The following is a 70,790-nucleotide window of genomic DNA, read 5'->3' as shown; positions in this document are numbered from 1 at the left end:
CGTTCTAAATAGTACTATGTAACAGAGGTAGTATAATTAAAGTTGTCAATCGTGACATAAATTACCATATTTTGGTTTGTCATAAGCGTAAAGAGAGGAAGTGTAAGCGTAAACATTTTAAGGACCTGTTCACTTCAGCTTAATTTCAGTTCAGTTCAATTCATTTCAACTCCTAATTTTCTTCTCTTATAAAATATTCATTTCAACTCTATTTAGTTTAGTTCAGCACTAATTAGTTCAGTTCAACTCAGTTCAGTAAATGTGAACAGGCCCTAAGTCAACGAAAAAAATCTCATATATATTTGAGTAGAGATAGTCTTTTCTTCGCACTTGCACTTTACTTTAAAGAGGGTTTTATTAGAGAAAACTATTAAAAGTGATAGAGTATAAAACATATTCTTGGGCCTCAACCATCAGCTTGTTTTATACTCTATCACTCCCCCTCACATAAAAGGCCCTTTGGGCTTGAAATGTGGATGCAACACAGGCCCACCCATACCTGGCGCGAATTAATTCCACTTTAAAGGAGGGGTGAATGAGATTCGAACCCGTGACCTCTATGTCATGTTGACTCTGATACCATGTTATAGGACCAACTCAACCAAAAGATTAAGCTTATGGTTGAGGTCCAGGAATATATTTTATACTCTATCACTCCCCCTCACATGAAAGCCCCTTTGGCCTTGAAATGTGGATACAACACAGGCCCACCCATACCTGGTGCGAATTAATTCCAATTTGAAGGAGGGGCGGATGAGATTCGAACCCGTGACCTCTATGTCACATTGACTCTGATACCATGTTATAGGACCAACTCAACCAAAAGCTTAAGCTTATGGTTGAGGTCCAGGAATATATTTTATACTCTATCAAAAAGGCCAAAGAAATAAAAATTTGGATGACGCAATTTTAGTGCTTACAACTGAATTATACTTATGGTGGCGGAAAAATTAAATTTTACGTAATGAGATTGTTCTATAATCTGCATATTGGAAATTAACTTAACTAGCTAGCTAACATCCACCCATAAGATAATTATTGAGTAATTAGGCATTTTGATCAAATGCATGAAGGTATTGTAAATGTTAATAATCATTAAGTACTTCTCAAAAATAAATAGATATGCACGTATCGATTTCCAAATCTGAATAGAAAAAGCAGCCATTTTTTTTATAATCATCTTTAGGTATGTGCATGTTAATTAACTAAGTATTAAGTACTGTACATGGAAAATATTTAGTTTGATACTAATTGATTACTGATTAACCTTTTTATTTAATAATGACCTTGTGGTAGGCCTCAAAGTTTTGGACATGCAAGTGAAAGTAGGGCATGCATCATGCATGCTCAAAGCAATAAAAAAAATTACACAAGCTTTTTTTAGTTATTAGTTAATGAAAAGTTGCTACTCCTTATAATTATAACGGTGCTTAATTTTTTTAGGGTGATTGAAGTGAAATTAAGTAATTTATACAAAGTACTAAATAAAGTAAACTATCTATAAGTTTTATGAACAACATGTACATAAAAGATAGGCTGGGGCCGGAGGTCAAGCCGGCCCCTATATGAGGCTGAATGCATGAAGGTCCTCTCTTTACTGAAAATTATGATCATCCACTTCATTCTCGATATGTGGGCTTCACATTTACAATGACATGAAAGTTCAGTGAATCTCACTAATATGACAATTGACAAAGATGTCACCTTTTAGTTTGCAGCTTCCATGCTCTCGAGCTTCTTTTATGTTCCATTGTTCATAACGCAGTCCACATCCCATCTATATGTAGCCAATTATGTTAACAACTGGTATCTTCTGGCAACGACGTAACAACAACAAATAGATAGACACCATTAGAAGATATAATAATTTAGCTAAATTTTTTAGCACCAGCAGACAATAACAGTGTTTTGAATGGTATTGTATAAATTTTAAAAATAAAACTCTACACTGATCCTACGTGAATGGTAATATGATATGATATAAAAAAAAAAAATAGATAGAAGAAATTAGTTTGGATTTAAACATTTTTCATATGTATAAATCGTCAATATCAACCGTTAGGATTGATTAGCAATGTTTGACATAAATCTCCATGTCCAAAAGTCCACAACTCCACAAGAAGCTAGAAATCTTTGTTCTCTTAAAGTTTTACTCCGTACACAACAAGAGGTTACAACTTTATAGATTGTTCTTTTAGGATTAACTTTAGTTTACTTTTATTATAACTTGTTTAGTTGTATTGTTAGTCACTATCTACAAAGAAACTTGGTGCTTTTGTAGATCATCGGATCACATTGATAAATTAATTAACTATATTAACCCAAACTTTATCATATACGGTTAACTAAATTAGTATGACTACTAATGGTCATTTGCGGCGTGTATATTAATGCTTTTGTAGTAATAGTTTAGTATGAGTACTACAAAGAAACTTTGTTCTTTAATAATTAAGCAAAATTAGCCGCAAAAATAATACACTTGTTAGACAATTTGGGTTAAGCAATCTTTCCACTTCAAACCTACTTTCGGCTAAGGAGGACGTGTGCATCTGGTCCCGGCAAAAATTCAAACCCTTGATCCATTTTGTACATTATGTTCGCACTTATACTTCGTTTTTTCGAGGACAAAGATCCTACTAAGTTAACGTTTTTCATATGTTAGTCGGTCTAGCTATAATAAGTCAGGTTAATACCTGAGAGTAGCTTAGCGAGAGGAGTGTATATATTACATACTTCCTCGCTCTTTAGTAAAAGATAATAATGATTGAATTGAACAAAGTCATAAAGTGAGTTCCCCACCATCTATATATACTAGCTATTATAACATGTAAAATTAACGGTAGAATGGTTACTTATACCAAAAATATAATATATATGCTAGTTAAAATACTAACAAAGTAACAAAGCAAGTGACTAACATATGTAATATTCCAACAAAGTCAATATAGGTGATTTTATTTCATTTTTTTTAAAAAATTACTGATAAAAATGAATAATTCAATTTAACTACGTCAAAGACTTACCTTCAAAACAGGAGATATATATTCTGTATCTACTATCTAATTAACTTAACTATCTAAAAACTTGGACTTTTCAAATTTCAATCACCTCTAATCCCTTCATTCATATTCTTTCACGTTTAATTTTCACCATTTATATGCATGTCTAATGTCTTGATCAATATTTGGGTAACCACCACCACTCATCGTATAGTCTTCCTCAATAACAACAACATCAAACATATCAACATCATATCATTAAAATTATTAAATCAAAGTGTGAGTCGTCTTCCCACCTCCTCTTTCTTTATGCATGTGTTTCGGTCCCATGCATGAACTAGCTAGGGCCTGATGGCATAGGGCTAAATTTGAATATATAAACATATCTTAATTATATTTTTAATTATACATAAATGAACTTTATTTTAATAAACTAGATGATTCCGAGCCTTTATTTGACGTGATGGATTTTGATTTTTCTTTTTAAATAATAATTAGTATGTGGCTCGGGCGATGCCCCGGGTTGCTAGTTTGTACTTATTTAATTTGCTAATCAAATTCGACTATTTAAATAGTAAGACTGATTGGTTTTGAGTTAAAGTCTTGCTATAAACATTTTTTTAGTTGTCGAACTCAATCATTACATAATGGAAACAAATAATATAATAAGACACAAATTAACTTATTTAAGTTAACTATAATTTTGTTGGATAAAAAAACACAATTAATAAATGGCTAATATGGAAAGACTCTTAACTTAAGACTTGTTGGTCTTGAGTTCAAGTCTTCTTATAAGAATATTTTAGATGCAAACCTAATACATGTGAAAGTGACATGTCATGTTTATAATCACATGTGGCGCATATTGCTGACATGTCGAACTTGAAAAAGGTGACATGTGGAACCTATTCTGTTTTAAGAACGTTTTTTAATATATAAGTATAGATATAGATTTTAGTTTAGCAAAATAATTTATTTCAATATATATATCAAGTGAAGAGAACACATCTTACTATAATGGTTATGTTAGCACTTGTACATCAGTACATGATCCATCAGAGTGTCGGTACGTTGATGGATCGTATTATGGAATTAATCTTGTCATTCATTATGTAAAAAATCATGATAACATTTCGAGAATTATTGTTATTATGTACATTATATTTAGCATCATGTCCTTGAATTTTTTTAATTTTTTTTTTGACGCCTCCTTGAGTTTGTTATAGGAGATCACCATAAATATCCTTGCATAGTTGCATGTCTCTTCTAAGAATATATCAGCTAATCAACAATCACACTGTAATCATCATGTATATAACTAATACACCGTATAAGCCAAATTATGCTAATGAGATCATAATTAAGAGAATATACGATCTTTCAGTTGTGAGCATATTTGACAAAAATATTATCAGATAATTTTAATATTTATAATAATAGAAAAGATTTGCTGCGCTTTAAACCAACCCAATATCCTATTATGTACGTGGCCATCTCTTGAGCTACATTGTTTAATGTTTCTAGAATGATTACAAATTGCAAATAGCTCATTATATAATCTAAAAACTTGTTATTATACTTGGTGTATCTCTGATATAACGTGGTTTATAATCGTATATAATAGGCTATTATATGATCTTTCACTAGTCTAATACGAAGTATATGCATGTGCACAATAGTACTGACCTTTGATACTTTTTGAGTGCACATAATAATTTACCTTCCACACTCAGAATATCGAATTCTTTTTCAAATCAGATTAGTTTTTAGTTCAAGGAATCACATGATTAAGAACAATGTTGATGTCAAATCTTCCCTCAAATTCCTTTCATTTTGTTACACACAAATACTTAAGACAATTGGTCGAGAATAAAGTGGTTCATTGGAATGTTAGGCCGGTGGAGAGTAACAAATCCTTAAGTCTTTTTTCTCAAAGTTCATCTTTCATTACATTCTCTTCTTTTTAGTTAGCACTCTTGGAATAGAAAAAGTCAATGATTCTTTAAGTCTAATCAATATTTAAAGCATTATGTAAGGTTGTTAATCAAGTGACAACCCAAAATATGAAAGAGGGGTAATATCGTTGTTCAAAAGTTTAATAACCACACGAGAAATTGAGATCATAGTACATATGTTGCTTTATGTGGCAGACCAAACATGGCCATGAATCCTATGATTAGTCTAAACCAATTTTGAAGTTGAACACAATTGGTTGTTGGAGAATTGAAGAGACCTCTAGACTTTAATTTGTGAAGAGCTCATTTAGCAATCAAATGTTATGATTATTAATTGTGGACTTTAGTGTCTAGAGTCCGTTTGTGAGGTGCAAAATTCAAAACGCGTGTGAAATACAAAATAAAGATGTATACACATTATGAGATAATGTCATATGTTTATTATGATAGAATTTGGTGATGACATTCTACATTACGAATTGATCTTATATGGTGTTTAACATGCTTTATTACCAAACTTGTTTGAAGCAATAATGGATATGGAGTATAAAGCTTGTACTCCGTACGAAAGTTTGTTTCCTTTTGTTGTAATTACCGAAATTATCTCACATATTACTGGGCCGATTCTAAAAAGCTGATGACTTTTCTTTGAGATTCTGGATTTGTAGAGGCCCAATAGGCCCAAATACAGAAAGAATGTTAGCAAAATAGGGCTGCCAACTAATAGGCCCGGTTTTCTTAATTTGGTTGGACTAGTAATGTTGATCACAACAGAAGTCACAGTTAAACACTAACAAAAGTTGACTATTTTGGGTAGTTTATTCATTGAGTTATTAGAAACAGAGAAGCCAGAATGATGATTGAACTTTGTAATAAGAGAATATCTTGATTAGATTTGAGCATGAGCAGCCGGCCAGGTTCGAGCAGCCATTTCCCAACTCGTAATGTGGTTGTGCTCGATTTTTTCGGGAAACATTTGGGGTTGCATTATGTGGTTATACATATAATTTCTTTGATTTAATTTTATGGCTAAATCCTATTTTTTTTAGGATATAATCTGATCTGGCTTTAACACCTCTTATATACCTCCAGGAACACATAGAGGTAGATACACTTAAGGGTAGTTTTTTTTACACCTTGTACCCCAGTGTATATAAATTTTTTTAGTCTAGCTCGGCCCATGATGAATGTTACTTTGCCAATCCAATACGTTCTTTAGAAGTTGGGGAGGGGTATACACAGAAATTTCTTCAATTAAAGTCAGCAGCAGTCAGGCCTTTCAGAATTTAATTAGAAATTTTGTATTTGTACAAAGAATTAATTTCATACACACTTTATAAAATTGCATTAGCTCTAAAGTTCTCCATGTACACATATATAACAGGCTAAACGAATTATAAAAAATTCCCCAAAAAATTAGGAGATTACATTCAAAAGTATTGATGCCGTGCATATTGTAATTAGAAACAAGTAGGAGCATCCAAACCACCCTTGCGCCCCAAGTGCCTGCAATTACAAGTTTTTCAAATATTAATTATATTCACAATAAATTAAAAGAATATATATATACACAAAGAAAACAATTTAATTCCATTTTACCAAAAAATTAAAATTTAAGAATTAGATCTTAGCAAATAATCAAGTACCACGTTGTTTGTGGTACCGAATTTTATCTTAATTCATAAGTTTAATTTGTAGTTTTATAAAGTTAGGTCAGATTTTGGTACAATTGTCAATTTTCAATTTTGGATTTCATACGTGAATCATTAGATGATAAATAGTATAATTTATATATAATTTAATTTATATAGATAAACTATGTAAAGATTCAATAGTTAATACTAGCAACAATAACGAACAAGCCTTTATCAATTGTAGCGAATAATTGATAAAAAAATAAAATAAAAAATAACGAATGGTACCTTTAATGAAGGAGCTGAATTGATGCCAGTAAAACCAATATGATAAGCAACGCTACCATCAGGCTTAAACAACCCAAAGTTTCTCTCAGAAGTTGGTCCAGGCTTCAAATTTTCATTAAACAAGGCAAAAATATATGCCTTAATAGGTGTATGAGGTTTGTAAGGTGTTCCTTTCTTCTTGTACAACAACTTCTTTAGATTATAATTGTAAGTCCTTGCATTTTTCAACGTAGCTCCGACCTCGTTCGGATCCCCCTTGGAAGCCCACCCGGTCTCGGACACGATCACCTCCATCTTAGTGTACCCTACCTTCTCTAGTGCTGCATAAGCTGCATCAATTTGTGCCATGAACATGTTATCATAGTGAAGTCTCGTCTTTGTGTCGAAAATCCCAGGGTTTTTCTTAAATAGGGCATAGTTTACATCAATATGTGTAGGATCACTAATGTAGGCTAAAAAAGGGTAGGCATTTATGTAAAAAGGGGAGCCAACTTGGGAGAAAAATTGTAAGAGTGGCCTCATGTAAGGCATTATTTCTTCCCTAAATGCCCCCGCTGAGGGAGGGAAGGACGTGGCGAACACGGCCTCCGAGTGTGGGCTAGAGAGTTGGATTGAGTTGGCTAGTTGAAGGCGTTCGAGGGCTAGGTACATGTTTTTAACCGCGGGTACTAAGGCTTCCCATAGGTCTTGTCCACCCGTGCTGCCTAAAATTTCGTTACCTACCGCGATTCCAACGATTCTAGTCTTGGGAACAAATGGTTCTATGTTCTCTTTGATCCAATCCACGGCGCGTTCTCCATTTGCTGCTATGACCTTCAAGAATTCGTTCCCTAGTCCTACTATTATTTCAATTCCACTATTTGCAAACGCGGTTAGGACACTATGATCAGCGTCGTAAATTCTTGTGTTCTTTATTTTCGCGGCTTTGAGGAGGGTTACTACACTTTCTGGAGGTGGGAGGTTATCGGCTATTCTTCCGTAGTTTACACCGTATGTTCCAGTGAATGCATTTGCCGTTAGAGCTGCAAGAAGTAAGGAAAAAAAAAAAAAAAAAAATTTGAGTTAGTATTTAAAAAATAATTAAGCAAGAACAAAAAACCTAACAAAACATGCATATGCATGTAATTCGTTGGTTCAATTCCAAGAACTAGTAGCCACAAATAAACTATAGAACATGCTTATTCCCATAACATGACATCTTAAAGAAACTCCAAATTTATTACATTGTGATATACAGATTATACCGCTCTAATTAAAAATAACCCAAAATGTACCCTAAATTTATGTAATTGGCTACCCGTGTTATCTACTTTGGTACATGAAACTAATGATCCAAAAATGCAAATGAAGAACGACATACATACCACGATGAGAAAAGAAAGCGAGGGAGAAGAGGAAGCAAGAAATGAACCCCATTTGATTGAAGGGCTTGTGATTAACACTATTGATAAACCATTCCATGTATAAATAGAAGAAGTGTTTATTTGCAACGTTTTAAAGGCATGTGGAAATAATTAAGGAAGTCTAAGTTATAATATTGAACATAGGAAGCTAAGAAGAGGTTTCTTTGATGAAATGCAATTAAGAAGTTGGAACTTATGGATATTGTGTACAAAGATTCCATAAGTATGAGAAAGAAATTAAGATTTTTTGGATCATTTGTTAAAGGAGACTTGGAATCTTGTATTAAGAGTATATAAGTTACCTTTCTAACAAAGGTATACCTTTTCAATAAGGCAAATTAAAGGTGAACTCAATTTTGGGTTTAAGCTTATGTCCTCTTCATGAATATTCAATTTTCATGATTTCGTCCAAACTTTCTAAGTTTGGAATTTTTATATTCTTATTCTTTTCGTGGGTATACTTTTAGAATTTTATGTCAGGTCAAACTTGCTGAATTCCGCCTAAGCTAATGATGTCGGTTAGTACGGAGTAGATGTATGCAAAGAGTCAAAATATTTATATTGATCTTTCCAAAAAAAAAATAAATAAAAATAAAAATAAATTATATTGAAATATTTGCAATGTTTATGTGGTGGCTTATACAAGTTCAAGAAAAAATAGTGAATACCCCCCTCCTCTTCACAATAAATATAATATTAATATTTTTTATTTATTAATATTAACAATACATTTGACATGTATTCTTCACCCGTTTCATCATATTAAGAAGGGATATTCTCCTCCGTGTGTGTTTGGTAATTTGGTGAGGGATATCCTTCTGCTCGCTCGTGGATGTCAGCTCTTTTTCGTTTGTTAGTCGGCCGGGCAATGAAGTTGCCCATAGCTTTGCAAAGTTAAGTTTTATTTATAGTGAGTATCGTGTTTGGCTTGAAGAGTATTTCATTGAAATTCAGGGGGCTTTATGTAACGATATTGAACTCTTGGTGAATTAAAAATACAAGCTATATGAGACACACGCTACGCGTGTATAATATAGGAAATTTATTATTTTACTCATAAAATTGTTATTATAGATTTATTTTGAAAATCAATACTTACGTAAACTTTACATTTAAGAACGAAAATTTTTTTTTGTCAATAGCACATCTACTCCACTTCGTGTACCTCAATTAACCTTAAAAAATATTGTTGGTTGTTGAGTTTTTTATATAAAAGATTGAAAACTATAGATTAAACATCTACGATAATAGTACGTATATAGATTAGATAGATGTATAATTTTTCCTTTTAATTTTTTTAATATTTGTTATGTTTTTTTTTTTTTTTTTTTTTTTTTTTTTTTTTTGTAACATAGATGAATGTGGTATATGTTGCCTATATTGGATTTTGTTTTTGAGGGAACTATATTGGTATTAATTTTCTTATTTTAATAAAATTATGATATAGTTATCTTTTAACAAAGTTTAACGTGGTTTTTTTTCAATAAAAAAAAAAGTAAACATGGTTTCTGTGTAGGAATTTTTTTTATTTTTTATTTTATTTTATTTTATAAAAAGTAGATAATTTTGGTTTGTTGTTAGTGATAGTAATTCTGGTTTGTGGGTAGTTAGTTTTTTTATTTTATTTAAAAGATTTTTTTTTTTTTTTTTTTTTTTTTTTTTTTTTTGTGAGTAGTTATGAATTTTTTTTTTAATTAATTAGTTAATAAGTAATTTTGTAAATTGAGAAGGGCATTTTGAGGAAAGATAAATTTATCACCCAAAAGACCCTTTCTCTTTATATAGTAGTATAGATTTATTTATTTTTTTTTTTTTTTTTTTTTTTTTTTTGTGAGTAGTTATGAATTTTTTTTAATTAATTAGTGAATAAGTAATTTTGTAAATTAAGAAGGGCATTTTGGAAAAAAAACAAATTTATCACCCAAAAGACCCTTTCTCTTTATATAGTAGTATAGATGAGCTAAGCTACGGTTTTTGTCAAAAAAAAAAAAAAGACATGTATTCTTCACCTTCAAAAAAAAAAAAAAAAAAAAAAGAATACTTGTATTCAATAAATATCAGTTTTAATCAATAAAAGTCACAATTAATAAATTCACATTACAATTGGTAAAAAAAAAAAAAAAAAAAAAAAAGAATACTTGTATTCAATAAATATCACTTTTTTTTTTCAATCAAAAGTTGCTACCCTTTATACTTATTAGTTTCCACTAATTAAAACTGATACCTATCACAAAAAAAATTATTTTTGTCTCCCTTGCTTAGTCCTTTTGTATCTTAGCTTGCTCACAAAGCCATTTAGAAGATAATATAAAGGGCCTTCATTTGAGTAATTTCTATTGATTAATGTAGAACTCCTTGATTAATCGAGCAATATTTTTCTCTTTTATCAAAACCCTTCTGTTTCTTAATATAACTGTTGCAATTTCTCTGTTATTATAATTTTATTATTAATACTCCTTATATTCTTGAAAATCTGACTCATTTTTCATTTTTAAAGTGTTCAAAGAGTTCGAGTTTTCACTTTTACCTATACTTTATTCCATTTTAGCCAAGCAAATATCTCGTACATCTATCGATCATTAATCCCCCTTACCTCACAATATTTACTCGTTTTCTCTTACTCTATTCACCTTTTATTACCAACATCACTCACCTTTTACTTCATCTCTTTATGTTACCTTCTCCACATTCTTCTTACACTTACATATTTCAAAAAATTTATAGATATAAAAGTATACATAATGAAATTATCAAATTTTCGTGACCGAAAGAAGAATATCTGATCTCTTTTATCAACAATCATTTTTTTTTTTCGGTTTTTAAATTATCTAGCTCCTTTGGCTCACCATCTAATAATTAATTATTCAATAGCACGCGTGGCAACTTTTCATAGGGAGTGAGATTGGAAACTATAAGGAGTATAATTTACTCCATAAGACAAAGTATTTATCTATTTTTCATGTGGCTAATATTGTGTTCTAGTACCTCCTGGAGCAGTGAGTGAATCGAAGCACATTATTGAACAAATCTATGGTTAAATTTAGAGACATGATCTACTAATTAGGAAGATAAATCATCATGAATCAAATTTTATACTTCTATTTTGAGGAAATTACACGATTTTTTATTGTACGGTATTGTGCAATATCCATAACTATTATTGTAAAAGTATGCCATGCCTTACTATTGATAGAAATTATACATTGATACTCATTTCAACCATGTGATTTCATTATCATTTACCATTTTGATGGTGAGTAATATTATTTATAGTCCCAATAAGTGTGCAGCCTTAGATCTCTCAATAACATGGAAAAATATTCTCCGTTAAATTATTAGTTCCTATACACTCGAGAGCATGATTTGAATAAATTTTTTATTTCATCTGATTTGTTCATATGAATTGTGTAAAATTAATATTTCTAATTATAGATACTTCTATTTTACTCCTATGTTACTTGGACTCGAATATCCATGCCTGACATGGAAGAATGTCTAAATGTCCGACTTGGCTATTTTGAGAAGGAAAAAAATTTATGATTTTGAACTAAAAATGAAGTGTCCAAGTGTCTTACCCATGTCTGACTATCGAAAGTCCAACACGAGTATAAAGATGAAATGAAGAGTCCGTGTAACATAGGCTTATTCTTTATGATAATCAGGACTGCGTTTAACATTTTTCTTATCTAAAATAGAGAGTTGATAAGCTTTCATATATACTCTTCCAATCCCTAGGACAAGTTGCTCCGATAAGCTAGCTTACTTCTTGTGTTACTTCATGCTAGCTAAACACCTACACTCCATAACATAATCATTTCACAAGTGCTTTTTAATTATTCTAATTTCTTATAATAAGCAATAACCCTTACTACTTGAGGAAATTTACCCTTTATTTGTTGTTACAAAATAAAACTATCACCTTTTGGCTCTATTCTACTTCCCATAATAGAAAAAGGGTGGAACATTACATAAGAAAATCCTCAAGATTTTCCAGAATTTATTTTCCAGGTGTTTTCTTCTCCTACTTTTCTTACTTTTTTAAAAATAAGCATATCACAATTATTTTACTAAAAAAAAAAAAATACTAATTCAACTAACTATTCTGTTTTTTGAAGTATGAAATTTCATGTTTTGTTCTCTTTGATTTTTACCATGTATTTTAGTCTTACATGTAACTGTACAATTAGTGCAAGCAATCAACAAGTTAATCAGATTAAGCCAGGTTTCCAAGCTACCCAAAAAGAGTGGGATAATTACAATGGAATGTTCTTAGTCTCAAAAAACTCCACATTTTCCTTTGGATTTTATACTAGTGTAGATGCACCATTTTTTGTCCTAGTAGTAATGCATATATTTAGCTCCACAAATATATGGACCGCGAATAGAGGTGTTTTAGTTGATAATTCAGCTAAATTTGTACTTGACAAAAATGGAAATGCTTATTTACATAACACAACTTCTGTTGTTTGGTCTTCTAATACAACTGGCCTAGGAGTCAAAGTAATGGAGTTGATGGATAATGGAAATTTAGTCTTGCTTAGCGAAAATCAAACCGTTCTTTGGCAAAGTTTCGATTACCCTACTGATACACTTGTATTAGGCCAATCTTTTTCAGAAAATATGAGACTTAAAAGTTTTCCTTATGAACTAAACCTGCATTATCATCTTATGTTTAAGTCTGGTGATTTGATTCTGTTTGCGGGTTATAGAACTCCACAAGTTTACTGGATCATGTCAAATGATACGCGAAAAGCTGTCATAAAACCTGGTGGGAAGGTCTCTTCTGCAACACTGATGGGAAACTCTTGGAATTTTTATGATCAGAGGGGTGGTTTAGTCTGGGAGTTCAATATCTCAGAGCAATCTGATCCGAATACATTATGGGCCGCGGTGTTAGGCTCAACTGGTACAATAGAGTTTTTCAATCTTCTGAAGGCAAAATCAGAAATAGCTGAGTCATTTAAGATTCCTTCAGGTTCATGTACTACACCATCTTCTTGTTCGCCTTTTAAGTCCTGTTTCATGGAGAATTTATGTCAGTGTTCTGTAATGCTCTCATCTTTTAACGATTGCAAACCTCGAATTCCAGCCCTTTGTGATAATGCTACAGATAGTCTATCAGTTCGGCTTTTGGATGTAGGAACACGGTTTGATTATGTTGCACTAGAGTTTACAAAACCACAGATGAAATCGAGTATTAGTGAATGCAAATCTGCTTGCCTTCAGAATTGTTCCTGTGTTACAATGTTTTATCAGAATGCTACTAGAAGTTGCTTCATGTTTGGCAATATAGGCAGTCTTCGACATCCTGGTGTAGGGAATGCCGGATATTATCTGTCCCTTAAGGTCTCCAATCAAGTCGATTATATCCATAAGGAATTCATTCCTGCAAGAGGGAATGGTTTTGATGTCAGGTCTACAATCATAATAGTTATCATAGTTATCGGAACTATATTGATTGTCTCAGGTCTCCTCGGATGTGGTTACTGGTACTGTCGCGAAAAGAGTAGGTCATTTGTATTAGAATCCTCAAGAGAAGCTCTGGAGGAGGACAACTTCTTCGATAACATCACAGGAGTGCCTGTTCGTTACAGCTATAATGATCTAGATGTTGCAACGAAAAACTTCAGTGTGAAGCTTGGTCAAGGAGGATTCGGGTCTGTTTACTTGGGACTGTTAGATGAGGGGGCTAAATTAGCTGTCAAAAAGCTCGAGGGTGTTGGGCAGGGGAAAAAGGAATTTAGGGCCGAGGTTAGCATCATAGGAAGTGTACATCATGTCCATTTAGTAAAGCTTAAGGGCTTTTGTGCTGAGGGAAGTCATCATAGACTCCTTGTATACGAGTACATGGAAAACGGATCATTAGACCGGTGGATCTTTAACAAGAATAATGATCGAGGAAAAAACTTGTTAGATTGGGAGAGTAGGTTCAACATTGCTCTAGGGACAGCCAAAGGTTTGGCCTATCTGCACGATATGTGTGATGTTAAGATTATACATTGCGACATTAAGCCTGAAAACGTTCTCCTTGATGAAAATTTTGTTGCAAAAGTTTCTGATTTTGGTTTAGCAAAACTCATGAACAAGGAGCAAAGTCATATAGTTACTACATTAAGAGGTACAAGGGGTTACTTAGCGCCTGAATGGATTACAAACTGCAGCATTTCTGAAAAAAGCGATGTTTATAGTTATGGTATGGTCTTGCTAGAGATAATTGGTGGAAGGAAGAACTATGATCCAAACCATGAAGTTAAAGAAAAAGCACACTTACCATCATACGCTTTCAAAATGATGGAACAAGGAAGTATGAATCTGATTTTGGACCCGAGATTGAAGGTAGAAGATCAGCAAGATGGAAGGGTGAACACTGCAATAAAAGTCGCTCTGTGGTGCATACAGGATGATAAGTCCCTTAGACCGTCTATGACTCGAGTTGTGCAAATGCTTGAGGGACTTTGCCCTGTACCTCAGCCTCCGATCCCTTCTCAATCAGCCTCGCGGATCTTTACAGGTTTGGTAAGGAGTATAAGAAATAATCCCCCCCTCGTTCTCATTGTTGCCAAAGGGTATAAATACAAGAGTATACACAATTAACTAGGATTAGGTACAGCTAATCTAGGTGAGCATCATAAATGCAATAATACACTATACATAATCTAATACACCCCCGTAGTCGAAGCGGGAGGTTCATGTACGCTTAGACTATTGCGAAAATCATCAAAAAGAAGTTGAGGCAGCCCCTTTGTGAAGATATCGGCAATTTGATAGCGAGAAGGGACGTGGAGAACACGGACTTGGCCAAGAGCGACCTTTTCCCGGACAAAGTGTATGTCCATTTCGATGTGCTTAGTCCGTTGGTGTTGAACAGGGTTGCCGGAGAGGTACACGGCACTAACGTTATCGCAATACACCACGGTAGCTTTCTTGATAGGACAATGAAGTTCCAGGAGTAAATTTCGCAACCAACAAGACTCGGCAACGACGTTAGCCACGCCACGATACTCTGCTTCAGCGCTGGATTTAGAGACTGTTGGTTGGCGTTTGGCGGACCACGATATCAAATTGTCACCAAGGAAGACGCAGTAGCCGGACGTCGAGCGGCGGGTGTCGGGGCAGCCACCCCAGTCGGCATCGGAGTAAGATGTGAGACCATTTGTGGGAGATGAATAAAGATGAAGGCCGAGTCTCAAAGTCCCCTGAAGGTACCGCAATATGCGACGAAGAGCAGCCATGTGCTCTTTGCGAGGGTCATGCATATATAGGCAAATCTGCTGAACGGCGTAGGAGATGTCGGGCCTAGTGAAGGTCAAATATTGGAGTGCCCCTGCTAGACTTCTGTACAGTGTTGCATCTTCGACTGGTGGGCCAGAATTCGAGCTTAATTTTGCTTTGGAGTCGACGGGTGTCGCGGATGGTTTACATGAAGACATGTTTGCACGAGCAATTATGTCGGCAGCATATGAGTGTTGAGATAAAAATAAGCCATCACGATGCCTTGTAACTGAAATGCCGAGAAAGGAGCTTAGTGGGCCGAGATCGGTCATGGCAAATTCGGAGCTCAATTTGGACATAATAGAAACCCGAAGATCATTAGAAGAAGTGGTGAGAACAATGTCGTCGACATAGAGAAGGATGTATGCCAAATCTTTCCCATGAGAATATATGAAAAGAGAGTTGTCGGAGGTGCTATGAGAAAAACCAATTGTGGCCACAAAAGAAGCAAACCGATGATACCAAGCCCTAGGTGCTTGCTTGAGACCGTAGAGGGCCTTTTTGAGAAGGCATACATGACCCGGGTTGTCCTTATCCCGCAAACCCGGAGGTTGGTGCATATAAACAGTTTCGGCTATGTCACCATTAAGGAAAGCATTTTTGACGTCCATTTGGTGAATGGGCCAAGACTTGGAAAGAGCAATGCTGAGGACGGTCCGAATGGTAGCCGGTTTCACGACCGGGCTAAAAGTTTCATCACAATCAATGCCAACCTGTTGATTCCTGCCATTAACAACAAGACGGGCTTTGTGCCGCTCAAAATCACCGTTAGCATTCTTTTTATGTTTAAAAAGCCACATACAAGGTATCACATTGACATTAGGAGGGCGGGGGACCAACTCCCACGTCCTAGTTTTAATAAGAGCATTGAACTCATCCATCATGGCACTTTTCCAATTCGGGTCCGAAAGAGCGGAAATGGGATTACGAGGCAAGGGTGAAGGGGTGGAGGTAGAGGTCAAACTGAAAATATTTTTGGGTTTGAAAATCCCATGTGAGCTTCGAGTTTGGATTGTTAAGGGTGGGGGAGGAGGCCTGGTGGGCCTTGGGGCCGGATTCAGAGGTGGGCCGGCAGTAGGAGATGCGGGAATGGACCCAAAAAGAGTGGGGGTGGGGTGGGCCGTGGGATTTCTAGGGGGAGAACATGTTGCTGGGCTGGGTGGTGAGCGGTGAGGAGAGCCGAAAGTGAGAGTGGGCTGAGGAGAGCCCATAACTGATTGTGGCGGAGGGGAGGTAGGCGAATGAATGGGCTGGGCCTGTTGGTGTGGTATGTGTACTTGGGCTGCAGGAGTTGGGTTTGCAGGAGAGTAGAGTTGATGAGTGAGAGTGGGGGAAAACCCATCATATAGGAAGTCGTAGTCAGTGGGTTTTGGTGAGTGAGTTTTTGCAAAAGGAAATTGAGTCTCATCAAAAACCACATGTCGGGAAATGATAATTTTTCGAGTGGAAATGTCGTAGCATTTGTAACCTCGATGGTTAGAGGGATACCCAAGAAAAACACATGGAGTAGAGCGAGATTGAAGCTTATTTATGGAGGTGGAGGGAAGGAGAGGATAGCAAAGGCACCCAAAAACCCGTAAGTGTGAAAAAGAAGGATCACGATGATATAGAATCTTTGTAGGTGAGTCATAAGAGAGGAGTTTGGTGGGTAAGATATTGTGGAGATAAGTCGCCATTTGAAGAGCATGGTGCCAAAACGAGGGTGGCATGGAAGAGTGGGCAAGAAGGGTGCGCATGATATTGTTGATGGTGCGTATTTTTCTCTCGGCTTTTCCGTTTTGGGGGGAAGTGTGAGGACAAGAGAAACGGAAAACCATCCCATTAGAAGCACAAAAATTTCGGAAAGGGTCATTATCGTACTCACCACCATTATCACATTGAAAACACTTAACATCACGTTCAAATTGAGTTTTGGCTAGAGCATGCAATTGGAGAAAAATAGAGTAGACTTGGGATTTTTTTGAGATAGGAAAGGTCCACAAAAAATTAGTAAAATCATCCACAAATAAAACATAATAATGATGACCAACACTACTTAGCTTTGGAGAAGTCCAAATATCACTGTGTAAAATATCAAACGGCATACTAGTGCAAGTAGTAGAAGGATAAAAAGGAAGTTTTACATGCTTGCCAAACACACAGGAAGAACACACACTATTGTCCAAAATTCTATTACAACTAATGAAATCCTGTTGCTTGAGAGTCTTTAAAATATTTGCCCCGGGGTGGCCCAATCTGTCATGCCACAAGTTAGAGGAAAAAGCAGCAAAAGAGGATGGAGTAGAGGCGTGATGCACAGTGTTGGTGAAAGGGTAAAGCTCTCCGGAGCTCTCACATCTCATAAGAATGGTCCCCGTCCGAAGGTCCTTCACAGAAAAACCACACGGATCAAATTCGATGGAAACGGAATTGTCATTAGTAAACTTTCGGACAGAAATCAGATTTTTGACAAGGTTGGGGGCATGGAGAACATTTTTTAAGGTGAAGGGAGGGAAGGATTTTTGACCATAACCACGAATTGGAATTCCATTGCCATTACCAACAATAATATTATGAGGAGTGCTCAAATTAAAATAGGACGAGAGAGTACCTTGCTGAGATGTCATATGTGAGGTAGCCCCGGTGTCCATGTACCAATTTTCATCCGGAGGAGTGAGGGAGAGAGTGTGCATGGCGGCCTCGATGTCGGTTGGAGCATAACCAACTGTTGAAGGAGCTTGAGTGCTGTAGGCTTGATGCTGAGGTCTAGGGCCGAGAATACCGCTTTGCTGCGGTTTGGGCCCAGCTGGAGGTCTGGTCCATGGAGTGGAGGGGTAAGGACATGGGGGAGCAGCCCATGATGGTGTGGGCCAAGTACCCCAAGGAGGGTATTGCCACGGTTGTGCCCCCCACTGCCAGTGCTGTTGGTGTTGGTTCTGCCCACGACCACCCTGACCACCTCGGCGGTTGTTGTTGCGGCCACCACCACCGCGGCCTCTGCCGTGACCACCACGGCCGCCGCCACGGCTGGTGGTCTTCTGGTGGTTGCGCTGACCATGAGAAACAGGGGAGGGGTGATCATTGGCTAGGGAATTAGGATTTCCCGTAGCCATTAGAGCAGAGGCAGCAGCATTAGCTTCGTTTGAGGCTTGATTTGCTTGACGAGATTCTTCGAGAAGGAGCATGGAGCGAGCTTTGTGGAAAGGAACAGGAGGGTCGGATTGTTGAAGGATAGCAGCAACATTGTCATAAGCCTTGGATAGACCTCGAACAAGGGTGATAACAAGACGGTGATCGGAGACTTTAGCCCCAACATTGGCTAATTGATCAGAAAGCATTTTGATATGCTGACAATAATCAGAAACATTTGCAAAATTGTTTAAATCCACCTGAGAAAATTCGGATTCGAGTTGCACCGCACGATTTGTTCTATTATCTTGAAAGATGTCTTTCAATCTCCCCCACGCGGCAGCGGCGGTGGAATCAGGTTCAATGATGGTGTTAAGGAGGTCGTTGGAGATTGTTGCGTATATCCATTGAAGTACGATTGCATCGAGACGAGCCCATAAGTCAGGGTCGGTGGTTTGAGAGGTGGAGGAAGAAGCAGAATCTGCAGCAGGAGGGAGGATGTGCTCGATGACTTGGTATGCTCTGGCCTGAACACGAAAAAGCTCTGCCCAAGTGGTATATTGAGAGCTTTTCATTTCCAAAGTGACAGGGATGAGGCTTTTGATTGGTGGTACAGCAAAGGCAGGGTGAAAAGGAGGATTTTTTGGAGGTTCACCCATGATTGGCGGCTTAGAAAAGACAAGAAGAGAAGAGGCGGCTAGAAGAAGACAAAGGAGAGGAAAGGTTAAACCTAGCTGATACCATATAAGAAATAATCCCCCCCTCGTTCTCATTGTTGCCAAAGGGTATAAATACAAGAGTATACACAATTAACTAGGATTAGGTACAGCTAATCTAGGTGAGCATCATAAATGCAATAATACACTATACATAATCTAATAAGGAGTTCAGGTGTTAAAAGTCAGATCATGTCATGGCGCCGTGCTAGTTACAGTTCCACAGGTCGTTCATCTGTTTCTGCAGTCCAATTGTCAGGGCCAAGATAGCCGAAAGACTGCTGTTATTGTTATAGATTTTGCTTGCTCATTCTTGTGTAATCTTTTCTGATATGTTGTCATGGCAAGTGATGATTGTTAACTACAATGTATGAAATAATTTTATTTATACCATAAACTTGCAACATTAATTTGTAAAATGTGTTGAAAACATTGTTGAAGCCCCAAAATTCTCCACTTCCTGAAATTTCAGGAAAAAAAAAAAATAAATCACTTCGTATTAGATCAACTACAATTTTACAGCAATGTGGTCATTAGACATCAATTCAAGTATCTGAGATGTGGTCTTAAATTAGTGACAAATTAAATCAACTGTCTAATGTCTTAAACTTCTCATTTGATTGTTACTCCCTCAGTTGTTCTTGATAATTTATTATCTATTAACGGGTGGTCTAATATTATCATGGACATTGACACGAGATATTCTTATAATACCTCATTTTTACTTTCATAATCAACCAAATATGCTTTGTATTTCCTGAGAAATTAAACTAAACAGAACAAAGTATACTACTGTACGTTTATATTCAACTTTAAGACCACTAAACTACTAAAGTCACTTTATCACTAGACCTTAACATACTGAACGACCAGCCAATATTTCGCCATAACTTAGCGGCATTACGCCAAAAAACTAGCCTATTTTGCATATTGTCCACATTCCAGCGGAAATTATTCGTCCAACATAAACATCTTATTTGTCAAAAAAAAAAAAAAAACATCCTATCTACAGATCATGAGCACTTAATCATCCTTGGCCTAGTAATATTGACTGGTTTAGATCCCAATTAAAGAGTGTGTGAAACTAGATAACTTGAGTTTGATGACTTGAATAAAATTAGTTAAATCCGACCTAAAATTTATAAATTCACTAGCTTAGACCCCGTGCCATGCACGTTAAGTCCAATTTTTTTTTTTTTTTCAAATGTAATTAAATTTAACAAATACAATTTGATAAAACATACACATTAAATATATAGAAATTATATTGTTATAATCTATAAAGGCAAAGTAAAAGATTAATATATAATATCATGAATTAGATTAAAAAAATTACAGGGTGATCAATGTTATAAAGGTTACACCGCACACAAAACACGTTTGAATATTTAAGTCATGTTAGTTTTAAAGTAATTTCACTAATATCAATTAAATGAATCAATTTTATTACGAAGTATATTACTTTTTTTGGCAAATAATAATCCGGTTAAAGTAAGTTCGTTAATATCAATTATATGAATCTATCAAAAAGAGTTGGACTAAGATTTTAGGTAATGTGTATGGAACATCAAATAAAAAGGAAAATATTTATTAGAAAGATAATATAAAAGATTTGAAAGAATATTATTATAATTGTATTATATAAATATTTTTTAAAAAAATTTGTTAAAAAGGAAGGGGAAATTTGGAGGGAAAAAACAGCACCAGGATGTGACACTTGTCACCTCCGGTGTCTGTTTTAGTATTAAGTTATTGATAAATTACAGTAACCCGACAAAATTTGAGTTGCATAGCCAAATCTTGATTAAACAAATAGTTATTCTTAACAAAACCACTTGATTTATCTAATTGGTGCCCCTAAAGTTTTGTCAAGAATCTTGAACGGTGACATTGTTTGTGTGGTTTTACCATGTTCGGTTGTTAGGTAATTTGATACTTTGTATGTTTCTTTGGGCACTGCACCTAATTTGCACGGAAAAAAAGCTATACAATTAAACTTGAATTTTTATCAAAACCACATCTATACTATATATATTCCGTATATACACAATAAAATTAAAAGTTACTCAAAAGGAAAAGAATATAGTTATCTCATTCACCTTATTCGACATACATAAGGTCCATGTGACCATATAAGATTGGAAAATGTAAATTACATTATCTCTATGTCTCCATCAAACAAACATTATCTCTAGTCTGGTAGTGATGTTAGTCCTAATTAAAGATGTGACCTTTTAGTGGTCCATTTGGTCATTTGTTAATTTTAATCGTCTTTCTTGAAGTATTATAAAAGAGCTAGAGAGTGACAATATTGAAAATTACAAGGACTTGTAGTTTCTAGTTCGAAATGTAAGACGAGTACGTTGTATCAGATGAATTTTAAAACTAAATAAGTAGTACTTCGTATGAATATATATATGATCGAGTAAAAGTTATGATGTTACTTTTCAATATTTTGGTTCAATTCACTTCAATACATTTTGTTCAATCCATTCATTTTCGTTCATCTTCAACTTTATAATTGACTCTATTATTCATTAATATTATTATTTGTTTGGGTCCAATTTATCTAATTGGGCCTAGTTCATAAATGACTCAATTCTAAACCTAAGGTCCAAGGTTCAACTCTCCAATTTTGGTCAAGTTAAAGTCAAGTCAAGGTCCAAGTCCATATGGTAAGCCCATTTGGCTCAGGCCCATTCTTCCATTTATGCAAAGGTATAAAAGCCATCAACGGTACCATTTATGATTCATTCACATATAGCCTCAAGCAATTAATACTCTTGCATAGCCATTTCTTTCGACGCACTGTACTGACTTTGGCATCGGAGGGGCCTTCCTCGGCACAACCCCCGAGGCTGGTTTACGTGTGCTTGCTGTGCAGGAAACCCTCGGCCCTACATCACTTGGACCGAGCCCAGTTTTCAGTCACCTCAGAAGGACCTTGCTGAAGGTCCCATTGTTTCACCCGAAAAAAATTTGGCGCCTTCTGTGGGGAAGACTTTCAAAAAATCTTTAAGCCAATCTTAATTGTTCTACCTGAATCTTAGTACCAATGGCTAAGAATCGCAAGAACAAGAAATCTGAAAGCGGCCCTTCTCCATCGCAGAAGAACCGAATGACGCCGGGAAAGAGGCCCTTGGACCCTCGTTCCCCGTCGCCACCACCCTCGAGTTTGGAGGAGGCATCCTAAGGGAGATCTCAATCTCCCTCCATTTGCTCTCAGCACCGGACGAGTTCTCCTCGGTCCAATGTTGAAAATCAGTCCAACAATAGGACTCAATCCAATGCTCGGAGCTAGCCTTTGAGCATCCATTCTCATTCTCGTTCTCAGCCGAGGACACCTTTGACGGTGCCCCACTCGGAAGAGGTAGCGAGAGCCCTGACGGTAATCATGGACGCCATGAGGGCCCAGAACGTGCCACCTCCGCGCAACCGACCACCTCCGCAAACTAGGAATCAGCAAAGGAGGCTCGGCCAAGAGGGGGGGAACCCTCCTCCTTTAGGGAGCTGGCAGATGAATAGGAGGAAGATACTTGGAGGACAGAGCGAGAAAGAAAAAGGAACTTGCACTACTTCAAGGAATCTGACACCCAGATCAACCAGAGCAAGACCAACAAAAGCAGCAGTTCCGCCTCTCGGCCAGACACCACTCGCCGAAGCGTCCTCGACCGCCTCGGTCACAGGGAGCCGAGTGTACACAGTCGTCTCTCCTTCCCTGGAGCCGAGGCCCAGCCTTCTGACCGAGGAACGAAAACCACTTCTACCTCTCTGAGAGGGCGGAGCGCGGTTCCTCCGGCCAGAAGTAAGGGCAAGGCCGTGATGCTTCCTACCAGTTTTCCATTTGAGCAATGGATTCTGGAAGAGCATGTGCCGACGGCTAAAATCCCGTCGCACATCACCTACGATGGGACTTCGGATCCGAAGTACCATATTGCCTCTTACGAGGGGCATATGCCCCTGTGCCCTAGGTCCGAAGCGACTTGGTGCAAACATTTTCCCACCACTCTCAAGGGGGTCGCGCAAGCGTGGATCTCCAAGGGGGTAAAGGAAGGCTCCATAACTGGGTGGGATGATCTATCCACCAAGTTTAAGAGCAAGTTTTGTACGGCAAACCGCCGAGAGAAGACAACGGCAGAGCTCATGAGCCTGCACCAAGGGGAGGCCGAAAGCCTCCGGGACTACCTGACTCGCTTCAGCAACGAGTCATCCATCATTTCTCGGCTGGATCAAGGGTTGGCCGTTTTTGCTCTTCAGCACGACCTTCAGACTGGACCGTTCTCCGATTTCATGGTCATGAATTCACCCCAAACCTTGGAGGATGCCCTGAGCGCTTCGGATAAGTTCATCCGATCCGAAGAGTGGAACAAGACAAAAACCCAACCTCAAATTGGGGGCGGGAAACAAAAACAACAATCGACCGAAGGCCAGGGCCAGAAGTCAAAAGGAAAGGCGAAAGTCTCTGAACAATCTTCGGCCAACGAGTTGAAGAAGGACAAATCTGCGCCTCGCTTGGGCAGGTATGAGTCCTACACTCCGCTCACCCTCCCGCACGCTAAAATCTACAGCGAAACGAAAGGGGAGCAGAGTTACCGAAAACCAAGACCACTTCCTTAGTGGTATCAACAGAAAAATAAGAATCACTGGTGTGAGTTCCATGAATCCCCGGGACATAACACTGAAGAGTGTATCTAACCGAAGGACCAGATCGAGGATATGGTCCAGAAAGGATACTTAAAAAAATATATCGCGGATCACCGCGAGAAGAAAGAAGCCGAGAAGTTCGAAAAAGACTCTCGGCAAGAATTTGACTTCCCCCTGAAGAACAACAGCAAAGGTTCGGAGGAAAAATTTGCTCCGATACATGTTATTTCGGGCGGAACATGTTCTCGGAGGGAGCACAAGCATCACCTTAGGGCTCTGACCCACCAGGTGAACAATGCTGATATCCAGCCACCCCATTCGCCGGTGCCGAACATGACATTCACATCCGTCGATTGCCGGGGGGTGACGTACCCTTATGAGGACCCGTTGGTGACATCGCCACGGTGGCCAACCACGACGTCAGTCGAGTCCTCGTCGATGGTGCTAACGGAGCAAACATTTTGTTCCGAAGGGCCTACAATTAGATCAAGTTGAAGCCCAAGCACCTCACGTCGGTACTCTACCCGGTATCCGGATTCAACGGCTCTTCAACTTATCCTGACAAGAAGGTTGCACTTCCTGTCACCATCGACCGCGACGAAGCAACCAGGAACGTCATGACCGAATTCTTGGTCATTGATGCTCCTTCAGTGTTCAACGTGATTGTGGGGAGACGTATGATTCACGAGATTCAGGGGTAGTCTCAACATATCATCAGATGATGATCTATGTTTCAGACCCTGGCTACCCCGAAAGAATCGAGGGCAACCAAAAGGAAGCCCGAAGGTGCAATTACCTCAAGCCATCCACTAGTCGTTCGGAGGACGATGACGAGGATGAGGAGAAGAAAGAAAAAGAGCCAAGTGCGAAGAAGCCGAAAGACCTAAGTGCTTCGGCCCAAGGTTCTCGGGCCAAAGAAAAACGGTCAAAGACAGAAAAGGCTGGTTCTTCATCTGAGCCGAATGACTCAGAGAGCCAGCCGAAGCAAAAGTCTGGGACGCCAGCTGATATTGACAACAGGCCAGATGATGAAGAATCCGGCCCCAACGCAATGGAGCTGGATCAGTAGACTGAAACGGTCGAGTTGACTCAAGGAGACACTGAAAAATGTGTCACAATCGAGCTAGATCTGGATCCACAAGTCCGCGTTGAACTCGTCCAACTCCTTCGGGACAACCGAGATGTGTTTGCTTTCTCGGCAGCTGACATGCCCGGGATAAGCCCATACTTCATCTTTCACAAGCTTAACGTCGACCCCACGTGTCGGCCAGTTAAGCAAAAGAAGCGGAATTACTCCGCAAGCAAGAACCGAGACATCGCAGCCGAAGTCAAAAGGCTGCTGGATGCAGGCTTCATCGAACCCTGACAGTATCCAGAATGGCTGGCTAATGTGGTGATGGTTCAGAAGGCAAATGGCACCTGGAGAATGTGCGTTGACTTCACGGACCTAAATAAGGCTTGTCCGAAAGATTTTTATCCCTTGCAGAGGATCGATCAGTTAGTCAACTCGACAAGTGGCCATGCCTTGCTTAGTTTCATGGACGCATTCTCAGGGTACCATCAGATCTTCATGCACCCCGACGACCGAGCAAAGACGGCCTTCGTCACGAATGCCGGGGTGTACAATTATAAAATGACGCCCTTCGGATTGAAAAATGCGGGAGCAACTTATCAAAGGCTGGTGGATCAGGTTTTTGCCGATTAGAAAGGCCGAAACGTGGAAGTCTATGTTGACGATTCCATCGTCAAAAGAAAAAAAGATCGAGACCAATCCCGGCTTCGTGGTCAGCAAAAGAGGGATTGATGCCAATCCCGCAAAGGTGCAAGCAGCGCTCGATCTTCCCGAGCCGAAAATAAAGAGGGACGTTCAGCGGCTCACCGGAAGAATGGCGGCCCCGATAAGGTTCATCTCTAGAGCCTCGGACAAGGGGTTACATTTCTTCAAAGCCCTGAAGCTCCCAAAAACAAAAGAGCTTGTCTTGGAAGACGAGCAAAAAGAAGCCTTCAAGCAGTTTCGAGAGCACCTAGCTCAGCTCCCGACGCTGGCTTGCTCAGTTGAAGGAGAACCCTTGTACTTGTACGTAGCTGTCAGCCCAGCCACTATCAGTGCGGTGCTGCTAAGGGAAGAAAATAAAGTTCAACAGCCGATCTACTTCGTCAGCCACACTTTGACGAATGCCGAGACTCGCTACCCTCTACTCGAAAAAGTTGCATTTGCAGTAGTGGTAGTTGCTCGGAAGCGGAGACCCTATTTTGATTGCCGTCAAATAGTGGTCCTAACTGATCAGCCATTAGAAAAATTCCTCGGCAAAGTCGAAAATTCCGGTAGGTTGGCCAAGTGGGCTTTCGAGCTCACTGAGTTCAGCATCAGCTACTGGCCGAGAGCAGCCATCAAGGCTCAAGCTCTAGCGGACTTCCTGGCCGAATGCTCCTACCAAGAGACGCTAGACGAAGAAAAGAGAGTCTGGACTGTTTTTACGGATGGGTCCTCCACCGTAAATGGTTCGGGGGCAGGGGTAGTGATAACCTCTCTCGAAGGAAAATCCTTTAAGTATGCACCCAAATTCTCTTTCAAAGTTTCGAACAACGAAGCCGAATATGAGGCGGCAGTTGCTGGCCTAGAGTTGTGCATCTCTTTGGAAGCCAAACATGTCTGTCTGAAGACATATTCTCAGCTAGTTGCATATCATATCAGAGGTGACTATGAGGCCAAAGAGCCCTCAATGGTAGCCTACCTTGCTAAGATCAGATCAGTCATCGCAAAGCTGAGAACTTTTGAGGTTCAGCTGACCCCAAGGGGTCAGAATGCTCAAGCCGACGCACTCTCCAAACTTGCTAGTTAAACACTCACTAAGCTAAACCGATCTGTTTACGTGGAAGTCCGCCGAGAAAGATGTGTCGACGAAGCACTTGAAGTGTGCTGCGTGGACCAGGAACCGAGCTGGATGGATCCCATCCTAGCCTTCAAGCTTCGGGGAGAAATTCCCGAAGATAAAACCTTAGCCTCCAAGCTGAAGCGAACTAGCTCAAGGTTCATTGTCTTCAAAGGGGAGCTCCTGAAAAAATCCTTCTCAACCCCATTACTAAAGTGCGTGGGCCCAACAGATGCTGATTACATCCTTCGGGAAATTCACCTCGGCATCTGCGGGAACCACATTGGGGGAAGGACCCTAGCCCAAAAGGCATTGAGGGCGGGGTACTACTGGCCCACCATGATCTCAGACGCTAAGGAGCTGGTCAGAAAGTATGAAAAGTGCCAAAAGTTCGCACCATTTATCCATCAGCCAGCTAGAGACCTTCAGCCGATCCTAAACCCGCTTCCGTTTGCCTAATGGGGGCTGGATATCTGGGGTCCCTTTCTAGATGCTCCCTACCAAAAAAGATGGTTGATAGTCTGCATAGACTATTTCAGCAAATGGATTGAGGCCGAAGCAGCTTCGAATATCACAGAGCAAACTGTCAGGAAATTCATCTGGCAGAATATCATCACTCGCTTTGGTGTTCCGAAGGTTTTTGTCTTTGATCATGGAAGGCAATTTGATAATTTGTCGCTGAGACGTTATACTGACCAGTTTGGCATTAAATTGGCGTATTCAGCAGTATGTCACCCGCAATGTAATGGCCAAGCCGAAGCCGCAAATAAGGAGATCCTCAATGCTCTGAAGAAGAGGGTTGAAAACCAAAAGTCCAAGTGGATAGAGGAACTCCCTGGAACCCTCTGGTCACTTCAGACAACCGAAAAAGAGGCAACGGGCCACTCACCTTTTGAGCTGGTGTATGGTGCCGAAGCCGTCCTTCCAGTGGAAATCGGTTCTGAAAGTCAGCGAGTGCACCACTTCTCGGCTGAGAATGAGCAGCTTATGAGGGAATCTCTCGATTTCCTTGACGAAGTAAGAGACTCAGCCCGGGATAGGATGGCTGCATACAAGCAAAGAATCAGCAACTTTTATAACCGAAGGGTTCATTCGAGACCTCTCAAAATTGGAGAGCTTGTCCTTCGGAATGCTGTTGCAGTTTAGAAAAGCCGGATCCATGGGAAACTCTCAGCCACTTAGGAGGGACCTTACGAGATCTATGATGAGATTCAGCCGGGAACATATCGACTTCGGCAGTTAGATGGGACTGAGCTGAAAAATCACTGGAATATTGATATAGTTAAGAAATATCATGTGTAAACCCTTCGGAGCAGAACAATTTTTGTAAGTACATTTTCCAGTTATTAATGAAAGGCCTCAGAGCCACAATTCTTGTAAACGTTTGCAATTTTTATTCTTTCATTTTTTCTTTATTCTATCCACTCTTTAAGGGTTTCCTTCAGCCATGTCTGGAACCTTCGCTTTTAAGGCATCAGGTTTCAGATTGCTGATAAACTCGTTTACAATAGAACTCTGATCTTTCAGCTGAAGCAAATGCTTCAGTAAGATTTGTTCTCCAAGGCAATGAGTCCATGGACGAATCTGAGATATTGCTTTAACTAAGCCCTGTATCCCAGAGGGCCATTGTCTGAGACATTGTCTTAAGTTGGCGTTGTGTCTTAGATATCCATTCTTTCAGATAGACAGAAAACTAAGAATGACAGCACAACTGTTGGAAATTTTTTAAAATATTAAAAGCTTCGTCTATAACCAAAAGGGATGGGTAATTATCTCAGAAATCCGAAGATCAACAGACACTACAAGTGCAAATTGTTATCAGCTGTGATTTTCAAAAAATCAGGTTAATGCACAAGTTTAAAGCAAAGCAATGGAAGAAAAAAACATCAGATTAATGAGAAATAAGTTCGGATGACGAACTAAAAAGTTGAAATGTTTTAGAGCATAATAAAAGCATCGGCAGCCGCCCACAAGCGGAAAATTACAGCTGTCGAAATGCGTACAAGACAAAAGTAAAAGTTTTTTGTACACTAAGGCAAGCTGAAGCAAAAAACAAAGGCAAAAAATTCAGAAGCGGCAAGTCAAAAGTTAAGCACAGGTTGATCTGCAAGATTCTGAGGACGACTTCCCGAATCCCTAGGCTTCAGCTGAAGGATCAGGCTGATCAGCGACGCTGGGCTCCTTGGTAGCATCAGTTCCGGCAGCTGAGGAAGCGGGCTGAGCTTGAGCTTGAGCTTCTTTCTCTCTATTTTCAGCTTCTTCAGCTTCAGCGTCCTCCATCTCCTCAGCTTTAAGACGGATCTCATGATCCATCTCAGCTTGACTAGCGAACTGCATATGAGGATCCTTGGGATCTTCAGCCCAAATCTCGCATTGGTACCAGTCTAGATCAAGAGCAGCGTGGAGGGCCAACCTTCGAGCCACCTTGTACCCGTTGCTGAAGGCTTCCGCAAACTCAGCATTGGAGTAAACCTTGGTAGCTAGCTGAGCCTCAACATCGGCCAGCTTCTTCCGGACCTCCTCCAAATTTTTCTGGGAGGTCTCCTGCTGTTCCTCCAGCTTCTCCTTGGCCTCGTCTAGCTGCAGCTGAACCCAATTGGCTTCTTCGTAGGTGTTGTTCAACTGGTTTCGGACCAAGCCAATAGCAGTCTCAGCCTGAGCCAGATCTTCTTCCTTAGCCTTCAGCTGGTCAGTCAGTTCTTGCAGCCTCTGACTTTGGGCTTCAGCAGCGGTCTGGGCGACGGAGATCAGAGCATCCTTGGCCTTCATTACCTCATCAGCAGTCTTTGCCTGGGCCTCTAGCACCTATATCCTCTGTCGTAGCTCTTCAGTTTGGCTGGACACCCTTGTACCGACCTCCTCATTTATTCGGCGCTCAATGCCGGCTCTAAAGCTGGGGATGTCAACGGCCCCATACTCGTTGATGAGCTTTTCACCTTTAAGAACAGTGGGGAGGACTTCATTCTGCATAGCATTGCAGAAGTTCTGAAGGGCCTCAGTAGCCTGCTTCTCATACTTTTCGGCCTCAACTTGCTTCTCTTCGGCTGCCTTGATCTCATTTCAGCCAGCTTTGCCTCGGCTTGGGCGATCTCCAGCTTGCTCTGGAGTAAGTCTATCAGCTCTACAATGAGAGTCTGATTGTGCACGACCTAGTAACCAGGGCACAAGTCAGTAAAAAAAAATAAAATAAAATAAAATAAAATAAAATGAAGAGATGAAATTGCAAAGGTAAAGGAGTACCTGCATCAGCAGCCGTTGGTTGTCTATTGTTGGTTCAGGGACCCTTCGGTTGGACTCTCCCATTCCAGTAGTGGCCTTAAGTGACCACTTTGTTGCCCGATCCACTTCGGACAAAGCAGAGAAGTCACTAAAGAAGGCCACGACCTCCTCCCGATGATTTCCCCGGATGGTCTCTCGGACGCTGTCGGGAGTGTTTATGAAGGGGGCATGGAACCCCATATCCTCAGACCTGAAAGTCTGGATAGAAGGCATTGAAGACGAAGGGACTTCATCATTTTGGTCCCCCATCTTTTCAGCAGAGTCCTCCAGGTTGATTGTCTCAACCTCTTCTTCAGGTTGATCTAGGAGAGCGTCAACCTCTTGCCGAATCTCAGCAGCGAAACCTTCATTGGTTGCTGTTTCAGCCGCTTTTTTAGCTCCAACCACCTCTCCAGCTGCCCCGCCAGCAATAGCGTTGCTTTCTCGGTTCGGGACCTCCTCTTGAACCCCCTCCTTCGGACCAGGAGTTCGTTGATCCACCTCCATCTCTTGAGTTTCGGGAGGTAGTGGAGGGGTCCTGGGAGGTGGTGGGATCAGTGATGGTGGCTGAACTAGGGGTGGAGGACCCCTAGGTACTCCGGGAACCCTGCCTCTACCTTCGACAGGCTCCCTTATAGCGAGACCAAGCATCGGCCTCAACACAAATTCATTCGGGCCCACTACCGCTAGACCCGTCCTCCTCCTCTTTCTGGTTAGAGGTTGCTTGTCCATATCTTCAGAATCTGAAGACTCAGACTCCGAAAGGTCTTCGGGACGGACATGAGCTTTACCCTCTCTTCTCCTGCTGCTCTCTTCTTCAGACTGCAGAAAGTAGGGGGGTAAAAAAAAAAAAGAGGAAGAAGAAATGCTAAGTTCTGAAGAACTTACCAAGGTCCTTGGCTGAGCCTCGTCTACTGTGCTTCCTTTTCGGCAGCTCGGGAGGTCCCTTCACCTTCTTCTAGGGCCCAAATTGCCCTAGCCACCTCTTCAGCAGTCCGGGCAGCTTCCTCCTCTTCAGGTAGCAGACGCCTCAGAGGATCCCGCTTCGCCCACCAAGGTTTCTACCTTAGGTAGTCTGCAGCAGCCTTAATCTGGAGACCTTTTGAATGAAGGTACAACGGGCGCTTCCTTGGGTCAGTGATTGCAGGGGCGCGATCTAGCACAACCCTTTTGGCATTTACTCCCAAACGCTCGTAGTCAATCTGGGAGTTGCTCTCGTTCAGCTCTGAAAAGCAAAGAGAATAAATCAATGCAATGAAACAGACGCTGAAAGCGCTGAAGTAAATGCAAAAATGAAAAGAAATAGGAAAAATGCAAGTTCTCGGCCCCAGCCGAAGGTGCTTACCATCTCGAAACTTTCGGCTGAGGCCGACAACCGCCAGCATGTTTTCTTGGAAGGCATAGTAGGAGTCCGGAAGCCAATTCTCTGGAATATGCTTCAGCCGGCCAGTCCCCTCGGGATTTTCCTTCTTCCCGAAGAGAAACACTTGTTGATAGCTGGGATGGCTAGCAGCATCAGGCTCTTCGGGACCTAAGTCCTACATGTCTGGGTCAGGTTCGGTGAGATAGCTAGGAGCGTCGAAGAAATAGGGGTGGTCAGGATCTGCAGGTGCCCTAACCTAGATCCATTGACCTCTCCAGTCTTTGTCTGAAGAGTCGTTTGGCCACATCGTTAAATATTGTGGATGACTCTCAATCCGATACCAGCTAGAGCCATGGTGACCATACCTACTCTGGGTTTTCGGCACAAGCTTGTGCAGCTTCTTAAAACAGTGCAAGTTCGGCTCGAGGCCGAAGAACCGGCACACCCAAAGATACGTCATCACCCTTCGGATGCTGACGGGCGTCAATTGGCACAGGGAGATCCTGTACTTTCTCAGCAGATCCCTGACGAAGGGATTCAGGGGGAATCGGAGCCCATACTGTAATTGCTTAGTGTACACCCCCACGTATCCAGGGGGTGGACGGTGAATCCTGTCTGTTGCAGTGGGCATTCGGCACCAATACCCATCCACCTCGAGAATGCCGTAGTACAACTCAATCTATTCGGCAAAATGGTAGGCTTCAGCATTCCTGACCCACCAAGAATAAGGGACATTCCCCATCATAGCCGAGATGGCCCCGGCATTCTGCCATTCATTAAACCCAGGGAGCAAGTCCCAAGGGGCGGCGGCTGAAGCCTCCTCCTGCCCAGAAACGCTCGCCTCTCCCGTTTTTCGGGGGGGGGGGGGGGCGCCGAAGATAAAGGGACTGCCCGGAGACCCTCTTCTGGGTCGGGTCCCACTCTTTCCCCATTCCAACTATCAACTCGGTCCCTCGGATGCCGAGTTTTCCTAAGTTGTCGGGGTTGACGCGCTCTTCCTCTAGCCATGTCGGAGTTTCAAAAGAGATCGAGAAAAATGGGAGTGCTTTCAAATTCGAGAAAAATTGAAAGAAAACCAAAGAAAATTACCGTAATTTGATGCGGAATTTGCCGATCTACAAGTTCGGAGCAACGAATTTCAATTTCAAAGCTTAAATTTTGAGAATTTGGCGAAGTTTTGAATCGGAATCAGTGGGTTTGCGTGAGTTGGAGCGTGAATTTGTGAAGAAGTGAGGAGAGGGAGTGCAGAATCCGGCCTTATATTTCCAGAAATGGGAATTCTAAAGGTCAGTGCACTTAATCTCTCTTAAATCCCTCACTAAGTAACCGTAAAACACGTTCCCTCCAAATTAACTGCCCATTATCTGTCCAACTTCCTCCATTATCCATCCAAACTGCCGTTACTTCATTAATTGCAGTTTAAATTCAAATTTTTTGGATTAATTAAATCATTTACTTCCCTCCATTTTTTGGTTAATTAAAACCCGACCTGTCATTCTTCCAAATCGGGTCTGGGGGGCAAGTTGTTTGGGTACAATTTATCTAATAGGGCCTAGTTCATAAATGACTCAATTCTAAGCCCAAGGTCCAAGGTTCAACTCTCCAATTTTGGTCAAGTCAAAGTCAAGTCAAGGTCCAAGTCCATGTGGTAAGCCCATTTGGCTCAGGCCCATTTTTCCATTTATGCAAAGGTATAAAAGCCATCAATGGTACCATTTATGATTCATTCACATATAGCCTCAAGCAATTAATACTCTTGCATAGCCATTTCTTTCGACGCACTGTACTGACTTTGGCATCGGAGGGGCCTTCCTCGGCACAACCCCCGAGGCTAGTTTACGTGTGTTTGCTGTGCAGGAAACCCTCGACCCTACATCACTTGGACCGAGCCCAGTCTTCAGTCACCTCAGAAGGACCTTGCCGAAGGTCCCATTGTTTCACCCGAAACATTATTATTGTTATTATTGTTTTGGTTCAGCTCCATTCACTTCGATTTAGTTTAGTCTAGCTCCATCCATTCAAGTTCACTTCATTAGTTCATCACAGTTAAGATTTCTTTAGTTCAAAACGAAGAGCGTATCATAAAAATTCCATCTTAAATAAGTACATTTAGTAGATCAATAGAAAAGGGGATTATTTTTATTTTATTTTTTATTTTAATAAAAACTTAACAATAGAAATTTTGAAAGCTTAATGACAGGTTATATTTTCTTTTATAAACTAAAGATCTGACGTCACATTAATATTCTACTTCTTTCCTCACTACTACATATATTACATCCAATTCAAGCATGTCAATAGGATGTTCCACGGCAGTAAATCCAATCCCTAATTGACAGGGGATCTCTAACATGCTTGTTTACTCTCAAAATTTCTCTCTATTTACATATTATACATACAATATACGTAGTAAATAATTTATATACAAAAAGCTAGTAAATGACGGTAGCAAACGATCCAAATTCCAAAATGATACACCTTCAATTCATGATCATATAACCACCCTTGATGTTCAATTCATACCCTTGTAGGAGACTGATAATTTAGTCCTTCCATATAAGATGGTGATGATGGAATTGGACTGCCAACATTATTGTCTTGCTTTTCTTCCTCTCCTACTTCTTCTTCCTCCACATCCCATAAGAATTTTGCATATGTAGCATGAATATAACTGAGGCATGCATCAAATATAACATACACACAAATTAACATCTTCATATGTATGTACGTGCATTACATACATCAATATATGTCCGAATTTAGTTATCATGTTACTAGCTCGTATTACACTATCAGTGTGACAGTTATTATTCACGTGTTTGTAAGTACTTAATTAGCTTACCAATTTTCCGGAGCAGCTTTAATTGCTTGATCAAAATAGCTCTCCGCCAGTTGACCATCCCTCCGGTATTCCCAAATGATATTAGCATACATGGATAGCATGTTTGCGTCACTAGGGTTAGCCAGAATGGCTCTTCCACAATATTCCTCTGCCTTGGCTAAATCTCCACGTACCTAGCCAATCATTTAGCTGAGTCTATTTAAAATTTGAAAGGCATTTATGTTATAAGTCAAAGAAGTTCGTTGTTACTTGAATTTTAAAGTTTTAATTCACTTGTCACGTTACACTCTAAATAATACTTGTATGATGATTCATGCTATTGTCTATTATACAAGCCACATCCATTGTTTAGTGTAACTCTTCCTTTTCACTAGCAATGGCATTGGGGTGTACGTGCAACCAATTGTGCCTCATGAAGCCATTAAGCATGGCACAATCCGATCCATAGTATTGATGTTTTGTTTAGACGGTGATCAATTTGCACATACACAAATAAAACGTACAATCTAAGTATAACCGGCAATCAATACAAATGAGGAACAATACGAGTTTGTAAAGAGACCAATCAAATGTATATATATAGCTAATCATCAATAGTTAATTCTACCAACAAAGATTAAAATTTATTGAACTAATTTTTAAACCTAAAAATAAAGAAGCAAATGAAGGGGAAAGGACATCATAGCTCATGCACACAGCACAATCATTTAATTAGTGAACATTAATAATATTGAAAATAAACAGGATAATTCATAAAATGATACGAGCAATACAATTTTGTTGGTTATAAATCAAATTTTTTTTAATTTCGTTCTTTTTCAATTATAAGTTTGGAGTATTATTTTGAATACTTCTAAATCATAGTATGCTTACTAAGTTGTCTTTATTAGGCGTTGAACTTGCATTATCATATCAAACAAAAAGTGTCTAGTTTCTACATGATTAATATTTTGTTCTCTTTATCATTATTATTTATTAAGATTCCTGAAACTAAAACCTGTTTTGCCACAATAAAAAAAATATATAGCATCTATTGTACATAGCCATTTTAGGGATGCTTAATTGCTTATAAGGGCAAACTACATTTTCTGTAGTAGTACGAGATTAATAAATAAATATATGATAAAACCACGTAATGATCCTAGTATAAATGTTTGTTTATGCTTAGGGCTTGTTCTCTTCAACTTATTTTCAGTTCAGCTCCAATTAATTCAGTTCAGTTCAGCTCAACTTCAATCAGTTCAATTCAATTCAATTCCTAATTTCATTCTCTAATAAAATATTCAATTCAGTTCAGCTCAACTCAGCTCATTTCAGTTCAGTTTAATAAATCAGAACAGACCCTTAGTACAGACTACAAAGTACTTTATCTTTAATCTCTTTATACTTATTGAGCCCCACAAGGCAACATGTAACATTTTGATGATATAATGTGATTAAAAAAATAATAAATAAATAAGTAAATAAAATAAAAAAGTTTGACTTATTTGGTTTTTGCAGTCAACAGCCAATTAGCCATATGAATTACCTTGATGATAATCTGATAAAGTAAATAATACGGAATAACACATTAACACTAGCTATATCATCAATGTACCCAAATAAATATTAATGATTTATGCTTGTATAATGTTATTTTATCAAAATGTAATTGCCTAAAAGAATATATATTAAAGTTAGAACAACTTACATCTTTCAAGAACTTGGCATAGTTACCAAGTAAGAGAGGATCTCCAGGATTGGCCTTAATCATCTTTTGATAATAAGCTTCAATACTTCCATACTCATTATTACTACTATTACTATTAAACCCGGACCCACCAACATACCCATCTCCACCATACATTCCATTTCCATCACCACCACCACAACCGTCGCTTCCACCACTATCCTCCGTTGAAACCTCCTCATCGAGACGTGAGCTCGAGAACATCCTTTGCAACGGTGTTGATTTAGGGTAGGGTGGGTCGTCGAGTTCATGCTCATAGGGGGTGCATGTTGCACCTCTTCTAAAATGGTTATTGTAAGTACCACTATTAGTGTTAGTGTTGGGGTTGAGGTTGGGAGAAGATGAGGGGGAAGACGGCGGCGTTCGGGTGGAGATAGAGTTGGTTCTTGAAAGACATGGTGGTGTGTGTGGTTCATTGATGTTGTTAGGAGAAGAGTTGGAGTTGTTGTAGTAAGATGGAATCCGTGATTTTAAGATAGGGGTTGATGAACTCCTTAATAACATTTTTATTATTGTTCCTTAGGTTATTTGCTTAAATTATTCTTTTGTCTTAGAGGTTTAATTTTAAGGGAGTTGAGTTGAGAATTGGGGGGGGGGGGGGGGGTGTGAGTGAAGTGAGTGAGAGTAGAAGTGAGAACTCACAATTATATATACTCTAATTAAGTGGCTAGTTCCAGAGGGGACCTTTCACCAGAATCATTCAAGGCCTGGTTCTCCGTAAATTATTGTAATTAATTAGTTAATGAACTAAAATAACCTATATTTACTTATAAAATATTAGAGTATAGAGATTAGTTTTGAACATGAGCTTAAATATTTAAATCTGAAACCATTTAATATTTTCGGCCAAGATTCGTCATTGGCTAGTTCTATAGTTCTATTAGTCTCTGTGTCAAAAATATCTAGTGTAATTGTTGTACGATTGGTATATATGATACAACAACAATTACATTATCAAGTGATGAAATAACATATAATAACATTCTTTTGTAACTACGTTAAAATTTATTTTTCTTATATTATGTACATTGTTAATATACATGTGTATTACTGTATATATCTTATGTGTGTTTTACTGCTTTATATAGATGCATAACAAGAGTATGACATTATTACGTGTCTTCGGTCTATCAAACTTGTTCAACTTTTCTCATTTTATTTGCGTTACTTTTCTTTCCTTTCCAAAAAAAATACACATTTTTTCACACTCTTAACTAAGGTGACTAATGGGTCGAGTTAGTACGGACCGAAGTCCAGCTCTGACATAGTAGATTAATTGTGGGACAAAAAACACAAAAAACACAGACTCTACAATATTATTGATCAACCTGGCCTCAAGCCCCTAACACAGTTATACGTACAATTTTATCATGACTTTGCATTATGTGGATGCTTATGGCATGTCCATGCATTATAATGAATGGAGAAATTCTCTTTTCCAATAATTTAAGTCATAAATAACTCTAATGACCGCCGTTGATATTAAATTGTATACTATATACTATATGTTTTGTTGGTATTAATATAATTCATATATATAAATGGTATAATCTGATTACCAACAAAGAATTATATTAATACCAACAAAACATTTTTGCATCCGTTAATACTGCTTAATAAGTATTTTGGTATCATGATAATACCATCTAAAGAATAATTAAATATCAATATGGGTTATTGGTGTCATTCATAACTCTAATTATTATAGGTAGAGAATTCCTCTTATGAATGAATGATGTAAACGTTGGATAAATCTCTTCTGTACACTAAGGTGTATTGCTCGGGGTTTTAGGCTTAACTAGGAGTCACAATAGTAGTTGAATAGCACTTCAAGTCTGCCAATAAAATTGAGAAACGTTTAGTAAAATATCTAGCAAACTCATCGCTCATTGGCCCTTACATTAAGATAAATTCATGCATGGTAGGTTTGAGATTATGTCTTTAATCATCTTCATCATAAAAAGTCTAACTCGGCTTGTAGCTTCCAAATTAAGAGTAAATATCATGTCATTATCTTAACACATATGCTAAAAAAACTATGAAAAACAATGAATGATACAAATTTTTAACAAACTTTAGATATAATCCTTATATACATTCGAACTGGTCTAAAACTAGGAAGACAAGGCAAGAAATTGCTCAATTAAGTTGTAACATAGGCAAAGGCATCACAACAGTTGTTCAATAGTACTCTAAAGCAATGTTCGATAAATCAAAGTTATGATAGTAGTTTTTAACTGTGGTATTAACTATACATTAGCCATAACGTAACTATAATTGTTAGTTGTAAAGATGTATAACCAGTTAAGTAACGTACTATTGACGAAATATAATATGTGAAAATAGATAACAACAACTACTTTTGATTTTCAAAAGTAATAGTTTTAGTTAGCTTTAGATGAAAGTTGCATCCACCTAGTCACTACATAACAAACACTAAGACTTTTACTAGGTTAAACCGCTAAAAGGTACTCAAATCCAATGTTAAACACATCCTAAAACATGCACAATAAAGTTCATAGACGTTACACATATTAACCTAGAGTCGGGTACGGTCTAAGGGCATGTTCTCTTCAGCTTATTTTCAGTTCAGTTCAGTTCAATTTTAACAAGTTCAGTTCAGTTCAATTCTTAATTTTCTTCTCTCATAAAATATTTAGTTCAGTTCAGTTCAGCTCCAATAAGTTCAGTTTAGTTCAGTTCAGTTCAGCTCAGCTCAGCTCAGCTCAGCTAATCAATCCCTAAAATATCTAGTAAACTCATCTCCCATTGGCCATTACTTGAGCAAATTAAATTGTAGATTGGTAAGTTTGAGATTATTTTTTAATCACCTTTATCCTAAAACTGTTTATGTAAGTTCCAAATTAACATGAATAGTCAAGTCAGTAAATATCATGTCATTATCTTAAACCATATGCTAAAACAGCAACTAGTCTGCTAATCAAACAAAAGATTGCGCCAAGTGCTAACGAGCTAACCGTGCAATTGAATCGAAGGTTTGTCACTAAGTGATGGGGTTACCTTTTGTTGATGGTTCAGTGTCCACTTCTACTACCTACTATTATGTTTAGGCTGAATTGGACCGTCAATTTTATAACATAGTAACAATGTTACAGGAATATAACTTATATAAGAACATAATTTCATTTATTGTACTTACTTAGATGTTGATTTGTGGGTCCATATTTCACGTGATTTAGGTAGATTGTAGACGTTTGTGCTTTCACGGGGTCATTAATTCATCTTGTCCACTTTTTTATGCTCTGATTGAAGTTGTTTGTGTCCACTTTTGTAGCATTCCTCGTATAGACCCGAGTGTATAATAGAGTTTTAAATGATAGATACAAAGTACTAATAGTAGTTGCTCTAGAAGTGTTTTACATTAGGAATTTAACATAGTACTAATAACAATTATCCAAACTTTTCACTTCATTAACATGTTAAAGTAAGAACACTGAACGACACTTGATAGGAAGGAATGCGTGTTCAATCCCCTATAACAATAATTAGGAGAGATTAGAACTTAACCACCCAAAACTGATATTTGAATTTAAATTAGCCTAAAAAATAAACTGGATGACACACCCAAAAAAAAAAAAAAAAAAGAAAAAAAAAAACAAATGCCTATGGCTCGGGCCAGCTCATGCCATGACACAACCTAGCCCGAAAAATGTATGAGCATGGGTAGATACCACTAGAAGTTATTGCGTATGCCAAGCCATGGGTCAAGCTTGGGCCACAATTAAAAAAAAAATAAAATTTGTCAAGAACTATTAATTAAAGCGTGTGTTTTGAAAACAACTACCTATTAAATTTTTTTTTAAAAAGACTACCATAAAAGTGTAAAAAGTTTAAGTAGCACTACCACTTTAATAATTCCAACAAGAATATTTGGCATGTAGATTCCACTTTTTACCTTTATCTCATAAACTCACCATCTAAATTGACTAAATTACCCTTCATAAAGTTAAAAAGTGATAAAAAGTGATACCCAAATGCCGGAGATTCTAGCAAAAATTGTTAGAGTGATAGTGCTACTTAAACTTTTTACAACTTTGTGGTAGTTCTTTTTTTAAAAAAATTTAATAGGTAATTGTTTTCAAAACACGTGCTTTAATTGGTAGTTGTTGATAAAATTTCAAAAAAAAATTAGCTTGGGACAAAACACTAAAAAAAAGTGAAATTTTCCCTTTTCTGGAAAAAATGGACGCACAAAAATAATTTTAGATAATCCTTTGTACTTTTTCAAGCTCATAAGTGACGTTGCTTCTTGTTTCTAAAATTCTAAGCAGCAATTCTAAGCAGCAGTGCAGCACATATAAATTGAGGAATTATCATTTACTGCGTCCTAGTATTGTACACAACTGGAGTGTTTTCTGTATTTTTCAGTATTGAACATATTTGTCTTGAGAGTTTTCCAATTTGACTGAATAACTAAACATGGAGATTGTGGTACCAATTAGTGGATGTACTGAGTTTTATGCATATAATCTAAAACATAGGCCCATTGGCCCCGTAAAATAAGAGCTCCTTACATGTTCAGAGAATCAGAGTTCTTATCGAGTCGAAACTGACAGAAAGTTCAATTTTTTTCATGTAGTCGTGTGAGGCATGGTGGGGTGTAAGATCATTATATATACAATGAAGGTGGAGGGATTTGGTACCAAGGACCTAATCTACTCGACTACTTAGGAGTTATGACCACAATTTAAACACTATGCATGACCTCATTGGTGGATTGTGACCTTGGCGAAGCGTTGAGGCTATGGTTCGTAACTTGGCAAGAATGAATCACATACACAATCACCTAAACCAGACAAGAACCTGACTTGAGGTAACTTGATTTTAACTCAAGGCAAACAGAACCATAGTACCATACATTGATTCAACGTAATATTAGTCTAACTTCTATAACCAGCAGAGCCTACAAGGTTTCGCCACTGCAGACCTGCAGTAGTAATTAATAAACCTTGGACTTTTGATTCACTCTTATCAGGCCTATTCTTGAAGAAATTACCAGAAACAGAGTCATTGGACTAATGAACTCGACTCAATCATAAGTGAGCTTTTGGAATGAAAAGGCTAATACATATCATATATAAAAATTTCTACTACCGCATTTAGCACAGCAATATTTGTTTCAAAATAAGTTCAAGCAGCACAAGGTGCAACTATGATATGAGTCAACTTTTTCGGTTATTTAAGCAGACAAAAGTGATGCAAGGGTATATATATACAGCTGAATAACTAAAGCAGTTCTACAGAAGACCCCGAAAATAAAAACCTTGCAAGACACATGCAACTCAGAACTTCAGAAGAGAAAGAAGGAACACAATGAATCATTGTCAAGCAGTGTTGAGATACCAGTATTTTGTCCTTGTCTCCTCGCAATTTTACCAGTGAATGCACCATTTCATATCCTTTACTAAAGTTGATAGAAAATGGTTTACATACATAAATTAGTACTATAAGATAAATAGGACATGGACTAATGTGAAATTTCACGAGAACAAATGAAAGCTCAGGCAGGGCTCCATCCAACTGTCAAATATCAAAATTCTATCACAGTTTCTCCTATAGGGTAATAGAGTTGCTATATCAAAATTGTTGCTTGATTAATTGATGACAGAAAAGAAATTTATAGTTTCATACCAACTTAAATATATCCCCTGGATGATGAATTATTCTATTTCTCTATCACAACCTTCTTCATGCACAGCAGCATGGGTGTAATTTTACATCTTCACTACACTAATAGAAACATGCAGGCAGAGTAGAATGGACAGAAGAACCACCATGAGTATATAAATTATATGTATCTTTAGTGCTATTCTAAGCTAAGACTATGTACACACAAAATTGCTTACACAGTCACTTTCTAAAACGATCTTTCTTGTTCCCTCGTCCTGAATTTGTCCTATCCATAGCAGAGGCCCAAAAGAACAGCGAAATCCAGAAAAAAACTGCAAAAAATATCTGCAATGTGTCCCAAAGCCTAGAAAAAGTAGCTGCAACACCTGAATCAAGAAAAACTTTAGATTATGCCAAAATCTTGTTTTTAGATGCATCATCAAAATTTCATGAACTTATTAAGTCATATGGCCTTTCTTATGGTTATTAGGAACAATAAAGCCATAAAGGTTACTCAAAAGGGTGTTTTAATCTCAAGTTATTTCCTGGTTAAATACTTAAATTAGCAACCTCAAGAGGTAAGATCGAAAAAGTTTTACACAAGTAGGTATATCATACCAAGCAGTTCCAACCTTGAATAAAGCCCACAACACATTTCAGCAACGAAGCAGGGGTGATTGGGTTGAAGAAGCTTGCTACTATGTGGATTGCGAGCAAATTCACAATTGGTTAGTGTTGATATGTTGAAGTTAAACAAGGGTATTTTAGCACTAAATCCACAACGAATGTTGTAGATGCCTTACAAGTCATTTCTATCCATAACATCCAAATTTGGAGATGGGATTATGAGAAGCTTCCATAATAGAACATGATTTTACAGAATCCAACAGATAGGTTGATACTAGGATTGGTGATCGCCTCTGGATTACCTGTTTTCTTTGTTCGGGTATTAGCTCATTTCAACATACTCTCACATAGTCCCATGCAGCGCTACACCCCAATATACTATCCTAATATCCAGAAGTCAACTTCATGAGCATGTGCATACTTTTGACGCAACAATCTCTATTTATTTCTGTACTAATTTCTAATATGTTCTCATAAATGACACTATCTTTGGATGGGGAAATTCGGAGGGAAGTGTGGGCTGGATTATCCTTTATTAAGTTAGCAAATCAAGGAGGTGACGGAAATGGTGGGGAGGGATTAGAAAAACTTATGACCCTTCGGAGGAAGTGTGGGATGGCTTTTCCTTAATTAAGTTAGCAAATGAAGGAGGTGACGGAAATGGTGGGGAGGAATTAGAGAAACTTATGACCCCTCATTCTTTAATAGGCTAGTCTTTCTGAAATTGAAGAGATTAGAAAGGAGGTTGGGATTATAATCCTCAATAAAAGTAAAAATGACTATAATTCCCTTACTAGGCACACCATCCCACCTATGACAGTCAACCTAATTCTCTCTTCTCTCTCCCTTCCCTCTTCTTTCTTGAGAAAGGAAAATCCCTAATTGAATTTAGGGTTTTCATCTTTATCTCAATCACTCTCACTCTTTTGCATTTAAGGGTCTTTTATTCAACCAATATGATAATGTGCTACAATTGCATGCATTTCTATCAATTTGTTTGTTAGATCTTGTGTCAATTCAATTAAGGGTCTGTTCTGATTTACTGAATTGAGCTGGCTAGCTGAGTTGAACTGAACTGCATATTTTACGAGAGAAGGAAATTAAGAACTGAACTAATTGGAGTTAAGCTGAACTGAACTGAAATTAAGAACTGAACTAATTGGAGTTAAGCTGAACTGAACTGAAATTAAGGTGAAAAGAACAGTCCCGAAGTTTCGAATTCAATATTGTTGACAGATGAGACTCCAAAATAGTTTTGCTTAATCATAATTGAATAAAGCCACAATCTGCCATCGAAAGTGGATTTGCTACCATGATTCTTTCGGTTTCCATTTTAATGATCACTTTGCCTTTCTCTCTCCTTTTTTCAGTTTCTTCTGATTAGTTCCTTCCCCCTACCTTCCCTCCTCTTCTTTCTTATACTTAGTTCCTTCACCTCCCATCTCCTTCCTTTTTCTAAAGCTATCTATAGTAAGTTCAATGATAATCAAGTGTCAAGAACGCACCCTCAATGCGCCTTTCAATAGGAAATATTAGTCACATACACCCTTATGGAATGTTTAGAATCATAGGATGATCTTATACTTCAATCAATCCATATCCTTAATAATGAATGGTCGAAACAATATGACACCATTAAATTATCTTAGAACATCATTTTCCCAAAAGATAGAACAAGAATAGGCAAAATATCATTTCCAGTACTTTTTCAGATATCTACAAATTCCTTGCCTAGTTTAATTCCAAGTAACTAAGAAACTAGCACCTTTTCAACAACCTAAGGATTAAATTTTTAATAGAAAAGCACAACATTTAGCACAATTCCAACCAATTGAAATAACCCAAAAATACACAAATATTTACGATTACCAAACAAAAGAAATAACAACCCATTTGGTAGGCGGTAATAAATAACAGTACTCGAACAAAAAAAAAAATGAACTTTCTGAAAATTGAAGTGAAGAAATTCATACCAGTGAAACGCTGGGGGTCTTTTCCGGGAGGCGAAGGAGGTGGGACCAAGCTAGACCGGAGAATCGGACGGTTGGGCTTTAACGGGGGCCCGGGAAATGAACGGTGGAGATGAATTGGGGAGGAAGGGCTACGATTAATTGAAGAAGGAAAATGGGATGGCAAAGATAATAGTGAGCTTCTGAAAATTGGGAAAAATACCCAGTTACTGTATGAACTTGTTGGAGAGAGAAAAGCCATGAATCTTCCTATGTTTGAGGAAGAATGACAAATTTGGGGAAGAAAGACCAATTTTTTAGGAAACTTTTTTTTTTTTTGTGGCCCTAGTTTATTTTTGGTGTTAGATTTTTTGTTAGGTGGCAATTGTACTAATATGGGTAGGCTTTGGATGGTGAATTGGGCTAAGGTTGTGGAAATTTCGGTTGGGTTGTTTCATGTTATACAGTTCTTAAGATGACACCGCTTTTCTGTAAGAAAGGAGAATTTGTTATATACACCCGAGTGTACGGTATATTCAAGGGTATTTATTTATCCATTTGATAATAAAGTGAGCAATAATTATCAAAATGAGCAAAAAATACTTTTAGATGCACTGTGCACTCATGTATATAAAACAATTTTTAGCAAGAAAGTACTTCAAATTGGGAATGTTGGACAAGTTTTGATCGGGCCTTAAGAGAAACAATTTTTTCTCATCCTTGTGTATCGCATCTTGGTTCATTTCGGGTTTATTCAAGTCAATTTGGAGGTTAGGGTTAGATTTTGACATATGATATGAATACTTATTGTAATGATTATGGCTAATGGGTTATTTTATCTATTGCCAAATTAAATTTATGATATACGATTAGGGAATAGGAAGTATTATCTTTGAAAGTAGGGTCGTAGGGGTTATAAATAATTCTTAGTACATATTATGAGTTTATTAAAATGTTACATGAAAAGTATTGAGTGGGCTAACCAAACCCAATTTAGAGATGAGGTTGACCACATGCTTCAGTTTCAGTAGGATTGCATCCTAAACCTAATTGGTATAAGAAGGAAGTCATTGTTCCTCTTTTTTTTTCAATGTGGCGATTCACATATGGTAATTATCTTCACAGACACATACAATAGTCCTATCTAATGTGTGTGTGTGTGTGTGGGGGGGGGGGGTGGTGGTTTATAGATTTCATTATATTATGAGTAATTGTGTAATCAATCTTACATTCTTATGCTCAAAGTGTTTGACCTCCATGCATGCTAATCTTTCCTAGAATCCTAGGTACATACACTTGTGAATTGTGATTAGTATAATAAGTTCGAGGTACCCTATTAAGGGGACACATTGCTAGCTTACAAAATTGTTTTGCATGCTACCTTGTTATATTTGAATCACTAGATCCGCCTCTGCATGTGAGCTAGGTTACGGATTAATGGGTTGCTTCTTAAAGCGGAAACACACACATAGTAGACCAATGTAAATCTTTTAAATTACTGTATCATTTTATTTTTGTCTTAAAAAAAAAAAAAAAAAAAAAAAAAAAAAAAAAAAAAAGTCAAATATAATCATGATTCCCACAAATAAGCCAGCCATTAAAATCAAAGTAACACATTCCCAAAATCACAAATAATAAGTCAAAAAAACTGAAAACTTAGATTATTGAGTCAATGGTCCATTAGTAAGTAAAATAGTGAAGAACTAAAACTTTCATATCGATCATAGCAATTGTCTCTCTTATAGGAAACAGCCTTAAACCCTTAAACTGAATTCTCCAACATTCATAATATATACTCTACTTTCATCATCTTCTGCTCCTCTAATCCCAAACTAACCAAAAATATAAAAAAAATCCCTATTTTCTCTTTCCTCTTTTTAACGTCTTTTTCTTCACTTCAATTCCTTAGACTCACTCAAATATAATGGCTCCATCAACAATAACCCTACTACATAGGATAAAATTAATAGTTACTGCTACAATTATTATTTCTCTGATTATTTTACCTTCCAAATCAGGTAAATGTATGTTAGTTCATATATTAATGTTCAAAAATAGAGTATATTTATGTTCATATCTATGTTATTGATTTATGTTTGTTATTTTTGTTTAATGGTGTAGATGAGAAAGAGATGAATTTGTCTAGCAAAGAGTTGATGAGCAAAAAAGCGGTGTTGGGTTCTAGACCTCCTAGCTGTGTTAACAAGTGCTTGAATTGCAGTCCTTGTGTCGCCACACTTGTTGTTCCTCCTCGCCATCAGATGAAAGATTTAATCTCGTTTACATCATATGATGATCATTATGGGGATAATAATCATGATAGTTATTATCTTCTAGCATGGAAATGCAAATGTGGAGATAAATTATTTCAACCATGAATACATTAGCAATGTAAGAGTCTTTTTTTTTTTTTCATTATGCAATGCAAGGTTGGTTATGAGTGAGTTAATCCATGCATGTTTTTTTTCTTCTTTTTAGTTGTATTGACTACATATATAGTCTAGTAATTGTTCGTTCTTATTCTGATATATTGTACATTATATATCAAAAATATATCTTGTGAGTCTTATGAGTTTAAATAATAATTATTATAGCCTAATTATGTGTATGTGTGTATATATATGTTCATCTTATAAGTATAAATCAATTTCTTATCTATGAGCATGTATATTATTTTATGCTCATCTTTAATTACATCACATTGAATGAATTAAATATCATCAATTTTTAATTATGATCCAATTCATATTGTTATTAAACCTTGAAATTAAACACCACTATAGTTATTTTTTTAATAGCTATATAATTAAATAAATTACTAAGATATGATATCTCCCATTATATTAATACATTTCTTTTCTTCTTGTTATTTTAAAGAATATGCAAATTTATTATTGAATACGTTATGTGCATACTATATCAATTAAAAGTGCATGATACTGATATATGCATGCATGAATCAAATACTAGAAAGGAAAATATATGTATATTATACAAAGGGTTGTGGTGTACGTAGGTTTTATCCTTAATTTCTAGACCAATTAATATGAACGTAAAACTGTAAAAGCAACAACATTTTATTGGTCAGTGGTTTGTCAATCGATCTACAGGAACTTAACAAGATCACAACAACATCTATGATCCATTGAAGAGTCCCATCTTAGTATTATATACATGGGCATGTGAAATGACTTGTACGTGATCATATTTGGCCCTTTTAATTTCTTCTTCATGTTTTGTAGTGTATATATATTCCATTTTACCCAACCTTATAAAATAGGGTAATTTAAGTACATAGTTCCCACATACCACTCTCCTTTTGCTAATTTTTTGTTTCCTTTAATAGATTTTTACAAAAAAATGTTGAATAGCTATAGTGTATTAGTGTATGTACTAAAAATCAAGATTTTATACAATTAAAACAAATACGGATTGAAGTACTCTCTTTGTCCTATATCCCTTTCTTAGTGTTTGTCCCACATTATTCTTTATAAGGTTATCCTTAGAGAGTTAAAGATTGCCAAATTTTTATATTTTATACGAAGTATATATAACATGTTGATCACAGCTTTACTGTCAAAAACTAATTAAAAAGGTAAAAAATGATAATGGAACAAACCGATAAACAATTGGGGACGAAAAAAGTATAGGTGAAGCATTAACTTTGTATCCACAAGTTAATACCAGTATGGCAGTATGGATTAACAAGTAGCAACGAGCTGCCTCACAATGAGACAAGGAGATTAGTGATGAATTTAAACAAATGTTAGTTGCTATATATTTGTCAATACAAAGTTACTCAAAAATCGTAAAAAGTTATGTGAACCAACATTAAAACATAACAATAGGTGATCTAAATAGAATTATGCAAAATAGGTAGAGACTTGCTCCTTTGAGAACCTTTCATATACACCTGGATGTACATAGAGCTAGGTGCACCCAAAGGTGTTTTTTCGCTCATTTGACATAAAATGAGCAAAAATAAATAAATACAAATTAAAATGAGCATAATACACTTTGGTGCACCTTACACCCGGATGCATATAATAATTTCTATGCTCCTTTTAAGGCATATATGTGATTCCCTAAAAACAAAAAGGAAAGGACTTATTAATTCTTTCTATAACATATGATTAAATATCAATTAAAGTCTTGAAATATGATACTCTGTAAATCTTGTACACAACAATTGCCCTACTCTTTCCAAATAACATAAAGAAAAGTGATATATTGAGTTAGTGATCCTTGGATTTTATTGATATTTTTTTTTCCTCATATGCACCTTTCAAGATTTCTACATTATTGATATTTTGACTGAATCTGACATGGTACATGGAAGACGGTCAGTACCTTGGCAACAAGAGAAGATCCACACCATTTTTTTTTTTTTTTTTTTATACAGAGTATGCATTATTGCATCAATGTATACATATCAATTAGGAGTAATTAACATTCAATTATGTAAACTCCGTACCAATTGGATGTTGGTGTATTTGTGATTGGGACTACACTCCCTACCAAGTGTTCGATCCTCCACAACAACAATCAGGAGGGGACTGGAACCTAACCAGCCAGAACTGATCTCCGAATGAATCCGGATTAGCCCTAAGGGTAAATCGGGTGGAACACCAAAAAAATTATGTAAACTCCGTACCATTCAAGTTACATACGAAGTATGAGTTAATGTATCATAGTGAGTAAGATATATATACGACGATCACACTAGATGTGTTTATACTGGTATCTTTGATAATTTAGGATATTAACATGACATTATAATTCTAGGTTACTCTTATCCATTTATCCAAATTCCAAACCTTTGGTAAGTTAATTATTTCTAACGAACTAACTCAAATTGGATCCGTACATGATAACATGAGTAGAAAAACTGTGAGGTTATAGTAAAAAAGTGAGTTCTGAAAACGGAATCTGGCATGTTGCTAAATCAGTGACTGTTCATCAAGTAAGCACACAGTACGTCAGGTTTCGCTAACAACAGAATAAGACTTCCCCTTTCTCGGGACCACCTCTTGCTTATAATACACTTTACTTGATTCATAATATAGGTAGACAAAATAATTCTTGATGATAAAAAAAGTCTTAAAAATCATCCACAATCCATATTATTGTGTACTCCGTACTAGGTAAGGGACACATAAAATTAGGTGTATTTTCGGGTTTTAATTACTAACATGCTCTTTTACACTTTTATAGTTAATTTCAGTTCAGGTTATTTCAGATGAATAAAGCCTTCTTAGGTATTTGATAAGCAATAGACCGTGTTTAATCAATTGAAAAATACAAGCCCCTCTGTATGCGAGTCAACATTTTTTCTTGCAAATTTTGGATTGGATTCGAAATCAAAATCTCACTTCGTTACATTCAGTTATTATGGTGTTTGAGCACAAATTAATGTAGTAAAACAAAAATGTAACATCCATAACCCAAAATAACACTTAAGAATACATAATGAACATTGAATTAGATTCTAACATCCACCTTAAGACAATTCAACATCACTAAACATTATTTCATCATATCATACACAATTAAACATCACTCATTCAAATGAAAACAAACTAAAAATAAAGTCCCAAATTAGTTAACCTCAATCTCCTTAACATCTTTTCCATGAGACTCAGTTTTAGGTATGGTAATAGTGAGCACACCATCCTTTAACTCAGCCTTGATATCATCTTGCTTAGCATCATCAGGCAAAACTAGGCTAGTGTTACAGTACCCATAACTCATGAAATACTCATCATCAGACTCATCTTCCTCCTCCAACTTTCGCTCTCCTCGAATCTTTAGCACGCCATCATCGACGGTCACCTTAAGATCATCCTTACTTAAACCCGGCATGTCGTAACGTAGCTTGTAGCTTTCATCTGTCTCTTTGAACTTGCCCATGAGTTGTGTGGGTGGTGTCATCATCATTTGTGTTGGTATCACATTTTCAAATAGCCTGTTCATGTTTTCTGCTGCTTCTAATAGCGCATTTCCTAGGCTAGGGTTTGTGAAATTTTCTGCAAAATGATCAGAGAAATAGTTAAGTTTGTGTTTCAATCAGTATTAATTGAAGATAATTCAGTCTACCAAGAAGTACGTACACAACAAGTTTAGTCACCCAAATATATTCTATTGTACACCTAAATGAAGATATGTACTTCCTTTATTTTTTTTATTATAGGAATAACAGTTTGACTTTTACACTATTTATGTATTTCACTTTAATTAACTTTAATGATTTATACTTGAGCAAAAATATAATCACGTGACATCATGTTAGATTCATCTCAATTCATACTATTTTAATATAAAATATTTATAATTTTTATATATTGATAATTAAAGATATTTACAATTAAAATCATGATAGACAAGCGTAAAAAAAAAGTCTTACAACAATAAAAACACAGAGAATTAGAGAAAGTATGTAGTAATTGCTTTGGGAGCCATATATATGTGTTAATATGTTATCACGGCATCTAACATCAACATGTAACGTGACACAAGTGTACAACACATGTCACTATAAAGCACACAGTTATATACGCTCAAGTATACAATAGAGACAACATGTGTAATTAACAACGTTGTATTAAAAAAAAAACAATTAATTTAAGACAGAGGGAGTACCTAAAGGGTGAGTGTCACGAGAACGATCCCTCCTCCTCCAAAGACTAGCCGGCTTTCGAAACGGTCTAGGCAACAAGGACCTCCACCGGCTACTAAGGTTACGGCTGCGACCGCCTTCATCACTTTGAACAGCCACTTCTTTACCCTCTGATCCAGCTGATGTTGATAGCCTCTGTAGAAGACCATACTTCCAACCATGGACTTGCACACCACCCAATCTCTCCCCAATTAAATAAGTATTATTATTAAGAATATTAGAAGCTGTTTTTGGCTGCAAATTCTTCAAAGCTAGTCTTGCCACTGCCATTTTTCCAAGAGACAGAGTAAAACGATGTCGTTTTAGTTGGTTTTTTTTTTTTTTCAGATTTGGTGATTGAGACTGTTAAATGAAGGTGAGAATATAAAGAGAAATCGAAGAAGTGTCGGAAAGTTTCTGGATATTATGACACGTCATTTAGAATCGCTTTAGCTAGAACTAAATACAACCTTCATGTTGTTTCTCGAACTACTTTTATTTAATTAAAGAGTTCTCGTGCTACCTTAAAAAACAGGAAAAAAGGGACAGTTGGAAGACTGTTGTAATCTACTACGTATTTCTTATCTTCTTATCAATGTTATCAGCTTATCATACATGCTTGTTTAATTTACTGGTCAACTTGTCATCACTCATAAATAGGTCAGGTTCAGATCACATTTTGAGTCGTTTGGTTTGAGTTGTTTGGATTGTTTGGGTCATTAAAAATTACGGAGCAGTACATCATTTTGTTTATTCCTTGTAGATTACTATATAATGTTTCCATCAAAGATTTTCACAGTATAATGCATTTGTCTACATGGCATGATTTTTGGGTTGTAAGAGAGTTGCATTGCCATGTATCGTTTGAGAAATCTTGTCTAATTTTTTACACCATAGTCACATTCCATATATCTCGATTTTGCTCTTTTTTTCGAGACAAAAAACTCTTCTATGCGACTATGCCACTATAATCTCAAATCAAATTGTATTTATAGGTAACCTTCCATGTTTGAAATGTTCCAAGCTTTCAACTTTCATTTCATAATTCAAACTGGTTATTATGAAAGAGATGGGAGTAATTAAATATCATAATGATTTTGGTCTCTCACAAAGCCAGAAGCTTCAGTTCGAAGAACAATTGAGCAGATTCAAGCAAAAGATGATTCATATGAATAAACAGCAGCAAGTTCCATTAGTTAAAAAACCCAGTTACAGCACATGAGGAAACCTAAATAAGCATTATGAAAAAGTCGCGACAATGGTACAAATGAAGTTTATCCCCCAAATGCATTTCTATCTTTTCATCTCAGGCAATTAGCTCACAATAAGTGGGTTTGTCACTTGATGCTACTACCTACCCAGATCTCGGCTTCACCAGACGTCAGTCATACATCCCTTCCTGCTCCCAGATATCTACAAGAAAATCTACCATTTCCTGGAAAAGTGTTGACAGAAATGAAGTTAGCCAAAAGGATTTGTTATCATTACACAGTTTCCAAGCCATTAAAAAGAAAATCATGAAGAATATGGCTTACTGCGAGAGGTACTGGCTGACCAAACGGCTTGTTACTTCCAAGTAAGCTCTCATAAGTTGCGTTCCAACTGCAAGAAGGCCAGAACGAATCAAGTACGTTGAAATCATGGTTGCTGACAAGATCAAAGAAATGGGGAAAAAAAAGGGGGAAATTAAAAACAATTCAAAGGATGCAAAAGAAAACAAATGATGACTATTGGTACGGATAAATATCCTTACAGACAGCATTACGCAGCAAGAAGGAAAGGATATGGCTGCTCTGCACATATGGACCAAGAGGCAGCAACCCCCCAAACAAACAGGCAAGGCAAGGCCATAAACAAAAGCAATCATTCTCCCTCCTAGCTTTACTAAACGAACACTACCATAAGCATTAACATTTTTATTATGCTTGTAGAAAACTAGTTATTAATATTGAACGTCAAACATCATGAAAATAGAAAACCCAGTGTCACACTCCACCCTAGATCTTACAAGATACTTCAAAAGATAGGTTCCACACACCAAGTAATTTTATCCAGTTAGAAAAGCTCTTTTTGCTCCACCAAAACCTGCTGATCCCTTTGCTTACTAACTTATGCCGAACCTCTCTTTGCAGACCTCCTTTCCCCATATATCTATAGAAAGTTTCATACCGACATGTTTGACAGGATCCACACCTTTCAAGCAATAATCCACATTTTCAAACACTAATAAAATCCCTCTTTTTATTATAACTGGCTCCCAAAGATTTTTTTTTTTTTTTTTCCCCCCAATATTTTGCACAAGCTATTGACCCTCTGCTTCAAAATTAAACCTTTCAAAAGATTAAATTATATAGTGAAACAACCCTTTAAAAGTCAATAAATGTAGAACAGGCACACCTTCACTAACTTAGGACAGGAAGCATACTCAGATACATCAAAGAAAACCAGAACAAATTACCATACAATTTGCAAAATGCAGAGCTAGTAATTTTACAGATTCAAAACAATATAGTCAGCCAACCTTATTTTTGGATCACGAACTTGCTGCCCTTTATTATTTTGATTTTTATTATCTACCCAGCGTTGCCTGGTCTGGTTCCAGAGATGGAGACCTGCCAACAACATATTAGAAAAAGTGAGAATGAATATACAAGGAATTCAAGTGAGGTCTTGTTAGATTTGGGACAATATTAACTTAATTAAATTTTTACCGTTACATATTACAGATATTTATAGGGTTTAAATTGGGAACCGTAAACCCCCCTAATGTTGCAATATTAAGGGAACAAAGGAAGTTCATCTAGATCAGACCAATCAATAGCGTAATTATATCATACATAAATCTCAGCTTAAAGATTAAATGTTTACTGCAGTTTGAACTTGCCATGATTTACAAATTCAGAAGGCGGATTGGAGCTGCTGACACCAGCAGGTGTATCAGGGGCTTGAAAGGATGCGTTGATTGAAGATAAGCTTCCTTGTGACTGCATTGCACTGTTGTCCATATCACCCACACTTGTGGTCCAATAATCCCTGGAAATACTGGGTGCCCTTCTCTCTTGACCTTGGTTTATAACGCCCTTTGGACACTCATCCAAAGATGCTATTGACTCAGGCTTAATAAAACATGCAAGGCAACCACTGCTCTGTTACAAAACATATATGCTGTTAGAAATCAATCACATTTGGCTAACATAATGGCACAGAAAACATTAAAGCCAAAAGCCAATTGTCATCAAGAGTATCAATGTATACATAAGCCTTTAAAAAATTATAAGAGGAGCTTTCAGATGGATAAAATATATATATATATCAAGCCAGTATTCAAAAAGGTTAATGGGATCGAAATCTGGCTTGATGCTATCAGCAATTAGAACATTCCAGCTATTAGACGAACCTAAGAACTCTAAAAAGAGAAACCCACCAACAAAAAAATTTCTAAAATTCAACTTTCTTGCCGACATGTTTGTAACCCCTCAGTTGTTTTCCATTGGCTTATCAAATCAGCATATGTCAGCAGCAAAGTGCTTGTCAGCATCTTAACTGGGATCATCCCCTGCAACAAAGAATGAATAGAGCACCTGTATAGCATACATTAGAATCTCATCCCAATATGTCAAACCCATATACTTTCTCATCAGGAATTCACTTGCTACCTAGAAAGTAGGTCAAGTTGAATAAGACTGATGTGCGTAAACGTAGTTATGCCAGTTGCCAAAGTTTACTAGAAAACCTGTAGTAACCCTGCCCCCCAATTGAACTATAGATTTCATCTCTAACAACATGATATACAGGCCTATAAAGATGAGCTACAAAGGGCTCTACCTTCCACCATTCTCTTACACTTCTTCACCCCCTTTTCTTCTCTCTCCTTGTTTTAGCTCTCTAAATTTTGCTTTTGAATCAGCCTGCAGCGAGTCTCTTTTAGATGGGATTAATCTATATCAAACAATTGAGAAAATTTATCATCTATGTAAATTTAAGTTATATGAGCTAGAAGTTAGTACATTAAACAATGGTATATTAGATGAATGATATAGTGTGTTTAAAACAATGGACCACAAAGTCCTCTGACCATTGTGTCCATCATTCTTTACATGGTTAAGAAGCATCCTTGGCTCCGCGAAAAAAGATCCACGAGGTATCATTAAAAGGCGATCAAGCACACTACTCTAATCCATTACCCCCCAACCTATATAATGATTCTCATAGTTTCTATTATGTCTCTCTAAGCACAAATCTCAGCAAAAGGCCGAAAAAGCTGAGTGATATGACTAATATCTGATGAACACTTCTCCAAGATTTCTCTCACATAGTGTTTGGATAGAATTTTTGGGAGGAAAGGGAGGGGATGGAAGGTAAAGGAAGGGAAGGTGAAGGAAGGGTAATGGTGAAGAAAACAAAATCCCTCATTTAGATAATAGAGAAAATAAAAGAAGAGAGAGTGAGGGAATTTGCTTGTTCTTGTGAATTTTTCCCATTCAATTTTTCAAATCAATAATTCACATATCAAAATTTCAAATATAAAATTCTGGAAAAATTTCTGAAAATTGATTTTTGAAAATCAAAACAAAATTTTTCTGAATGTTGATTTTAGAAAAATGACATATTTTCTAAAAATTAATTTTCGTATATTAAAAATCCTTTTATATTCCAGAAAATCGATTTTTAAGAACCATAACTCAATTTTCTGAAACTTGATTCATGAAAATAAAAACCAAATTTCATGAAAAATCAATTTTTGTAAATCAAAACCAAAAATTTAGTATCACAACATTTGAAATTTTTATACTTTGAAATCAATATCAGAAAACAATATTTCTTAAGATCGATTTTTTTATTAAGAGAAGAAAAGTTTGGATATGGTGGCAATTGATGCGGTGGACATGGCGGCGGAAGATGACATGGCCTGTGGACTGTGGTGGAGGCTACAAACAGTAGTGCTGGAGAGATTGGTACAGTTTTCCTTCCAAATCTTCTCTAATTTGGAAAGATTTGTTTCTTAATTGTGGAAGGAAATAATTTCCTTCCATTTTTCTTCCTCCCAAATCCCTCACCTCCCATTTTTGCTATCCAAATGGAGGAAAACTCATCCCTTCCTTTCCCTCCCCTTTCCTTCCCTCCATTTCTCTCCATCCAAACAAGCTGTTAATCCTAAGATAAGGGTCATGCAGATGTGCAAAGAGCGATGGCAAACAAACCATTGTATCTCAAAATTACTCGATAGCATGAGGAATTTAGTTCAAGATGGAATTCAATTTATTATTTCCTCACAAAGATGTCCTTAAGCATCAAGTTACCAAGAGCAAATTTTCCAATATAAACCAAAATATTCCACATCCTGCACATCAATATCAAACACTTTGATTTTGCTATTATAAAAATAAATGAATTTTATACATAGAACTTCTACATGTGGAAGCATACTTGGGTTTAACCATCTCTTTACCCAGTTCCATGTGTCTCAATCCTCTCAAACTCTATCACAGGTGTCTCTCCAACTGAAGAATGTTCCCCGTCATTAACATGCACATCATCAAAGAGATGAGATTTCAGTATTTCACCCAATAACAAAACAGCAATTCCCAGGGTCCTTTGTACCTCATTCAATATCCACCTCCTCCATCCAGAATCTTTTTAATCAGTTAATCCAACTACATCCCTTTTAGGTTAACCACTGAGTGTGACTGACATAGTTGCAGAATAATGCCGTAACATTGCCAATTCTATTCACTTAGCTACAATTGGGAAACTTTTAATACTTATTGAACTTTGCACTTCAAACCAAGATAAGATTATTCCAGTAATGTGCAAGAGGCCTAATTACAGTTTAAACTCCAGAATCAGGCAATGAATCATTGTGTTTCCTTTATTCTCATAGCTTTACAGTTTATACTAGGATAAGTCCAGCATAAGCAGCCAGCTCCATAAAGCATAGACCACATAATCCACCAAAATGCTACAGTTTGTTTGGTTGATAAACACAATCAAAAAGGAAGTAAAATGAACCAAAAGAATGAGAAAAGCAAATAAAAGGAAGAGTAGAGAGGTCACTAGGTAGCATTTCTATCAAGTGTCTCATTGGTTGGAGCCAAAAGGATTCCTTTGTCTGCTTAGCTAATAGTAACGAACGTGATAGGATATAAAGAGGACAAATGCTACCGATATTCTTTCAATCCAATTCCCAATCTACGAGTGCTTCTTAAGGATATCTACATATCTTCACTTCCCTCTTTTACCTTTTTCTAACAATTAATGTAACCAAAGTCTTCCTTTACTTCTGTTTCCATCCAAATTTTCCCAATCAAACAAAGATCTAAATTCAAACATCAAGGAAGCTGAAGATCAAGAAAAATCATTTATTCACAAATAACAATCCTCCTTCCCACATCCAAGAGCCTTGACAGTTGATATCTAACCTACATCCATGAGCATACGTAAAGTAACCTAAATTGTTATTTCCTCAGTCAAGACAATTACTTGATATCACTATTTCAATTCCGTAAATACTAAAAGTCAAAAAGTGGGAACAGTACCACCAGTCGCAAACAATTAATCATCATATGAGCTAAGTAAAGTAACCTAAATTGTTATTTCCTCGGTCAAGATAGGTACTTGATTAAAATGTCACAATTTTAAATCCCTCGAATAACTAAAAGTAGATAATTTGGAGATAACCATTTCCACCAATTGCAAACAATCCATCAACATATGATAATCTTACACATTTTTAGCTTTCCAACAGTATCTTATCCCATCAAAATCCTCATATAGTTCCAAAACTTCCTTTCTCACTACATAAATTGAGCCAATTTTTAATTTTTACTATCAAACAGTATTGTTACCTTATCAGAATACAGGATAAGAACCCTAAAGGTGACTTTTTTACACTCATAAATCACATCTATAATGTGGAACCCAAATATAATACAAACCAAAAACCCCTTAACTTTTCATTCAATAAAATCAAGTAAGTGCAGAACAAAAAGCTCTTCTTCTACATGAAAGTTGCACATTATATATTCATCAGTCCATTAAACTAGCATCCATAAAACCAAGTAATTGCAGAACAAAAAGAGGTATATTTGCATTATAAATTATCAATCAATCATGCACTACATTGGCAAACATTTATACAAAATTTAATCAGAAATACTATCAAAACCCATTAAATAGATTTATAGAAGAAGAACTTACCCCATTCAAACAAGAATAAATTCACAAAACCAAAGATTTTGCTAGATAATTCCAGATTTTTCTGACAACATTGGTTGATTCCAGGAAGGCCCAGATCACAAAGCCCTGAAAAATCCCAAAAACCCCATCTCAGAAAACCAATCAAAAATAAAATAAAATAAAATATATAAATAAATAAAAAACTAAAAAAAATTAGCAGAAAAAAGAGATCAAGGAGATAGAAATTGACCTGAGGTAAAGAAGGACTATGAAATCAGTGGAAAAGCGCTTCCTGGAATCAAGTATTGGTTTGTCTGAAAGAAGATGAATGGGGTGGTTCAATGAAGAAGCTTGATTTGCCCTTTTCTTAGCTCCCCTGCTCCTGTTCTTCTGTAGCAGATTGTATGAAGAGAGAGAGAAACCCAGAAAAAAAGGGAGAAAGAGGACGAAGAGAAATGTGATCACGGGCCCGCCTTTGATGAATGGATGGGGCCTTATGTTAGGTGCCCGACACTTTTCTTGATCGCGTAATTTCACGATCAAGGGTAGAGCGTAATTCTAGATGGTGTCTTATAGGCTAATAAGTTCAGATAAGATATTTAGGGCATGTTCTGATTATAATGAAGAGAACAGGCTCTAACTTTTTTTTTTTCCAAAAATTTGCAATATTTTTGCAGCTTGCATTTTAGAGAGAGTATATATGGTAAAGGAATAAGATAAACGCATACATGTTATCTTACAAACGGGTTTGTTTGGCAATTGGATGCTTGATGATTTTCTAATTGATTCAATCAATGGTTTGTATAATTTTATTGACTTATTATATCTGTTGTTTGACTGTTGGCTCTTAATAAATACGTTTGGTAAAGTTGGTTGTTAGTTTTTGGCTGTTTTATATAAAACTAGTGTGTGTCCCGACAAATGCCCCGAATTGGTAGTTTGTACTTTGTACTTTAATTTGATAATTATGTTTAACTTTTTGTATATCTAGTGTGTGATGTGGGCGTTGTCTCGGATGTTACAGTTTTTTTACCTTACATGTATTTATTTTCTAATATTGTGAAAAATAAATATATTAAATAACCTCTAAATTGAAAGAAATATATAATGTTAATTATGTGAAATTTAAAACACTAATAAAAGTTGGTTGAAATGGTATGTGTGTAACTTTTATTTGTTGGAGGTTGCGGGTTTAAATCTAGATCAAACCATAATTTATCTATTTTCTTAAATGAAGTTGCACGCTTACATAACGCATGTACTTTGAATAGTGACATGGTGTCATATACATTGAAGAGTGCCATGTGGCACCATTCCTTTAAAAGGAACGCCTTTTAATATATAGCATAGAATAGATATAGATTATCTTTTAAGGACATTGGGAAGAGGAAGGTGATGGGGTGTAAATCAGGATAAAATGTAATTAGTATTTAGTAACAATAACACTTTGTTTGGATTGAAAGAAAGGGAAAAGAAGGGAAGAGAAATTGAGGGATAGATAATCTCTTATTTGGATAGCAAATGAGGAAGAAAGAGAATTGGAGGGGAAAGAAATGGAGGGATAGAATAGCAAGAAATTGATTTCTTCAACAATGGAGAGATTTGGAAGAAAAACTCTTCATTCTTCCCTCCCCTTCCCTTCCCCTCCCTTCCCTTCCCACCCCTTCTCCTCCCTCCCCTTCTTTTCCTTCCCCCTAATCTATCCAAACACACTGTAAAAACCAATGCAAAAAAGCCACTCTTACGCTTTTGACGAAAAAATCGAGTTTTTAGCTAAAGAAAAAGTCACACCAAACATATAGAAATGGTTGTTTGATTTTAAAAAAAAATGTCATGAGACTAAAAAGCTAAGAACAAAACAAGTACAGAGTATAAGATAAAATTATTACTAATAAGATAAGATAAATAATCTTCGAATGAGCAGTCTTCGAATGAGAAGACTATACCTTAGTTTGTTAGTCACCTTAAAAGATAAAACTTTCTTTGTAATGGCTTTACAAAATTCACAATGTTTGGGTACAATTTATCTAATTGGGCCTAGTTCATAAATGATTCAATTCTAAGCCCAAGGTCCAAGGTTCAACTCTCCAATTCATGTCAAATCAAAATCAAGTCAAGGTCCAAGCCCATTTGACTCAGGCCCATTCTTCCATTTATGCAAAGGTATAAAAGCCATCAATTGTACCATTTATTATTCATTCCCATATAGCCTCAAGCAATTAATACTCTTGCATAGCTACTTCTCTCTACACACTGTACTGACTTTGACATCGGAGGGGCCTTTCTCGGCACAACCCCCGAGGCTAGTTTACGTGTGTTTGCTGTGCAGGAAACCCTCGGCCCAACACCAATTGGACCGAGCCCAGTCTCCAGCCACCTTAGAAGAACCTTGCCGAAGGTCCCATTGTTTTACCCGAAACAATTTGGCGCCGTTTGTGGGGAGGACTTTCAAAAAATCTTTAATCCAATCTCAATTGTTCTACCTGAATCCTAGTACCAATGGCTAAGAATCGCAAGAACAAGAAATCGGAAAGCGGCCCTTCTCCATCGCAGTTGAGCCGAATGACACCGGGGAAGAGGCCCTTGGACCCTCCTTCTCCGTCGCCACCACCCTCCAGTTCGGAGGGGGCATCCCAAGGGAGATCCCAATCTCCCTCCATTCACTCTCAGCACCAGACGAGTCCTCCTCGGTCCAATGCTAAAAATTAGTCCAACAACAGGACTTAATCCAATGCTCGGAGCCAGCCTTTGAGCATCCATTCTCACTCTCATTCCCAAACGAGGACACCTTTGACGGTGCTCAACTCGGAAGAGGTAGCGAGAGCCCTGGCGGTATTCATGGACGCCATGAGGGCCCAAAACTTGCCACCTCCACGCGACCGAACACCTCCGCAAACCAGGAATCAGCGGAGGAGGCTCGGCCAGGAGGGGGGAAACCCTCCTCCTTCAGGGAGCTGGCAGATGAATGGGAGGAAGACACTTGGAAGACAGAGCGAGAAATAAAAAGGAACTCGCACTACTTCAAGGAATCTGACACCCAGCTCACCCAGAGCAAGACTAACAAAAGCAACAGTTCTGCCTCTCGGCCAGACACTGTCGCCGAAGCGTCCTCAACCGCCTCGGTTACAGGGAGCCGAGTGTGCACAGTCGCCTCTCCTTCCTTGGAGCCGAGGCCAGCCTTCTACCGAGGAACGAAAACCACTTCTACCTCTCTTAGAGGGCAGAGCGCGGTTCCTCTGGCCAGAAATAAAGGCAAGGCCGTGATGCTTCCTACCATTTCTCCATTCAAGCAATGGATTCTAGAAGAGCATGGGCCGACGGTTAAAATCCCGTCGCACATCACTTATGATGGGACTTCGGATCCGAAGGACCATATTGCCTCTTATGAGGGGAATATGCACCTGTGCCCCAGATCCGAAGCGACCTGGTGCAAATATTTTCCCACCACTCTCAAGGGGGTCGCGCAAGCGTAGATCTCCAAGGGAGTAAAGGAAGGCTCCATAACTGGGTGGGATGATCTATCCACCAAGTTTAAGAGCAAGTTTTCTACGGCAAATCGCCGAGAGAAGACAACGGCAGAGCTCATGGCCTGCACCAAGGGGAGGTCGAAAGCCTCCGGGACTACCTGACTCGCTTTAGCAACGAGTCATCCATCATTTCTCGGCTGGATCAAGGGTTGGCCGTTTTTGCCCTTTAGCACGGCCTTCAGACTAGACCGTTCTCCGACTTCATGGTCATGAATTCACCTTAGACCTTGGAGGAGGCACTGAGCGCTTTGGATAAGTTCATCCGAGCCGAACAGTGAAACAAAACAAAAACCCAACCTCAAACTGGGGGCGGGAAACAAAAACAACAATCGACCGAATGCCAAGGCCAGAAGTCGAAAGGAAAGGCGAAAGCCTCTGAACAATCTTCGGCCAACGAGTTGAAGAAGGACAAATATGCGCCTCGCTTGGGCAGATATGAATCATACACTCCGTTCGCCCTCCCCCGCGCTAAAATCTACAGCGTAACGAAAGGGGAGCAGAGTTACCGAAATCCGAGACCACTTCCCCAGTGGTACCAACAAAAAAATAAGAATCAGTGGTGTGAGTTCCATGAATCCCCGGGACACAACACTGAAGAGTGTATCCAGCTGAAGGATCAGATCGAGGATATGATCAGGAAAGGGTACTTTAAAAAATATATCGCGGATCACCGCGAGAAAAAAGAAGCTGAGAAGTCCGAAAAAGACTCTCGGCAAGAAATTGACTTCCATCGGAAGAACAACAACAAAGCTTCGGAGGAAAACTTTGCCCCGATACATGTTATTTCGGGAGGAACATGTTCTCGGAGGGAACACAAGCGTCACCTTAAAGCTCTGACCCACCAGGTGAACAATGCTGATATCCAGCCACCCCATTCGCCGGTGCCGAACATGACGTTCACATCCGCCGACTGCCGGGGGGTGACGTACTCTCATGAGGACCCGTTGGTGATCATCGCCACGGTGGCCAACCACGACGTCAGTCGAGTCCTCGTCGACGGTGGTAGCGGAGCAAACATTTTGTTCCGAAAGGCCTACAATTAGATCAAACTGAAGCCCAAGCACCTCACGCCGGTACCCTACCCGGTATCCGGATTCAACGGGTCTTCAACTTATCCTGACGGGAAGGTTACACTTCTTGTCACCATCGACCGCGGCGAAGCAGCCAGGAACGTCATGACCGAATTCTTGGTCATTGATACTCCTTCAGTGTACAACGTGATTGACCTATGATTCACGAGATTCAAGGGGTAGTCTCAACGTATCATCAGATGATGATCTATATTTCAGAAGTTGGCTACCCCAAAAGAGTTGAGGGCAGCCAAAAGGAAACCCGAAGGTGCAATTACCTCAAGCCATCCAATAGTCGTTCGGAGGACGATGACGAGGATGAGGAGGAGAAAGAAAAAGAGCCAAGCGCGAAGAAGCCGAAAGGCCTAAGTGCTTCGGTCCAAGGTTCTCTGGCCAAAGAAAAGCGGTCAGAGAAAGAAAAGACTGGTTCTTCATCTGAGCCGAACGACTTAGAGAGCCAGCCGAAGAAAAAATCTGGGACGCCAGCTGATATTGACAGCAGGCAGATGAAGAAGAATCCGGCCCCAAAACAATGGAGCTGGATCAGCAGACTGAAACGGTCGAGTTGACCGAAAGAGAAGCTAAAAATGTGTCACAATCGGGCTGGATCTTGACCCACAAGTCCGCGTTGAGCTCATCCAACTCCTTCGGGACAAACGAGATGTGTTTGCTTTCTCGGCAGCTGACATGCCCGGGATAAGCCCAAACCTCATCTCTCACAAGCTTAACGTCGACCCCTTGTGTCGGCCAGATAAGCAAAAGAAGCGGAATTACTCCGCAAGCCAGAACCGAAACATCGCAACCGAAGTCAAAAAGCTGCTGGATGCGGGCTTCATCGAACCATGTTAGTATCTTGAGTGGCTGGCTAATGTGGTGATGGTTCAGAAGGCAAATGGCACCTGGAGAATGTGCGTTGACTTCACGAACCTAAATAAGGCTTGTCTGAAGGATTCTTATCCCTTGCCGAGGATCGATCAGCTAGTTGACTCGACACTTGGCCATGCCTTGCTTAGTTTCATGGACGCATTCTCGGGGTATCATCAGATCTTCATGCACCCCGACGACCGAGCAAAGACGGCATTTGTCACGAACGCCGGGGTGTACAATTATAAAATGATGCCCTTCGGATTGAAAAATGCGGGGGCAACTTATCAAAGGCTGGTGGATCAGGTCTTCGCTGATCAGAAAGGCCGAAACATGGAAGTTTATGTTGACGATTCCATCGTCAAAAGCAAAAAAGATCAAGACCATGTTAAGGACCTGGCTAAAACCTTTGCCACCTTAAGGAAGCACCAAATGAAGCTGAATCCGAAGAAGTGTGTCTTTGGCGTGAAATCTGGGAAATTTCTCGGCTTCATGGTCAGCAAAAAAGGGATTGATGCCAATCCCGCAAAGGTGCAAGCAGCGCTCGATCTTCTCGAGCCGAAAACAAAGAGGGACGTTCAGCGGCTTACCGGAAGAATGGCAGCCCTGACAAGGTTCATCTCTAGAGTTTCGGACAAGGGGTTACCTTTCTTCAAAGCCCTGAAGCTCCCAAAAACAAAAGATCTTGTCTGGGAAGACGAGCAAAAAGAAGCTTTCAAGCAGCTCCGAGAGCACCTGGCTCAACTCTCGACGCTGGCTTGCCCAGTTGAAGGAGAACCCCTGTACTTGTACGTAGCTGTCAGCCCAGCCACTATCAGTGCGGTGCTGCTGAGGGAAGAAAATAAAGTTCAACAGCCGATCTACTTCGTCAGCCATACTCTGCCAGAATCCGAGACTCGCTACCCTCTACTCGAAAAAGTTGCATTTGCAGTAGTGGTAGCTGCTCGGAAGCTGAGACCCTATTTTGATTGCCATCAAATAGTGGTCCTAACTGATCAGCCGCTGGAAAAAGTCCTCGGAAAAGTTGAAAAATCCGGTAGGTTGGCCAAGTGGGCTTTTGAGCTCACTAAGTTCAGCATCAGCTACCGACCGAGAGCAGCCATCAAGGCTCAAGCTCAAGTGGACTTCCTAGCCGAATGCTCGTACCAGGAGACGCTAGACTAAGAAAAGAAAGTTTGGACCGTTTTTACGGATGGATCCTCCACCGTAAATGGTTCGGGGGCATGGGTAGTGATAACCTCTCCCGAAGGCAAATCCTTTGAGTATGCACTCAAATTCTCTTTCAAAGCTTCGAACAACGAAGCCGAATATGAGGCGGCAGTTGCTGGCCTAGAGTTGTGCATCTCTTTGGAAGCCGAATATGTCTGTCTGAAGACAGATTCTCAACTAGTTGCGTATCAGATCAGAGGTGACTATGAGGCCAAAGAGTCCTCAATGATAGCCTATTTTGCCAAGATCAAATCAGTCATCGCAAAGTTGAGAACTTTTGAGGTTCAGCTGATCCCAAGGGGTCAGAATGCTCAAGCCGACGCACTCTCCAAACTTGCTAGTTCAACTCTCACTGAGCTGAACCAATCTGTTTATGTGAAAGTGCGCCGAGAAAGAAGTGTCAACGAAGCACCTGAAGTGTGCTGCGTTGACCAGGAACCAAGCTGGATGGATCCCATCCTAGCCTTCAAGCTTCGGGGAGAAATTCCCGAAGATAAAATATTAGCCTCCAAGATGAAGCGAACCAACTCAAGGTTCATTGTCTTCAGAGGGGAGTTTCTGAAAAAATCCTTCTCACCCCCATTACTAAAATGTGTGGGCCCAACAGATGCTGATTACATCCTTCGAGAAATTCACCTCGGCATCTGCGGGAACCACATTGGGGGAAGGACCTTAGCTCACAAAGCATTGAGGGTCAGATACTACTGTTCCACCATGATCTCAGACGCTATGGAGCTGTTTAGAAAGTGTGAAAAATTCCAAAAATTCGCACAAGTTATCCATCAGCCAACTAGAGACCTTCAGCCGATCCTGAATCCGCTTCCGTTTGCCCAATGGGGGCTGGATATCTTGGGTCCCTTTCCAGATGCTCCCTACCAAAAAAGATGGTTGATAGTCGGCATAGACTATTTCAGCAAATGGATTGAGGCCGAAGCAACTTCGAATATCACAGAGCAAACTGTCAGCAAATTTATCTGGCAGAATATCATCACTCGCTTTGGTGTTCCAAAGGTTTTTGTTTTTGATCATGGAAGGCAATTTGATAATTTGCCGCTGAGACGTTATACTGACCAGTTTGGCATCAAGTTGGCGTACTCAGCAGTATGTCACCCGCAAAGTAATTGTCAAGCCGAAGCTGCAAATAAGCAGATCCTCAATGCTCTGAAGAAGAGGGTTGAAGACCAAAAGTCCAAGTGGATAGAGGAACTCCCCGGAACCCTCTGGTCACTTCGGACAACTGAAAAAGAGGCAACGGGTAGTGTATGGTGCCGAAGTCGTCCTTCCAGTGGAAAGCGGTTCTGAAAGTTTGCGAGTGCACCACTTCTCGGCTGAGAATGAGCAACTTATGAAGGAATCTCTCGATTTTCTTGACGAAGTAAGAGACTAAGCCCGGGATAGGATGGCTGCATATAAGCAAAGAATCAGCAAATTTTATAATCGAAGGGTTCATTCGAGGCCTCTCAAAATTGGAGAACTCGTCCTTCGGAATGCTGCTGCAGTTCAGAAAAGCCGAATCCATGGGAAACTCTCAGCCACTTGGGAGGGACCCTACGAGATCTATGATGAGATTCATCCGGGAACATACTGACTTCGGCAGTTAGATGGGACTGAGCTGAAAAATCACTGGAATGCTGGTGTACTTAAGAAATATCATTTGTAAACCCTTCGGGGCAGAACAATCTTTGTTAATGCGCAAGTTTAAAGCAAAGCAATGGAAGGAAAAAACATCAGATTAATGAGAAACAAGTTCGGATGACAAACTACAAAGTTGAAATGTTCCAGAGATAATAAAGCATCGGCATCCGCCCACAAGCGGAAAATTACAGCTGTCGAAATGCGTACAAGACAAAAATAGAAGTTTTTTGTACACTAAGGCAAGCTGAAGCAAAAACAAAGGCAAAAAAATTCAGATGCGGCAAGTCAGAAGTTAAGAACGGGTTGATCTGCAAGATTCTGAAGACGACTGCCTGAGTCCCTAGGCTTCAGCTGAAGGATCCGGCTGATCAGCGACGCTGGGCTCCTTAGTAGCATCAGTTCCGTCAGCTGAAGAAGCGGGCTGAGCTTGAGCTTAGGCTTCTTTCTCTCTGTTTTCAGCTTCTTCAGCTTCAGCGTCCTCCATCTCCTCAGCTTTAAGACGGATCTCAAGATCTATCTCAGCTTGACTGGCGAACTGCATATGAGGATCCTTGGGATCTTTAGCCCAAATCTCGCATTGGTACTAGTCCAGTTCAGGAGCAGCGTGGAGGGTCAACCTTCGGGCCACCTTGTACCCGTTGCTGAAGGCTTCTGCAAACTCAGCCTTGGAATAAACCTTGGTAGCTAGCTGAGCCTCAGCATCGGCCAGCTTCTTCTAGACCTCCTCCAAATTTTTCTGGGAGGTCTCCTGCTATTCCTCCAGCTTCTCCTTGGCTTCGTCTAGCTGCAGCTGAACCTTATTGGCTGCTTCGTTGGTGTTGTTCAACTGGTTTCGGACCAAGCCAATAGCAGTCTCAGCCTGAGACAGATCCTCTTCCTTAGCCTTCAGCTGGTCAGTCAGTTCTTGCAGCCTCTGACTTTGGGCTTCAGCAGCGGTCTTGGCCACGGAGATCTGAGCATCCTTGGCCTTCATTGCCTCATCGGCAGTCTTTGCCTGAGCCTTCAGCACCTCTATCCTCTGTCGCATCTCTTCAGTTTGGCTGGACACCCTTCTGCCGACTTCCTCAGCTATTCGGCGCTCAATGCCGGCTCTGAAGCTGGGGATGTCAACAGCCCCATACTCGTTGATGAGCTTTTCACCTTCAAAAACAATGGGGAGGACTTCATTCTAGATAGCATTGCAGAAGTTCTTGAAGGCTTCAGCAGCCTGCTTCTCATATTTTTCGGCCTCAGCTTGCTTCTCTTCGGCTACCTTGATTTTCATCTCAGCCAGCTTTGCCTCAGCTTGGGCAATCTCCAGCTTGTTCTGGAGTGAGTCTATCAGCTTTACAGTGAGAGTCTGATTGTGCACGACCTGGAAACTAGGGCACAAGTCAGTAAAAAATAAAAATAAAAAAAAAACTGAACTGAAGAGCTGAAATTGCAAAAGTAAAGGAGTACCTGCATCAGCAGCCGTTGGTTGTCTATTACAGGGTCAAGAACCCTTCGGCTGGACTCTCCCATTCTAGCAGTGGCCTTAAGTGACCACTCTCTGGCCCGATCCACTTCGGACAAACCAGAGAAGTCACCGAAGAAGGCCACAGCCTCCTCCCGATGATTTCCCCAGATGGTCTGTCGGACACTATCGGGGATGTTGATGAAAGGGGCATGGAACCCCATATCCTCAGACCTGAAAATCTGGATAGAAGGAATTGAAGCCGAAGGGATTTCATCATTTCGGTCCCCCGTCTTTTCAGCAGAGTTCTCCAGGTTGATCGTCTCAACCTCTTCTTCAAGTTGATCCAGGAGAGCGTCAACCTCTTGCTGAATCTCAGCAGCAAAACCTTCATTGGTTGCAGCTTCAGCTGCAACCACCTTTTCAACTGCCCCGCTAGCAGTAGCTTCATCGTTAGAGAGCTTAGCAGCGCTCTCTTGGTTCGGCACCTCCTCCTGAACCCTCTCCTTCGGATCAGGAGTTCGTTGATCCACCTCTATCTCTTGAGTTTCGGGAGGTGGTGGAGGGGTCATAAGAGGTGGTGAGATCGGTGGTGGTGGCTGAACTGGGGGTGGAGGACCCCTAGGAACTCCGGGAACCCTGCCTCTACCTTCGACAGGCTCCCTTATAGTGAGGCCAGGCATCGACCTCAGCTCAAATTCATTCGGGCCCACTACTGCTGGACCCGTCCTCCTCCTCTTTCTGGTGAGGGGTTGCTCGTCCTTATCTTCAAATCCGAAAACTTAGATTCTGAAAGGTATTCGGGACGCACAGGAGCTTTACCCTCTCTTCTCCTGCTGCTCTCTTCTTCATACTGCTTCCTCTTCGGCAGCTCGGGAGGTCCCTTCACCTCCTTCTAGGGCCTCAACCGCCCTAACTACCTCTTCAGCAGTCCGGGCAGCTTCCTCCTCTTCAGGTAACAGACGCCTTAGAGGATCCCTCTTCACCCACCAAGGTTTCTGCCTTAGGTAGTCTGCAGCAGTCTCAATCTGGAGACCTGTTGAATGCATATGCAACGAGTGCTTCCTTGGGTCAGTGATTGCAGGGGCGCGATCTAGCACAACCCTTTCGGCATTTACTCCCAGACGCTCGTAGTCAATCTGGGAGTTGCTCTCGTTCAACTCTGAAAAGCAAAGAGAATGAATCAGTGCAATGAAACAGACACTGAAAAGCGCTAAAGTAAATGCAAAATAAAAAGAAAAAGAAAAAATGCAATTCCTCGGCCCCAGCTGAAGGTGCTTACCATCTCGAAACTTTCGGCTGAGACCGACAATCGCCAGCATGTTCTCTTGGAAGGCATAGTAGGAGTCCAGAAGCCAGTTCTCTAGAATATGCTTCAGCCGGCCAGTCCCTCCGGGATTTTCCTTCTTCCGGAAGAGAAACACTTGTTGATAGCTGGGATGGCTAGCAACATCAGGCTTTTCGGGACCTAAGTCCTGCATGTCTGGGTCAGGTTTGGAGAGATAGCGAAGAGCGCCGAAGAAATAGGGGTGGTCAGGATCTGCAGGTGCCCTAACCCAGATCCATTGGCCTCTCCAGTCTTTGTCTGAAGAGTCGTTCGGCAACATTGTTAAATATTGTGGATGACTCTCAATCCGATACCAGCCAGAGCCATGGTGACCATACCTACTCTGGGTGTTCGACACAAGCTTGTGTACCTTCTTCAAACAGTGCAAGTTCGGCTCGAGACCGAAGAACCGGCACACCCAAAGATACGTCATCACCCTTCGGATGATGACGGGCGTCAACTGGCACAGGGAGATCCTGTACTTTCTCAGCAAATCCCTGACGAAGGGATTCAGGGGGAATCGGAGCCCATACTGTAATTGCTTAGTGTACACCCCCACGTATCCAGGGGGTGGACGATGATTCCTGTCTGTTGTAGTGGGCATTCGGCACCAATACCCATCCACCTCGAGAATGCCGTAGTACAGCTCAATCTGTTCGGCAAAATGGTAGGCGTTCCTGACCCACCAAGAATAAGGGACATTCCCCATCATAGCCGAGATGGCTCGGGCATTCTACCATTCATTAAACCCAGGGAGCAAGTCCCAAGGTGCGGCGGCTGAAGCTTCCTCCTGCCCAGAAACGCTCGCCTCTCCCGTTTCTCGGGGGGGCGCCGAAGATAAAGGGACTGCCCGGAGACCCTCTTTCGGGTCGGGTCCTACTCTTTCCCCATTCCAACTATCAACTCGGTCCCTCGGATGCCGAGTTTTCCTGGGTTGTCGGGGTTGACGCGCTCTTCCTCTAGCCATGTCGGAGTTTCAAAAGAGAAATCGAGAAAAAGGGGAGTGCTTCCAAATTCGAGAAAAATCGAAAGAAAATCAAAGAAAATTACCTTAATCTGATGCGGAATTTGCCGATCTACAAGTTCAGAGCATCGAATTTCAATTTCAAAGCTTAAATTTTGAGAACTTGGTGAAGTTTTGAATCGGAATCAGTGGGTTTGCGTGAGTTGGAGTGCGAATTTGTGATGAAGTGAGGAGAGAGAGTGCGGAATCCGGCCTTATATTTCAAGAAATGGGAATTCTAAGGGTCAGTGCACTTAATCTCTCTTAAATCCCTCACTAAGTAACCGTTAAACACGTTCCCTCCAAATTAACTGCCCATTATCCGTCCAACTTCCTCCATTATCCATCCAAACTGTCGTTACTTCATTAATTGCAATTTAAATTCAAATTTTTTGGATTAATTAAATCATTTACTTCCCTCCATTTTTTGGTTAATTAAAACCCGACCTGTCATTTTTCCAAATCGGGTCTGGGGGGCAAGTTGTTTGGGTCCAATTTATCTAATTGGGCCTAGTTCATAAATTATTCAATTCTAAGCCCAAGGTCCAAGGTTCTACTCTCCAATTCATGTCAAGTCAAGGTCCAAGCCCATTTGGCT

General features: G+C 38.8%; 6 protein-coding genes and 1 pseudogene across 7 annotated transcripts; 2 read left to right on the top strand and 5 right to left on the bottom strand.

The window, feature by feature from the left end:
• Positions 1-6,224: 6,224 nt before the first annotated feature.
• LOC145588041 (glucan endo-1,3-beta-glucosidase 14-like) lies at positions 6,225-8,439 on the bottom strand. The gene is made up of 3 exons (XM_081644680.1): positions 8,241-8,439; positions 6,877-7,898; positions 6,225-6,460 (listed from the first exon to the last, which is right to left on the bottom strand). The coding sequence occupies exons 1-3, from the start codon at positions 8,335-8,337 to the stop codon at positions 6,371-6,373; spliced, it is 1,209 nt and encodes a 402-aa protein (XP_081500806.1). The 5' UTR covers positions 8,338-8,439; the 3' UTR covers positions 6,225-6,370.
• A 3,992-nt stretch (positions 8,440-12,431) lies between these two features.
• Positions 12,432-14,873, top strand: LOC145589026 (G-type lectin S-receptor-like serine/threonine-protein kinase SD2-5 pseudogene; annotated as a pseudogene).
• Positions 14,874-17,599: 2,726 nt separating this feature from the next.
• LOC145588040 (uncharacterized) lies at positions 17,600-19,408 on the bottom strand. Its single transcript, XM_081644679.1, has 2 exons — positions 18,142-19,408; positions 17,600-17,917 (listed from the first exon to the last, which is right to left on the bottom strand). Exons 1-2 carry the CDS (start codon positions 19,316-19,318, stop codon positions 17,883-17,885), a joined length of 1,212 nt encoding a protein of 403 aa, XP_081500805.1. The 5' UTR covers positions 19,319-19,408; the 3' UTR covers positions 17,600-17,882.
• Positions 19,409-33,726: 14,318 nt separating this feature from the next.
• On the bottom strand, positions 33,727-36,667 carry LOC145588039 (uncharacterized). Its single transcript, XM_081644678.1, has 3 exons — positions 36,046-36,667; positions 34,356-34,528; positions 33,727-34,184 (listed from the first exon to the last, which is right to left on the bottom strand). The coding sequence occupies exons 1-3, from the start codon at positions 36,586-36,588 to the stop codon at positions 34,031-34,033; spliced, it is 870 nt and encodes a 289-aa protein (XP_081500804.1). The 5' UTR covers positions 36,589-36,667; the 3' UTR covers positions 33,727-34,030.
• A 9,548-nt stretch (positions 36,668-46,215) lies between these two features.
• LOC145589025 (EPIDERMAL PATTERNING FACTOR-like protein 8) lies at positions 46,216-46,669 on the top strand. Its single transcript, XM_081645601.1, has 2 exons — positions 46,216-46,309; positions 46,413-46,669. Exons 1-2 carry the CDS (start codon positions 46,216-46,218, stop codon positions 46,667-46,669), a joined length of 351 nt encoding a protein of 116 aa, XP_081501727.1.
• Positions 46,670-49,741: 3,072 nt separating this feature from the next.
• On the bottom strand, positions 49,742-51,282 carry LOC145588038 (26.5 kDa heat shock protein, mitochondrial-like). Its single transcript, XM_081644677.1, has 2 exons — positions 50,931-51,282; positions 49,742-50,317 (listed from the first exon to the last, which is right to left on the bottom strand). Exons 1-2 carry the CDS (start codon positions 51,235-51,237, stop codon positions 49,890-49,892), a joined length of 735 nt encoding a protein of 244 aa, XP_081500803.1. The 5' UTR covers positions 51,238-51,282; the 3' UTR covers positions 49,742-49,889.
• An 811-nt stretch (positions 51,283-52,093) lies between these two features.
• On the bottom strand, positions 52,094-58,562 carry LOC145588037 (uncharacterized). Of its 2 annotated transcripts, none has more exons than XM_081644674.1 (6): positions 58,373-58,562; positions 58,144-58,248; positions 53,831-54,087; positions 53,468-53,558; positions 52,482-52,593; positions 52,094-52,381 (listed from the first exon to the last, which is right to left on the bottom strand). In XM_081644674.1, exons 2-6 carry the CDS (start codon positions 58,146-58,148, stop codon positions 52,328-52,330), a joined length of 519 nt encoding a protein of 172 aa, XP_081500800.1. In that variant the 5' UTR covers positions 58,149-58,248; positions 58,373-58,562; the 3' UTR covers positions 52,094-52,327. The 2 variants fall into 2 exon arrangements, with proteins under 2 accessions (XP_081500800.1, XP_081500801.1); XM_081644675.1 differs by having other exon boundaries at positions 52,482-52,548; positions 58,373-58,559.
• Positions 58,563-70,790: the final 12,228 nt, after the last annotated feature.

Source organism: Chenopodium album, chromosome 17 (assembly GCF_948465745.1).
Source record: "Chenopodium album chromosome 17, dcCheAlbu1.1, whole genome shotgun sequence".
NCBI lineage: Eukaryota > Viridiplantae > Streptophyta > Magnoliopsida > Caryophyllales > Amaranthaceae > Chenopodium > Chenopodium album.
This window is presented reverse-complemented; position numbering and strand designations above follow the sequence as displayed.

What these genes read in the sequence shown, in the direction of transcription:
- LOC145588037 (XM_081644674.1), bottom strand. An exon ending in TTCTGAATTTGTAAATCATG is followed by an intron (nt 53,559 to 53,830) that starts GCAAGTTCAAAC and finishes TGTTGTTGGCAG; the next exon opens with GTCTCCATCTCTGGAACCAG. An exon ending in GTCAGCCAGTACCTCTCGCA is followed by an intron (nt 52,382 to 52,481) that starts GTAAGCCATATT and finishes ACACTTTTCCAG; the next exon opens with GAAATGGTAGATTTTCTTGT.
- LOC145589025 (XM_081645601.1), top strand. Translation starts at nt 46,216, where the DNA reads ATGGCTCCATCAACAATAACCCTACTACATAGGATAAAATTAATAGTT. An exon ending in TATTTTACCTTCCAAATCAG is followed by an intron (nt 46,310 to 46,412) that starts GTAAATGTATGT and finishes TTAATGGTGTAG; the next exon opens with ATGAGAAAGAGATGAATTTG.
- LOC145588038 (XM_081644677.1), bottom strand. Translation starts at nt 51,237, where the DNA reads ATGGCAGTGGCAAGACTAGCTTTGAAGAATTTGCAGCCAAAAACAGCT. An exon ending in TCGTGACACTCACCCTTTAG is followed by an intron (nt 50,318 to 50,930) that starts GTACTCCCTCTG and finishes ATCATTTTGCAG; the next exon opens with AAAATTTCACAAACCCTAGC.
- LOC145588040 (XM_081644679.1), bottom strand. Translation starts at nt 19,318, where the DNA reads ATGGGTGAACCTCCAAAAAATCCTCCTTTTCACCCTGCCTTTGCTGTA. An exon ending in ACATATGACATCTCAGCAAG is followed by an intron (nt 17,918 to 18,141) that starts GTACTCTCTCGT and finishes TTTTCTGTGAAG; the next exon opens with GACCTTCGGACGGGGACCAT.
- LOC145588039 (XM_081644678.1), bottom strand. Translation starts at nt 36,588, where the DNA reads ATGTTATTAAGGAGTTCATCAACCCCTATCTTAAAATCACGGATTCCA. An exon ending in ATGCCAAGTTCTTGAAAGAT is followed by an intron (nt 34,529 to 36,045) that starts GTAAGTTGTTCT and finishes ATGATTGGCTAG; the next exon opens with GTACGTGGAGATTTAGCCAA. An exon ending in AAAGCTGCTCCGGAAAATTG is followed by an intron (nt 34,185 to 34,355) that starts GTAAGCTAATTA and finishes TGCATGCCTCAG; the next exon opens with TTATATTCATGCTACATATG.
- LOC145588041 (XM_081644680.1), bottom strand. Translation starts at nt 8,337, where the DNA reads ATGGAATGGTTTATCAATAGTGTTAATCACAAGCCCTTCAATCAAATG. An exon ending in CGCTTTCTTTTCTCATCGTG is followed by an intron (nt 7,899 to 8,240) that starts GTATGTATGTCG and finishes TACTTCTTGCAG; the next exon opens with CTCTAACGGCAAATGCATTC. An exon ending in ATTCAGCTCCTTCATTAAAG is followed by an intron (nt 6,461 to 6,876) that starts GTACCATTCGTT and finishes TTGTAATTGCAG; the next exon opens with GCACTTGGGGCGCAAGGGTG.